Source organism: Rhinichthys klamathensis, unplaced genomic scaffold, assembly GCF_029890125.1.
Source record: "Rhinichthys klamathensis goyatoka isolate OS25496 unplaced genomic scaffold, OSU_Roscu_1.1 h1tg000020l_1, whole genome shotgun sequence".
In the NCBI taxonomy this organism is placed as follows: domain Eukaryota; kingdom Metazoa; phylum Chordata; class Actinopteri; order Cypriniformes; family Leuciscidae; genus Rhinichthys; species Rhinichthys klamathensis.
Genome location: NW_026606571.1, coordinates 4,054,488 through 4,121,927, shown reverse-complemented (window position 1 = coordinate 4,121,927; position 67,440 = coordinate 4,054,488). Strand labels below are relative to the sequence as shown.

The window sequence follows — 67,440 nt, the reverse complement described above, 5'->3', positions numbered from 1 at the left end:
TTTCTATTTCTTGTAAAGCTCTTTTGTAAGAATTTGTATTGCAAAAAGCACTCCATGTATAAAGCATCCTAACATTTGCAAATACACTAAAATCTGATTTAAAGTGCTTGAGTAACCCTGTCCTATATCAAGAAGCCTCCATCATTGCCCCACCACTTCAGAGTGTGTGCTAGACTCTTTTGCTGAGAAACATTAAATACACTTGCATCTTGCACAAATTTGCATGGGCTGCACTGTTTCCAACAAATTGTTTGTAGGAAATCTGGTTACACCATCTGTCTAGAGACTTAAGTTATGTTCATGTGACCTGGAGAAAGATGGCTGAAGATTGAGACTCTGCGCTGCTCCAGGCCAGGGTTTATTCTATTTTCTTTTTAAAAATCTCTTTCCAAGCAAACATGGCAATATTGCCTTTCTTTTCTAATCGACTGGCCTGTCCAATGGGAAAAAGAAAGCAACTCAGCAATAGCTCACATACTCTATAGCCGGCCCGAGCCTTTTGGGGGCCCTAAGCGAATTCGATTTGGGGGCCCCCTCCCACTATGCGGAGTCACCTGTGCTTGACGATTATTGACACATATGTCACGCAAAAATTATACATTATTAATTAATACAGTGAGGTTATGTATTAATAAAAAATAAATACTTAATAAAAAATAGATACTTAAATAAAAAAGTTTTAACTTTTACTTTACTCTTTTACTAACTCTTTGAAACTTCTTAAAACAAACGGTCTCAAAACATATCAAATAAATTATTTGCTAAAATAATGACAAAACTGAGAAATCAGAAACATAATTTGCTAAAATAATGACAAAACTGAGAAATCAGAAACATAATAAGACTAAGAGCAAGGGTTCAACAATGACAATTATTATTGAAAACTGTAAAAAATATTATTATTTCTCAACTGTCTCAATACAGTGGAAGTTGTGGAACTGTCCTCAAAATCTTTTTTTTTATTATTATTGTAACAGACTTCGTTGGATGTACTGGCACTCGTTGTATATGTGTGTATGCAATGTATTTTTCCCCTCTGGCTTGCCGTAGATAGGAATGGGTCATGCGCACTTGATACTGGAGTGTCGCGGGTTCCCTTTCGAGAGGTTCCTCCTATTGCGTAAGTCTTTATGTAAAACGCATTGCAGCTGCACAGCATACAGCAATGAGCGAGGCAGCTCGGTCATTGGCTGTGCTGCGGCAACTGCACGAACCTATGACGGGGCGACTCTGAACCCGCTTCCAATGAGCGTGCTTCACGCCCGCGCGCGTCAGAGCCCGCCAAAATGGGCGTGGCCAAGGGCTATATATTGGGCGCCCCGTCGTCTGAGTTCTTTAGATTTAATCTCCTTCAGCAAAGAACCTTCTCTTCGCTGGATCCTCCGGATTTGTTGGAGTCTTTTCGCCGCCGCCGTCGACAAGCCTACAGCAGGACTGCTTCGAGGATGCCGGCGCCTTCAGCCGCCTTCGATCACCTTTTCTGCTAAGCCATCCGGCGCGCATCATCCTATATCCTTTTCAAAGCTATCAGTGTTAGAGGAGATAGCTCTCTAAAAAGAGCTATCAGTGTGAGAGGAGATTGCTCTCGAAAAGTGTCGCCCTTTTCACTTTTCTAAAAGACTTTTCTAAAAGAGCAAATTATCAAGGCGTTGTTTCAAATGCGTTCCTGCGCCTCGTGTCGAGGCCCTCTTCAGGACGGGGATCGTCACATCATTTGTGCCCGCTGCCTGGGACCGGACCACGCAGAGGCTGCCCTTACTCGAGGCGGATGTCCCGAGTGTGACGCCCTGGGCCTCACCGAGCTGCGCGCTCGCTTCGCCGTTTTCACCGCGAAAGAGCCCACCTCTTCCGTGCTGCCATCTCCTCTGGTCGAGCCCCGAAAGAAAAAGCGCCGCTCACAGAGGCCGCCGGAGCACGCGGTTTGCAGTGATGTCACGCCGGGCCAATCCCCGCGTGCTTCACCACCACCCGAAGACTCCCCGCCGCCAGTCCAGTTTACACAGGCGGACCAGCACCCCTCCAGCGGAGCGATGGGGCTCGTCTCGTTTGGCGCGTCAGGGGATGACGATGACAAGGATGACAGTTTTTCCTGTGATGCTGCATCCGACGACTGGCCGGGTTCGTCGTTCGACCCCGCGCCATCGACATTAGCGGGCACGAGCGCGGGCTCCAGCATGGACTCGGAGATCGTCCGCATCCTATCTAAGGCCGTGGAAGACCTCGGGCTCGATTGGTCTTCCCCGGAAGAACCCGCCCGCAGCCGACTGGATGAGTGGTTCCTGCAGGGGCGCCGACAGGCCCCTCGACAAAGACCCTCCCCTTTCTTCCCGGAAGTTCACGACGAACTCACAAAGTCGTGGAAAGCCCCGCACTCCGCTCGCCTGAAGCCTTCTTTTTCTTTGTCGCTCTCCTCTGTGGACGGCGCGAAAGAAAGAGGCTATGAGGGGACTCCGCCCCTCGAGGAGGCTGTGGCCAATCATCTGTGTCCACCCTCCAACGCTGGATGGAAAGCTAAAGCTTCTCATCCCTCGAAGCCTTGCCGGTCTACTTCAGCTCTCTCCGGTCGCGCATACGCCGCCGCCGGCCAAGCTGCATCAGCGCTTCACTCTATGGCTGTCCTCCAGGTGTTTCAAGCTATCAGTGAAACCGTCCTTCGGATGAGCACCGAGCACCGAGCACCAAGCACCAAGCACCAAGAGCACCGTCCTTCGGATGAGACGTTAAACCGAGGCCCTGACTCTCTGTGGTCATTAAAAATCCCATGGCACTTCTCGTAAAGAGTAGGGGTGTAACCCCGGTGTCCTGGCCACATTCCACCCATTGGCCCCTGCCAATCATGGCCTCCTAATAATCCCCATCCACTGAATTGGCTCTATCACTCTCTCTCCTCTCCAACTATAGCTGGTGTGTGGTGAGCGCACTGGCGCCGTTGTACTGTGGCTGCCGTCGCATCATCCAAGTGGATGCTGCACACTGGTGCTGGTTGAGGAGAGACCCCCTGATATGATTGTAAAGCGCTTTGGGTGTACAGTAGTACATATGAAAGCGCTATATAAATGCCTCATTCATTCATTCATTCATTCATTCATTCATTCATTCATTCATTCATTCATTCATTCAAGCTAAACTTCTCCGCAGTATGGACGAGTCTGGACCCGATCCTGAGGCATTCAAGGACCTGCGCAGCGCCACTGACATAGCGCTGCGAGCTACAAAAGCCACCGCCCAATCCATCGGCCATGCTATGGCTAACCTGACTGTCCTTGAGCGCCATCTGTGGCTGACGCTGACAGAAATGAAGGATGCAGATAAGGCGTCATTTCTCGACGCGCCTATCTCCCAAAGCGGCCTGTTTGGACCAGCGGTGAAGGAGTTCGCCGAGCGCTTCACCGAAGCCCGTAAGGACTCGCAGGCTATGCGTCACTTCCTGCCCAAGCGATCTAGCTCATCGCAGAGCCGCCAAAGGCCGCCTCAGCAGCAGCGAGCTAAAACGGCGCCTCCCGTCTCTCAGCCCAGACCTGAAACGGATTTTCGACGCCGCTCGCGCTCTGCCAACAGGAAACAACCGCCCGAGCGACGGGGACCTCGGCCCAAGATTGTGCTGAACCCAGAGCCTCGTAAGTCCTCCTAGCTACAGGGAGAAAAAGGGAGAGCGCGTGTCTCGCAAGAGCCGGACCGTTCTCTCCAAAACGTTTAAAGCATTACCCAGTCCCCTTACAGGCGGCTGGAAATGTCTATACAGCAGCCAATGTGCCAGCCACACAGCTCGCCCACCTGCAAACAAACGCCGTTTTTACGGCGACACACAGAAATCACATAAAGAGCCATTTTCTGCCTGTGTCATTAAAGGGTCACGTGTCCACACCAAAGTGCGCATTCCCACATATCAAAACTGTCAACGCAGTGCCAAATGTTTTCCCAGCTCAAGCTGGACGCCCCATAAATGTAGATTGTGTGCCAACTGTCACGTATGCACCACTACACATAAGCACTGTTCCCACAGTTATAAACACTTCCCCAGTAAAAGCGGGAAGTTGTATAAGAGTAGCGCGTGTGCCCGCTGTTATGCACGCACCCCAACTCACAAACACTGTTTATATGACCAAAAACCTCCCGCCATGAGCGGGAAGTTTTATGAAAGTGGCTACCTGTGGTAGGCAGTTTTATGAAACTGCCTACCACAGTCTATGCACCCCCACCCATAAGCACTGCCCATACAGTGTTAAACATTTCCCCATCTCACTCTGTGAGCATTACGGCGAGCGTGCCTGTAATCTCACACGCACCCCTGCACTCGGCATTCAACAAAGCTGCTCAGCGCGCGCCCGCGCCGCTGAGAGCTGTAAGCTCGGTATTAGCACAGAGCGATTCGCCGGCGGGAGCCATACGTCACTGCGCCACGCCCCCAGCCAGCATTCAGCCCATATCTGTGCGAGCGAAAGCTTGGGAAAATATCCCCGACATGCCGAAATGGGTTTTGAACATAATAAAACACGGTTACTCGCTTCAATTCGCTCGCAGACCGCCCCGCTTCACAGCAGTGGTCGAGACGAAAGTGAGAAAAGATGTTTCACATGTTCTACGCACCGAGATGCTCAAACTGTTAGAGAAAGGCGCTATAGAGACAGTCCCTCCCTCTATGAGCGAGGCAGGTTTTTACTGCCGCAATTTTCTCGTCCCGAAAAAGGATGGCGGTCTCCGCCCCATTCTAGATCTCAGACATCTGAACAAAGCTTTAATGATTCGCTCGTTCAGAATGTTAACAACCAAACATATCCTCGCGCAAGTTCGCCCAGGGGATTGGTTTCTATCAGTGGATCTGAAAGACGCTTACTTTCACATTCCGATAGCGCCTCATCACTGGCCCTTTCTGAGATTCGCTTTCGAGGGACAGTCATACCAGTACACAGTACTACCATTCAGCCTGTCACTGGCACCCCGTACATTTACGAAATGTATGGATGCAGCACTTTCCCCCCGAGGCAGCGGGGAGTGCGAATACTGAATTATCTCGACGATTGGCTAATCCTAGCACAATCAGAGAGCCAGTTAGTGACACACAGGTCTTGGATTATCAGTCATCTAGATTGCCTGGGTCTAAGAATCAATTTTGCAAAGAGCATGCTATTCCCCAGCCAGAATATTTCTTTTCTGGGAATAGTGCTAGACTCAGTGCAGATGATGGCGCGCCTCTCGTCAGAGCGCGCGCTCACTATCCGGCGCCTTGCAACATCGTTCAGAGCGGGTGCGCGCGCCCCCGTCAAGCGATTTCAAAGGATGCTCGGTCTCATGGCCTCAGCATCAGCTGTACTCCAGCTAGGATTGTTGCACATGCGTCCTCTCCAACGCTGGCTCAAAAGCCGTGTCCCCACTCACGTGTGGCGCTCGGGCCACTTTTTAATCAGAGCGAATTACGGCTGCATAAAAGCCCTGACGCCCTGGAAAGCTGTCGACTGGTATCAGTCCGGCGTGAGTTTGGGCGTGAACACAAGGAGAAAAATGATCACAACAGATGCCTCCAAAATAGGCTGGGGGGCCCTTTACGAGGGCAGGCCTGTCTCCGGCTTGTGGTCAAACCCGGAGAAGCGCCTACATATAAACTGTCTGGAATTGAAAGCGGTCGCTTTGGCTCTCAGAGCCCTGCTCCCGTACCTGAAGGACAAGCACGTCCTAGTCCGAACGGACAACATGATGGTAGTTTTGCATATAAATCGTCAGGGTGGACTCAGATCGAGCTCCCTGCACTCGATGGCCAGGGAGCTCCTCCTATGGTCCCAGCGCAACCTGCGCTCGCTGTGAGCAGCGCATGTGCCGGGTGTTCTGAACCAGGGAGCGGACATGCTGTCCAGAGACAAAGTTCTCCCAGGAGAATGGTCTCTCCACCCCCTGACGATTCAGTGGTTATGGCAAACCTTTGGCAGAGCAGAGGTCGACCTCTTTGCCTCCAAGGAAAATGCGCACTGCCCTCTCTTCTTTTCAAAGAGCACAGACGCGCTCGCCCAAGTCTGGCCGAGCCGCCCGCTGTATGCCTTCCCTCCGGTCGCGATGCTACCTCAGGTCATCAGTCGGATCAGGGAAGAGAAATGTGCAGTGCTCCTGGTAGCCCCACTCTGGAAGAACCAGACGTGGTTTCCAGAACTGATGCAGATGATGCAATCTGCCCCATGGCCGATTCCACTGAGGCTAGACCTCCTCAGGCAGGCCAACGGGATGATCCTCCATCCCCGCCCCGATCTGTGGGCCCTCCATGCGTGGCCCCTCAACGGGTTCCCGGGAACTTCCCCAGTGGAGTGTTGAGAACCATCACTGAGGCGCGAGCGCCCTCTACGAGGCGCTTATATGCCCAGAAATGGAAGGTGTTCAGTGACTGGTGTAAATCCAGGAACCTGAACCCCGAGACATGCGAGGTACCGAGTGTGCTCGTTTTCTTACAAGAGCTGTTGGAGGCAGGCCGCACCCCCTCCACGCTCAAAGTATATGTGGCTGCCATAGCGGCATCACACGACCCTGTAGAAGGACGCACGCTAGGGAAAAACTACCTAGTTGTTTATTTCCTGAGGGGCGCCAGGAGGATAAATCCCCCACGCCCCCCCTCGGTGCCGATCTGGGACCTGGCCACGGTCCTGGACGCACTCAAGCGTGCCCCGTTCGAACCCCTCCGAACTGTGCACCTTAAACAGCTCTCGCTCAAGACTGCTCTCTTGCTGGCTCTCGCCTCGGTCAAGAGAGTGGGCGACCTGCACGCGCTGTCATCAAGCGCTGCCTGCCTGGAGTTTGGACCTAACGACAGCAGGGTTGTCCTCAGGCCAAAACACTGGTATATTCCTAAGGTGCTCTCTACACCTTTCAGAGCACAGGTGATATCTCTAGCCGCGCTATCGTCTCCAGCAGACGAAAGCGACGCTAATTTACTCTGCCCGGTCAGGGCGCTCAAAGTATATTTGGAACGTTCTGCCCTGTTCAGACAGACAGAGCAATTGTTCGTATGCTTTGGCGGCCGCACCAAAGGTCTCGCTGTTTCAAAGCAAAGAATATCGCGCTGGATAGTTGATGCTATAGCGCTGGCTTATGAAGCCAAGGGCCTTCAGTGCCCCTTGGGCATCAGAGCTCACTCTACGAGAGGCATGGCCTCCTCGTGGGCGTGGTCGAGTGGGATACCCATTCAAGATATTTGTGCGGCAGCAGGCTGGGCCTCGCCGTCAACATTTATCAGGTTTTATAACCTACAGGTCCCCTCATTGCACTCTAACATACTGTCGGTCTAACTATGCATAGGCTGGGGTGTGTACATGCTGAGCATTGTCTCCTCCCTCATAGAATCCGTCTCTGACTGATGTAGAGGATTTTTCATGCATGACAGTACATAAAAATGAGCTTGTGTGTTTCTCTGGACGCCCATTGGGCCGTTCCACGTTGTCCTTTATAAAGCCCGCCTTCGGCTGGCTCGTTGGATAATTACTTTGCTTAGAGGCTCAGGCATCTGCCTCCGGCTTAATAGAGCGAAGTCAGCACGCACAGCGTTTTACATGGCGTTCCCATAGCGTAAGCTACTTACGCAATAGGAGGAACCTCTCGAAAGGGAACGACTCGGTTACTAACGTAACCTCGGTTCCCTGAGAGGAGGGAACGAGTATTGCGTAAGCTGCCGTGCTTGTGCTTGGTCAGTTTGCTTCAGTCGATTGAACCTAAAGAACTCAGACGACGGGGCGCCCAATATATAGCCCTTGGCCACGCCCATCTTGCCGCAGCACAGCCAATGACTGAGCTGCCTCGCTCATTGCTGTATGCTGTGCAGCTGCAATGCGTTTTACATAAAGACTTCAATATTTCTCGAGAAAAGGAGTTTTCCCATAGCGTAAGCTACTTACGCAATACTCGTTCCCTCCTCTCAGGGAACCGAGGTTACGTTAGTAACCGAGTCGTTTTGGAGTTAGTGATCTGATGTGTGGTATAATAAAGTGGAGAAGAGTTCAAACAAACTGCTATGTTTATTATTTATTCAAACTGCTACCCTTACACCTAGAAGGTTAAGTTCCCCTGCGGCTGTTTTCTCCAACTTAAACCGATATCTATCGATACGTGCTGCTACCTCAAGTGACAAAAACGTTACATACCGTAAATAATTATGCAAACATACTTTTATCTTGCTCTTTTTTCTCCTCCTCTGTCCTTTTCTTCTTTCTATTTTCGGCACCAGAGGGATACGTCGGTCCATAAGGCACTATTGACACAGGCCGACATGCGTCTGATGCATAAGTGCCATACCTGTTAACTAGGCAAAGGCAAAATCTGTGGCCTCTTGTGTTAACCGCATGGATGAATCAGTCAAAGCTCGCTTACATACAAATAACAGAGCTTTGGGTGATTTAAAACATCAGTCGCTTTGGTCGAGTGCTCTTTCTAATCTGTCTAACTGGGCACTGACGCTGACCAAGAAAGACGTATGAAGGAAGCAGATGTAAAAGTACTAGCAGTTGTAAGGATGGATCTCCTACAGTTGTTCAAATTGTAGGACTGAAAATAATCCGAGATATTTGAACATTTGCTTTACTGTGTTTTCCACTCCTTCTTTCTTACCCCAAGGACCATTTGGAATTTCTTTTCTTTCCCACTCATTTCTTTCTTTCCCTCTCTTTCTATCTCTCAGGTAACATTTTACATATATGCTGTACAATTAATGGTATAAGTTTGTGTATCATCTCATACATCTATTTTGTAACTATTTTACGTGTAACTATAATGTACAGTTTTCTACCATCTTGCTAATAATGTTTCTTTAGTCATTCGGCAGTCCTGCAGCCCGAACAACTGTATGAAATCCACTCTTACAACTTCACTCAACTTGCATTCAATGGACACTTTACTAACCCATGATGCCAAAGGAGTGGATTTACGAATGGCAGTGAAGTAATCACAACTGACTCTGAATAGCTTAATGAATTCCAATAAGTATTAAATAAAAAAAATAACATTTATTAATACTATCTTACCGCAAAGGTCTAATTATTTTCTTTTCAATTCGGACATGTTTATTTTGCCACATAATGTTTTTCGTTCCCTTTTGTTCCCTTCTATAGCAGGGATGTATGCGATTTCGGATGCAGTCACTGATTTTAACTCTGGAGTTAGGGAGCTGATTGAGGCCTAGTCCACACGTATGTGGGTATTTTTATTAACAGAGAAGAAGAAAAAAATCGCATCCACACAAGCACGGTTTAAAAAAAATCTCCGTCCACATTGCATGAAAACGCAAAAACAAGATATGAACCACTATTGCACAGACTCATCTCATGTAAACTAAGGAGATAGAGGAGCATAATCTGATGTCAAACAGGAAATAATAGCGCACACTCTGACGTCACAACCCAAAATCCCCTGGCAGGAGAATTCAAAAAAGTTTGCCATAAAGGAATTAAGCTTAGGGCACCAAAATGGTTAGCAGCGGCACTGCCTGTGTATTTGGATCCTTTGCCATGTCATGTTCTCATTGGTTTATGGTCATGTCATGTGTTTTTCAGTTGTGTGTTGCCATTGGTTCATTGTGTTGATTACTTTTAGGTGTGTCTTGTTGTGTCATTAGTCCTTGTGTATACATAGACATCATGTTTCTGTAGTCTTTTGTCAAGCTTTGTTCTCTGTAAATGTTGTTTGGTGAGTATCAAGTGTATGTTTCTGTTTCTTTAGTCAAAGTCATGTTTTGTTTATTTTCAATAAATTGCACTTGGATTCAACTGCGCTCCTATGAGTGGGCTAAATATAACGATGTAATGGAATTCAGTTGTAAGTGTTGTTGCATAAATACTTGTGTTTTCATGATGCATAGTTCATAATTGCTGTTATAATTTCATGTAACAAATATAAATTATTTTTATGTAAAGATAAAATATATTACATGCTTAAGAACTAAAGGGTAAAATAAGCTGCTAAATAAGACATGGTTAACAGTGTATTTATCTCATTCTGTGTATTTACGTTTGTCCCGGAACTAATGTTTTCTGTATGTGTTACCGCTACGACGGTATAAGTCGACACACACTTCCTTTGGATTCGAGTGGAGCAGTTGGCTTCGAGGCTTTGTTAAACTGCATCAAAGTTGCAAATGTGCTTTTTGAAGTTAATGCAGACGGTTAAATGGACTTTCAAGAGACTTTAAAGAATTCAGTAACCTCTTTTCACGACAAGCGGCCAACGAGGTATTATTATATTGTCTTTATTGATCTGGATGCTGTTTGTATTTTCTCTGCTAAGCTAATGTATTGGTTTATTTGTATTGTGTTCATTACAATGTAGTTCTCACGGTGTATGGCATGGTGTATGGCACGGTGTACAGAACTGTTGAACGAAGCTTGGATGTACCAAGAGACCAGACGTGCCCACAGCAATAAACGCCCGTTTCAAAGAACTGACCTGTGTCTGTGTTGTCGCGAAGAGAGCTACAGTGAGAACTCGACCTGCTCGGCGCGGGTATGAGAGAAGACGAGACTACGGCGGGTAACGACGAGACGAAGATCCAGCATATCAGATAAGCAAAGCCCTGGACACACTGTCGACATAGCTACCACAAGCAACGGTTATTAGACTTTGTTGAAAGTGCAGCTTTCCGTGTAAAGGCCAGAAAGAGCTCTACCAAAGCCATCTTAAGTCAAGTGGTGTGAGAAGTGGTTTAACTTGGAAATTGCAGTTAAGGATTTAAGTCTGTGACCCTTGCATACTGTTTTGGCTTGTGTTTAAGGATATATCTAATTTGCTGGTATTCATGATTGTTACTTGCAACAAATCTAAAAGGAAGAAAGTTCAAACCCCTTAAGCAAATTAACATGTTTCAGTAAAGTTAAAGGAAAGTACATTATAATTTATTTTCTTTATTTATACTTTGAAAGATAACAGAAGTTAAAGTACAACTTAAGCTAAGTTTAAAGGGTAATTTCATCGATGTAAAAAAAAAAAAAAAATCAAGTGTAAAAACAAGTGATTTAATGCATTTTGAACATATTTAATTCACAATTAAGGTTTATATTTGTTTGTGCCAAACTAATTCCTAGTTTTAAGCTAACTTGAAGTCTAAAGAAGTTTAAATACTGACACAGTTACTGTGATGCAATATTCAAGTATTTAGAGTTAGGTTTCGCTCACAGTCTCCGCACATCTGTTAAGATTCACATAATTACTAACAAACTTCCTAGTTAATCACACTTAGCCTACTGTAGCTTACATATACACGCAGCCTCAAAATGTCTAACTCAAACACTGAGACCTGTCATGAGAATGCCAAATCCCCTGCTGAAGCCGAAGCTATAGACAATGGAGCTGCAGAAGAAGTAGAAAAGCTACGAAGAAGTGAAAGAACCCGAACCCTAACAGAAAAGGGAAAAGAACTTAAAGAAGAAAAGCTAAAGAGCGTACAACGTCGGTATAGAATACTCTATGAGAAGTGGAGGTATCATGCAAGAACAAGCAAAGAAATATTGACTGATGAGGCCTCCAAAGACGAATTGTATGAGCTAATTGAGAACATTAAAGGTACGTGTGCTGATCTAAAGATAGTTTACGAAGAGTTACGTCGAGTCCAAGTTCCTGAACCAGAACTGCGGCGCAGAGTGGACACGTGTGTATCGCTGTCAGGATTTATTATTCAAAAGGCAGAAAGGCATCTTGAAGGCCTTACAACAGAAGAAGAACCCTGGCCTGATGTTGGATCGATCCTAAACTCTACATGTGCTCCATCAAGGCCACTGTCTCATCAATCAAAATGTGGATCTGCCCACTCTAGCATCCACTCACTTAAAAAAAATGAGGCTGCTGCTGAAGCTGCTGCATCACAGGAGGTTTTGGCAGTGTTGGATGAACAAGAAAGAGAAATGACAGCACTTCAAAGGTTAGAGGTTGAAGATAAGCAACGACTGGCACAGTTTGAGTCTGAGAACCTAGCTAGACAGCAAGCAATGCAAGAGCAGCGTAGAAAACTCGAACGTCTTGAAGAAGTGAAGAAATTGAACGCTGCAAGAGCTCGAGTAAAGGTCTACAACCAAATCGAAGAAAATTTTGAACCGATTGACTTGCTACATACTGTTGCATCAGCAGGAGAACCTCGAACTTTCCATGCTTCAAGCCCCCCATTTAGTCCTCCATCTCTGCCAGTCGCATCTCAAACTCTCTATGCTTCAAGTCCCCCATTCATTCCTCCATCTCTACCAGTCGCATCACAAACTCTTCGTGCCTCAAGCACCCCATTCATTCCTCAATCTCTTCCAGCTACAATGCAAGCCCTTCATAGTCCACAAAGCGTACAACTGGTATCTCAAGTCCCACCAACTTTAGTGCCTATACCTCAAGTGCAGAACAGCTCTGATTTGGTCAACGTGCTAGCAGAAGCTATAAGTGCTAATCGTCTTCCAACTCCAGAGCCCTCGTTATTCACTGGAGATCCTTTGAAATTCAAAGACTGGCAACTCTCTTTTGAAGCGTTAATTAACAGGAAAAACATTCCAAAGAATGAAAAACTGTACTACCTTAGAAAGTACCTAGGTGGCGCCGCAAAGAAAGCTGTCGAGGGATTTGTCCTACTAGGAACTGAAGCAGCATATGACTCAGCCTGGCAGCTGCTGGAAAAACGTTTCGGAGACCCTTTCATTATTGGGAAGTCCTTCAGAGACAAGCTGCACGCATGGCCAAAAATAAGCTCTAAGGATGGTTGTGAACTAAGAGAATTCGCAGACTTTCTTAAGAGCTGTGAGGCAGCAATGCCCTACATTAAAACATTGGAAGTTCTCAACGACTGCAATGAGAGTCAAAAAATCCTGCTGAAATTGCCAGACTGGTTGGTGTCCAGTTGGAATCGCAAAGCAATGGAAGTCAGACAAACAAGAGCTGAGTACCCACCGTTCAAAGAGTTTGTAGACTTTCTGTCGAAGGAAGCAGATCTCGCTTGTGATCCCATATCCTCAGTACAGGCGCTCAAGAATGTGGAAAGTGAGAAAATAAGGTATCCACGAAGCCAACCCATACGAGCCAAGACATTGTCTACAAACACAACAGAGAGCAGCATTCCATCATGTGTTTTCTGCAAAGGAACAGGACATGTCCTCTCCAAGTGTAAAAGGTTCCTGGAAAGGACAGTTCAAGACCGCGTCAAGTTTGTGCATGCAGAGAAGCTTTGCTTTGGATGTTTGAAGGCTGGACATCACTCGAGAAGATGTGATAACAAGAGCACATGTGAAAGGTGCCAGAGGAGACATCCAACATGTTTGCATGATGACAAGTTCAGTGAACGTCAAAGGTCATCACCTCAAAAAGGAGAAGAACACTTAAAGTACAAAGCAAACATCAAAGAGATAACTGCAACTGCAACCACAAACAGAGTCGTACAAGACGGCGTAAGCACACAAACATCTCCAATTGTTCCGGTCTGGATCTCATCCATAAAACGACCAGATCAAGAAGTTCTTGTCTATGCGCTTCTAGACACACAGAGCGACACAACCTTTATTCTAGACGAAGTGGCCCAGGATCTCAACATAAACAAAGAAAATGTCAGTTTGCGACTATCCACAATGTCTACAAGGTCGACAGTCATACCCTGTCAAAAGCTAACAAACCTGCAAGTGAGAGGATACAACTTAGAGAAAAGGATTCCATTACCATCACTTTTCACACGAGAGTTTATCCCAGCAGACAGGTCGCACATTCCGACTTCTGAAACTGCCCTAAAATGGCCTCATCTGAAACAATTAGCAGACAAGATTCCACCACCATTGGACTGCGAAGTAGGCCTATTGATTGGTTATAACTGTCAGCAAGCTCTTCTACCAAGGGAAATCCTGGCTGGCAAAGAGAACTATCCATTCGCACAGAGAACTGATCTCGGCTGGAGCATAGTCGGCTGCTCAAATACAGAAAGTGACTGCAGTGATGCAATAGGAACCAGTCATAGAATCATAGTGCGACAGGTGACGCCTGCAGTGCATCAATCAGTTGAGTTAAAGAGGGAAGTACACTTTGCTTGCAGAACTCAAGTCAAAGAGATTAGTCCAACAGACATCATTAAGGTTCTCGAATTCGATTTCGCAGATAACACTACAGATGACAACCTGGTTTCTCAGGAAGACCTTCTCTTCTTGTCTAAAGTAACGAAGGGTATAAAGCACAAGGAAGACGGCCACTACGAACTACCACTTCCTTTCAAGACAGATAAACCTAATCTCCCAGACAATAAGCAATGTGCTGTTCGAAGGCTCACCTCTTTAGAGCGAAAGTTGAGAAAAAATGAGCAGTATAACAAGGATTATGTCTGTTTCATGAATGACATCATAACCCTAGGAGATGCTGAGAAGGTCCCGTGGAATGAACTCGATAGTCAATCAGTGTGGTACATTCCGCACCACGGAGTCTATCACCCCCACAAACCTGGGAAGATCCGTGTCGTTTTCGACTGTTCAGCACGTTTCCAAGAAACCTCTCTAAATGATCATCTGCTGACCGGTCCAGATCTGACCAACACATTAGTCGGAGTACTATGTCGATTTAGAAAGAGCCCAATAGCCATCATGTGCGACATTGAAAGAATGTTTCATCAGTTTCACGTCGCAAAGGAACACCAAGACTACTTAAGGTTCCTCTGGTGGGACAAAGGCGATCTGGACTCCAAACCCTCAGTGTACAGGATGAAGGTGCATTTGTTTGGGGCAGCATCGTCCCCAGGCTGCTCCAACTTTGGACTCAAACATCTGGCATCTCAGGGTCATGGAAAGTTCAGCGAGGAGTCCATAAAGTTCATCCAAAGAAGCTTCTATGTCGACGATGGCTTAATAAGCGTAAAAACAATCGATGAAGCCGTTCATCTGGTGAAAGAGTCTAGAGCCTTGTGCAGAACAGGAAATCTTCGGCTACACAAGTTCGTGTCCAACGAAAAGGAAGTGATCGCCTCAATACCACCAGAAGAATGTGCACAGAGCAAAGATCAAGACATGGCCCTAGGAGAATTTCACATCGAGCGAGCACTTGGAGTTCAGTGGTGCATCGAAACTGATGAATTCAAATTCAGAGTCGTGGTTAAAGAGAGCCCACTGACAAGAAGAGGAGTTCTCTCTACAGTCGCCTCTGTCTACGATCCGTTAGGATTTGTAGCCCCCTTCATATTAGTCGGCAAACAGATTCTGCAAGAGCTATGTAGAGAAAAGATAGGCTGGGATGAAGATCTCCCCGAACACATTCTGCCAAGATGGGAGTTATGGCTTAAGGATTTGCCACACCTGGCAGCACTGAATATTCCAAGAAGTTACCTTCCATCACATTTTGACTCAGTCATGCGTTATGAGCTACACAACTTTTCAGATGCAAGTCTCAATGGATACGGTGCATGTTCTTATCTCCGAGCAATAAGTGAAACAGGACAGATCAGTTGTTCACTCGTCATGGGGAAAGCAAGAGTAGCCCCTACCAAGCTAACGACCATCCCAAGACTTGAATTGTCGTCAGCTGTGACTTCAGTCCGCAATGGCGATGTTGTCAAAAGGGAGCTCGAGATTGAGAACTTAGAAGAGTATTACTGGACTGATTCGAAGGTGGTTCTTGGCTATGTGAACAATGATGCCAAGAGGTTCCACACATTCGTAGCCAATCGGATCCAACGCATAAGATCTAGCACGAATCCTGAACAATGGCGACATGTCAGCTCTGGAAATAATCCAGCCGACCACGCCTCAAGAGGACTGACTTCAGTTCAGTTGAAGGAGTCTAACTGGCTGAAAGGACCTGACTTTCTCTGGCAGCAGAATCTTCCATGTAAAGAGGAAATGGTGGGAGAAGTTGACACGACCGATCCTGAGCTTCGCAAATCCCATGTTCATGCAGTGAAGACGAAAGAGGTGAATTCAATGGTGAACCGCTTCACAAAGTTTTCTGACTGGTCCAGAGCAGTGAGAGCTACTGCTAGGCTAAAGAGATTCATCAGAGAATTCAAAGGACATCAGTCAAGAACAAAGGAACCAACTAGCCTTGAAGAAAGAAGAGAAGCCGAAATCTTTATTATCAAGCTGGTGCAAGAACAAGCCTTTGCTGAAGACATTCAGAAAATCAAGCTCCAGAAAGAAAATACCCTGAACAAGCACAACAAGTTAAGCCAGCTGAATGCCTTCTTGGACAAGGACAATGTTCTCAGGGTGGGAGGACGATTATCTCGATCAGCCTTACACTATGATGTAAAACATCCGGCAATACTTCCGAAGAAATCTCATGTGTCAGCCCTTCTAGTCAAACATTATCACGAGCGTGTACATCACCAAGGAAGAGGCATGACCATGAACGAGCTGCGTGCAAATGGAATATGGATTCTTGGCTGCGGAAGTGCGGTCTCCTCACACGTTTATAAATGCGTAACTTGCAGGAGATACAGAAGAGCCACAGAAGTCCAAAAGATGGCAGATCTCCCCGAAGATAGAACAGAAATGTCCCCTCCATTTACCTATTGTGGCATTGATTGCTTTGGCCCCTTCATCGTAAAGGAAGGAAGGAAGGAATTGAAACGCTACGGATTGTTGTTTACTTGCTTATGCTCCAGAGCAATACATATAGAAACACTAGACGACTTAACAACAGATGCTTTCATGAATGCGCTTCGAACCTTTGTAGCTATTAGAGGACCTGTGCGTCAATTGAGATGCGATCAGGGAACAAATTTGATGGGTGCCAGGAGAGTGTTTTCTGATTTGCTCAAAGGAATTGACCAAGAACGTCAACGAGCATTTGGTTGCGAATTTGTAACGAACGTCCCATCAGCAAGTCACATGGGTGGAGTTTGGGAGCGTCAAATTCGAACTATCCGAAGCATCTTAACCGTTATGCTCGACAAATCCGCAAGCAGACTTGACACCACATCGCTGAGAACGTTTCTCTACGAAACAATGGCTATAATCAACAGCCGGCCACTAAGTGTTGAACATCTTCACGATCCCACCGGACCAGAGCCTCTCACTCCCAACCATATACTAACGATGAAATCATCAGTTATTCTGCCCCCTCCTGGACAGTTCTGCAAAGAAGATCTCTATTTGCGCAAACGTTGGAGAAGAGTGCAGTTCTTAGCTGACGAATTCTGGCAAAGATGGAAGCGGGAATACTTGCTAAATCTTCAACAACGACAGAAATGGCAAAGAACAACACGGAATTCACAAGTTGATGACATTGTGATTCTACAAGATGACAGCTCACCAAGAAATGAATGGAAGCTTGCCAGGGTTGTAGAAGTTCACCCTAGTGCAGACAGTATGGTGCGGAAGCTGAAGCTACTAGTCGGAGACACTACTGATAAAGGACAGCCACTAACTAAAAGAGTCTACCTTGAAAGGCCCATTCACAAAGTAGTTACCTTACTTGAATCTAACTAAGTCACATACACAAGATTACATTCATTCAGTCTTACAACACTTAATTGCCCTTTCGTGTATATAAATCCTACATTTGAAGTTAATTAGGGATTTGGTGGGAGTGTAAGTGTTGTTGCATAAATACTTGTGTTTTCATGATGCATAGTTCATAATTGCTGTTATAATTTCATGTAACAAATATAAATTATTTTTATGTAAAGATAAAATATATTACATGCTTAAGAACTAAAGGGTAAAATAAGCTGCTAAATAAGACATGGTTAACAGTGTATTTATCTCATTCTGTGTATTTACGTTTGTCCCGGAACTAATGTTTTCTGTATGTGTTACCGCTACGACGGTATAAGTCGACACACACTTCCTTTGGATTCGAGTGGAGCAGTTGGCTTCGAGGCTTTGTTAAACTGCATCAAAGTTGCAAATGTGCTTTTTGAAGTTAATGCAGACGGTTAAATGGACTTTCAAGAGACTTTAAAGAATTCAGTAACCTCTTTTCACGACAAGCGGCCAACGAGGTATTATTATATTGTCTTTATTGATCTGGATGCTGTTTGTATTTTCTCTGCTAAGCTAATGTATTGGTTTATTTGTATTGTGTTCATTACAATGTAGTTCTCACGGTGTATGGCATGGTGTATGGCACGGTGTACAGAACTGTTGAACGAAGCTTGGATGTACCAAGAGACCAGACGTGCCCACAGCAATAAACGCCCGTTTCAAAGAACTGACCTGTGTCTGTGTTGTCGCGAAGAGAGCTACATCAGTCATTTACTGCAATAATTTGAGAGAGAGAAAAAAGGTCAATTTCCGAGCATCTGAACACCAATTTTTTTCTTTATATATATATATATAAATATTGTGTGCTCATGTGTCCCCTTAAAATAATTCCAGGCCTTTCCTTCTGTTCACACATTCAACATGCTGGTGCAAAAGCTAAGCTGGGTCACTTGTAAGTACTTTAAAAAAAAAAATCATGCAAATTGAATTGGTTCCAATCTTCTAACTTGTTGTTATTGGACTTTCAGTGCTGCTGTTTCTGTACCAACATGGTAAGGCAATTGACTAAAACATGTGCAGTCTCATTAAAGACTTTTAGGTGCAGAACGTGTAAGTAATTTTACTAATTTCCTATGCAGGGGCAGAAGCCAAAGAAAAGGTTGTTTGTGAAGGAGAGTCCATGTGTCTCAAATGTGGTGAGTAATAGTCATTTGAGTTATGTTTGGCTTTTGTTCACACAGTATGAGTATCTTGAGCCTTTGTGTCTCCAACCACATGGAATGTATTTAAACTGCCACAATTCTGTTCTACATCAGATTCGGGTTTCATAAAGGTCATTAAAGCCAACTATGGGCGAACTGATTGTAAAACGTGTGCTAGTGGGAAACCAGCTAATCAGCTCTCAAATAAACAATGCAGAGCAGAAGCGTCCCTCTCTATAATGTCCGCTCGGTAGGTTTGACCGATAACATAGGAAAATAAATGTACAATTTCAGTGTATGCATTAGCACAAGATGCATATGTGTATAGTATATTAGTGCTAATAAGTACTTGTTGTTTGTCTGTCCATGAATCAGGTGTGATGGAAGAAAGAGCTGTACTGTTCCTGCAGTGAACTCTGTTTTCTCTGATCCATGTGTTGGGACTTATAAATACCTGGATGTATCTTATGAATGTATCCCAGCAAGTAAGTAATTTCCATCGTTCACTTTGAAGTTTAATATTTTATAAAGGAATAAAACCAAGGAATAAAATATTTGCATATCTTGTACTGGAGTAACTGTATTGTCTGACCTCTGTTCCTCTCCCCCCCCCCCCCAAAAATAGAAATAAGTGTAACCTGTGAAAATGGTCATAGCGTCATTAAGTGTTGTAAGTACTTTTTGTTGTTTTTGTTTTTCTTCTATGTTCTTTACTATACTGAGATCAGAGTGTATAGCCTCATGTCCACAATGCTTTGAATGGATCAGTCCTGCTGCAGTACATGTTGGCACATAGTTTTTTTATTTTATTAAAGTGATTAATTGATATCGGTGTCTGTGTATCACAAGGTAAAGGTGTTATTCATGTTCATCATGCCAATTATGGACGACGGGATCTCGTAACCTGCCCTCATGCATTGGCAACCACACCAGACTGTTACTCTCCTCAGACCAGCAGCCTGCGTTCCAAGTACAGCACCAGATACACTTCATCTAGAGTCACTTTAGGTCACACTGTCTCCAGCTATTCTTTAAATGTATCCAAGGGACAATGTATATTGAGAATCATTATCCTGTGCATTAACTTTTACACATGGACAACAAAGAAAAATGTGACTAGTAGTTTGAGACCGCAGAATGATACAAGAGTTAATAGACAGTCTTTTTCTAATTCTTCCAATTTCTTTCTTAAGGTGCGACGGGAAGAAGTCTTGTCGACTATGTGCTTCAAATTCTGTCTTCACTGATCCATGTGTGGGTGTCTATAAGTATCTGGAAGTGACGTACTGCTGTAAATAATATTGACCATCCTGCCACAAATGCACTTTGTCCATGTGTCATGATTGTCAACAAATGACAATGCAGAGCAAAATAAAGTTTAATCCAGATGTTTTAAAAATGGTCTCATGAATTTCAGTGAAAAAACTATTGGTTTCTAATTATTATTATTTATTTTTATTTTTTTGGCGATGTTTGTAGGATTGTCTCACATCTGTTACACTACACTGTAAAAGCTATCAGGGTTTTTACATTAAAGGTGCTCTAAGCTATGTTGGTTGATGTCACTTCTCATTGGCTCTTAAAGTATTGTCAAGCAAAACGGAGGCTAGCTAGACCCTCCCTGCTCATCTGCACACTAATCCCCCAAATCGTTCTTGTCTGTTATTGGCTGGAACAGTTTGTTTCGTGGCACGGGTTGCTACAGTTCGTTTTTGCTGCTGTTTGTGGAGCCTGGGGTGTCTGCAGAGATAGTGTCTTTTTACTGTGTGTTCAGGGGACAGGCAGCTAGTGAGGAGATAATGTATGTGACAAATGTGTTGGCCTAAAAAACACTTGACATCGCTAAGAGCATCAAAATAAGCTAAACCACTTAGTTATACAATTTTAAACAAGTCTGCTAAATGTAGTTTCAGTTGAAAAATACTTCTAGAGTTGATTTTACTTAAAGGCAGCTTTTTTTTCTTTCTTTTTTTTTAAATGGTATAAATATGCTTTAAAAATTGGGTTTTCACAGTGAAGCCATAAGCATTTTTGGCTCCCAAAAGAGAATTTTTAGTGAACTTAAAATAACCACCAAATTATTGAACCTATAAAACGAGTTCTTTCATTTCTATTTCTTGTAAAGCTCTTTTGTAAGAGTTTGTATTGCCAAAAGCACTCAAAATGTGTAAAGCATCCTAACATTTGCAAATACACTATAAAATCTGATTTAAAGTGCTTGAGTAACGCTGTCCTATATCAAGAAGCCTCCATCATTGCCCCACCACTTCAGAGTGTGTGCTAGATTCTTTCGCTGAGAAACATTAAATACACTTGCATCTTGCACAGATTTGTATGGGCTGCACTGTTTCCAACAAATTGTTTGTAGGAAATCTGGTTTTACACCATCTGTCTAGAGACTTAAGTTATGGAGGGTTCATGTGAAAAAGTGCTTTAAGGATTCTTTATGATTTTTTATATTAATTATTGCTTAATTTCTACTAATATACTTATGTTGCAATCTGACCATGTTGAAATGTCCTGTGTATGTTTTAAGAAGCTCAAAAGGTACTTTCAAACAACAGGCCTAAGAGGGAACAGGTTTGTGTTATAGTTTAAAAGGCTTATCGCATCTGTGTAACAAGGGAACCAAAGGATGGCAGGCAGAAACATGGATATGAGTGCAGGAATTTTAATAAGAAAAGCAAAACCAGAACAAGGAACAGGTAACAGGAGAGTGTTACATGTAACAACTGACAAAGAAACATTACCATTTGATTTATAGACAACATGGCACACCTGCGGAAACAATCAAGAGGAACCAAACAGAAAAGAAATTACAAAAGGACTGGCACAGGAAACTACAACATACAAGTCTAACACATAACATGTCAGTATTCATGTTACATGATGAGAAAGTCTTTAGATTGAAATTTTACAAATCAAAGACAACTTGTGTTTTAGATTCTTCTACAAGAATTTGAGATGTTTTCACACTAAATAGGCCTAATTTTTCTTCACAATCTTGATTGTTTTCCATTTGGCAGTGAATGCTGTTTTATTTCTTTATAGTTTTTCTCTTTGACAACATTATATACATTTATGTAGATAAAACAGATTTGGAATACCACAAAAGTCACCTCAAAATTAAAAGAAAAAATAATTAAAAATTATACTTGTTTTTACAAAATGAAGCCATTTTAGAATTTGTTTTTGAACAGTTTTTTTTTTCTTTTTTGAAATATCTTACCTTCCATTATTCTCATTTGTTGACACGTAATCAATTATAATTACAGATTCATTATAATCATTCATTTATTTTAAGATGAACCCCATATTTCAATTTATTGTTTTGTTTGGTCTTGCTGGGGAGTGAATGAAAAGGCCAAAAACTATTAGCGTGCATTTAACATCTATAATTTAGCCAGTTTTTATTTAAAACATAAAATACATTTATGTGGTAGGATAATCACAATATTATTTACAGCTGTATGACACTTCCAAATACTTATGGACACCCCGACATGGATCAGAGAAGACAGAATTTGAAGCATTTACGTGACAAGACTTCCTCCCATTGCACCTAAAGATAGGGTATAAAAAAACAGCATTTATTATTATTTAACATTGCTTGCCTTGTGTAGGCTATCATTCTGAGGTCTATTTGTTTCTCCCATATAATCAATTAATTTAAAAAAAAAAATGTATGTCTATATATTCATTTGGTAAGTAGCTATTTAATACACAGGATGAAAAAATATACAGTATAAGGGTGGGCGATATTGTAGATTTGAAAATCATGCTTTCCCCATTATTGTTGAATCATAGAAGCTACACCATTTGCCAATCTCTGCTCAGTGAACGTGTTACATTGCACACATACCTCTAAGAAAAATATAGCTCATCCCATATCTCTGCTCAGCACACATACAACATACTCTGACTTCACAAAATACATTATGAAATTATTATGAAAATTAATAAAGAAAAATAATACTAAAAAATAACATTAAACAGTAAAACTATTGTCTTCAGATATGACCAGAATCTTATATCGCAATACGAGTAATTTTATTATTAAAATAATTATATCGTTATTTTTACTTTAAATAAGGTTTTTATGATATCAACATTGAACATTGAAATGTTATAATTCTCGCTACCAATTTTGATATCACGAAAACATTCAAATAGCCCAAAAGTTAACAAAGACAAGGTCTTCACTATATCAATTAAATACATTTATGTTCATTAGAAGTGATTCAGTCAAGAGCAGTGTATGATTTTCTTTGTTTTTGGTTGTTTAACTAAATGACACAGATGTGCTTTTCACACTTGGAATCACCCTGCAGGTCATTCTAAACCCCGAGTTATCTTGCTTCAGGTTTCACACAGTTCATACTTTACCAGGGGTTACCAATGAATCCTTGGTATTCGTACGGTAACGTTTCACACTGTACAGTACTTTCCTAAACCCCAGGTTACGTTCTCATTTGCATATTCGCAGTGTCATTGATTGACAGAACGAAGCACGCAAAGTGTGTACATAAAGGCTAGCATTGCGCATCCTCATATTACATACAGCAGATAGTAGACTACTATGAAGTTTCCAAACTATTTAAGGTAAAAATAAACATTATTTTCTTCACTCCAATTAACTTGTTTCCCATCACCATTTGACATTTCCCCTCAAACGCTGAAATGAAATAGTAAATGATAGGCATCTAGTCGTAACATTCTAACACCGCATCGTTTCATACTCTACAAGTTTGGCACCGCAATGCGGTTAAAGCAGAACTCGGCAACTTCTAGTCATCTTCGCTAGTTCTTCTTCGCTGATTTTCACTTTTGTTGTTGCATGTTTTCCCCACGAGCTCCCCCTACAGCTGTGGGGCGTATATTTCACAACACTGTCGTAAAAAAACTCACTTGCGGCACCCTTCTCCCCCGTTCTACCGCTGCTCATGTGCATTTGTTATTATCGGAGCCGGCCAACTTTACTTGCGGAGCTATGTCTACCGAGGTGGGTAATACATCATACACATTATCATAGAACATTGACATGTACATTTTGTATTCTGTTATCAACCAGTAAAGCAGTTTGTGTTTCTCGCTCATTCTCGTTCTCATCTCGCTTCTCACGAGACTTCCGCAATTTTCATCTTGCCGGGACGGTAGTCCCCATGTTGCAAGGTTGGTTTTCCGCCTGGGAACGCTGGGGGGAGCTGGGAAAGTCACCAATATCACCAGAACAGGTTGTTTAACCATCCAAATGATTTCTAGACAGCTTTATTAAGTTAAAAAAGTTACCATGTTCCCCTTTAACATCGCAAAAGAAACTGTCAGATCTGCTTCTGTGTCTTGTGCTCTGTGGGACTTCTAGACGCACCCTTGCGGCAGCAAAATTTATTTTGCAGCCAGTGTAGCTAGCAACTCTCCATTGGCTTTCGAGCTGGAAAAACCAAACTCTAGTCAGGCCAATCACATCGTTTATAGAGTTGGTGGGCTGGGCTTAACATAATGAAAGCAGAGTTGTGACGGTTCCGCGTGAATTCCCTGCTACTTGAAAACAAAGAAGATGAGCGCTGCAGCTGGCGAACAGCGGTCTTTCGAATCGGGAGGACTTGGAGTTAACTGGAGTTGACATAGAACTGTCATTAAGACATTCTTAAAAAAGGAAGATGAGTTCGGAGTTTGGCCGACCGGATACGGCAAAAGTATATATCAACTAGCTCCGCTTTTACTGTCTATGGGGAAAACGCATGGGACTCACTCAGCCACAACCGGTTGCTCTGGTTGGTTGTAGCCATAGTGTAGTGCTATCCTATATGCTGATTTCACGCAGCCGCCATTTTGAAATCGAAAGCGAGGCGCCGGTGGGAAGAATAATTCGATATGTTTTTCAATCGATTTTAAAAGCCAAGCAAATGACATTTTGACGTGGTTGAATGCATTGATCTTTGGCCATATACTGTATGCTGACCTGCTTTTGCTCTTAAATCCTTCCTGGTTTGCCTGCGTAGGCACTGCCTCACATTCCCAGGCTGTGTGCGTGTGCCATTGAGTGACAGATGAAACTGCTGTAAGGGCGTTCGCTAGAGCTCAACTGGTTTTGCATCAGGACCTAAAGTTTACAACCTAATACAGTTCAATTGTTCAATGTAAAAGTAAACAACAAAAAAAAATTTGTATATTATTGGACCGTACAATGAAAATGTAGGTAACACCTCACAATAAGGTTTCATTTGTTAACATTAGTTTACTACATTAGTTAACATTAACTGATAGTGAACAGTGATGCACCAAAAATTCGGCTACCTAAAATGTTCAGCTGAAACAGCTATTTTTGGTTTCAAGCCAAAAATCAGTGAACAAAACAGTTTTTACCGTGTTCGGCGTCTATTTCGTGCACACAGCGTGGATAAGCAACAGTTAAACATGTTAGCTTGTCATCACTCGGTCTGGATTGAGAATTTTAATTTCTTTTTTTTAATCAGATATAGTTTCTTAAAGGTGAACTATGCAGGTTTTTTACCTCAACCGAACAGCTTCGGAGTCATTAGAATGGTTATATTACTCTTTTCGGGTTGAATGGTGGTCGTTTCGCATCCCCCTATCGCATGTGAGCGGAAAAAAACACACTTGCAACTTTGAGCCGGCGGCCGCAGCATCAGGAAGTGTCGCGTGATATCAGGTCTCGCGATGTAACGAATTGCTTTACGGCAAAAAAGATCTGATAAAATTCTGATAAAATAAGCATCAAATAGAAATAACCCGGCGCCGTATACATGTGGTGTTCGAGGCACACATACAATACAGAATGCCGACAGTTAAACAGGGCGCGCGCAGCTCTTAAAGGGGCCACACCTTATTCCAACTCGTTACAGCTTCCATCCTACTGACCAGGTACCGGTGTACAGGGAGGGGATCCGGCCGTGAGTGCGAGCCATCTCTGCGCGAGTGCTAATTATGACAGGTACTCCAAGTACTCCAGAGCGACTCTAGGGGTCGCTGTTTGACAAAAACGGAATTCCTGCATAGTGCACCTTTAAATCTAAACTCTTGTAGTCTAAAAGCTGTTTTCTAATGATACATGAACAAAACTTCACAAAAAAATTTGTGCTTTCTTACTTTTAATATGAAGCAAAGTCTCATCATTAAAATCATTTCGATTTTATTATGAAATTCAAATAATAAATGATGTTTTGGCGTTCTTTAATACGACGTGTCAGATCACTGTAGCCGCTTAAGTTCAAGCGGCAGTGCGTATCAAGCGTACGTGAGCCGATTATCTCATCTCTTTACTACTAGTTATAGCACAAAATAAAAATGGGTGAACACCAGAAGGTATGTTGAAAGAAACATTACAGCTTACCAGAATGAATCCTGTTTCACGTAATCGCTCGATCAGTGTTCCAACCGATGAAAAACGTCAGTAAAACAGCTTGTAGACTAACAATGTCACTTAAAGTTATATTTACTTTAAGAGCATTTTTCTAAATATATGCTTATATTTTGACTTAATCGGTTAGTGATGTATACACACATATTTAATATGTTTGAATAAATTTGTCATGAAAACAAGTTATTACAGTTTATTGTTGTTTAAATGTTTATATTTCTGAAACAATTCTGTTATTAAAAAGTTTATATATAAACTGCCTTATGTGCAATTAAAAACTCAGTTTTAGCTAGTTGAGTGTTGATTATTAAATTACTTAATTGATTATTAATTTATTATTGATGGACAGTTGCATTTTTTGACGAAGTGCATCCTGACTTTTCAGTTTCGGCCCAGATTTACATTTCAGTCTATCCCTAAACAATACTTCAAAAGCATTTATTAATCTTAGTAAATGTTAAACATTTACTAATACATTATTAAGATCATAATTTGTATCTGTTAACATGATTAATGTATGAACATTAAATTACATTAACTACATTTTTATTAACTTACATTAACAAACGCTAATACATGCTGTAAGAATATATTTTTCATTGTTAGTTCGTTATTGCAATAACCAATGTAAATTATTGAGACCTTATTGTAAAGTTTTGCCCAAATATTATACTATTTTACTTGTATACAATAAAATAATTCATTTATCATGCCACAATTAATTATAATAAAATCTAAACAAATACAATTATATGTATATATATATATATATATATATATATATAATTATTATTATTATATGTATAACATTTTATTATTTGCATTTAGCTCACTGCCCTCAAGCCACTGTAGAGCATTGAGAGGGAGCTGTTAGTAAAATGTCTGATATCAATATTCAAGTCAGTATTCTCATTTGCTGAGAGAAGTTACAAATTGCAGGAGAAATACAATAGGTTTCACTTTGTAAAGTGGCTGTAGCTATGGAGACGGAGGCAGGGATTGATCACTTATAGGTATCAAGCTATACTGTATATACTTTCTGTATGCTTGCAATTTTCCACTTAAAGCCCACAAACACCAGGCTGTTCACAGTTCTTCATCCATGCCAAATTTGCTCAGTCAGATTGTAAATCAGCATTGTCTTGTGTTTATTCATTATTCACTGGCATTATGCCACTGCATTTGCTTGTTATAGGTGCCTTATCTAGAGCTTATGAAACCACGTTATCTTTTATCCTCCGATCAATAATTCTTCTAATTATATTGCTTAAGGTCACGTAACATTTCCTTCTGTGCATTTAATGTTTAAAGCGAGTGACCAGGTGGAAGAAGATGTGCAGGATTAAAGTAGCCTCTCTGTGCTCTTTCTGATTGTCGTTAGTAGGTTCTGCAAACTAATAATCTTGGTTATCCTCAGTGAAAGGAGTCTAGCCGTGTTGGGTTTCCTGCCAGAACTGGAGGTGTCTTGTTTTGTGGTTTGAGGTGTGAATCTGTCAGAGAGGCTTAAGTTTTGAGTTTCTGCTCTTGAATAAAAGCTCAGAATAGAGAGTAAATGGTGATTATGTGATGAAGTTTGGCTGGTTAGCAATAGCAGTTTACTCCTACATGCCGTATACTTAACTACACCGTTCCTTTGATAGTATAACTGTGTTGATGTAGATGTTTTAACAATGCTTATTTCACTGGAATAAATAGTATTAGGTTTATTATAAATAGTAGCCTATTAAAAAAAATGTATTAAATGTGATTTATATTAAAACCGCAATGGACAAATTGCGGTTGGCACAAACTATGTTGATCTTTGTTGCAAGTGAACCCATAAGGCCCTATTTTAATGATCGAAGCGCATGGTCTAAGGCCCCATCCACACTACTGCGTTTTAGTTTAGAAACGGATAATTCAAACAAATACGATCTCCGTCCACACCAGCGTTTTAGCTGCGTATTAGAATTGATCTCCGTCCACATTAAAACGACTGAAAACGCGGATCACGTGACCATTCACCAACACTGGGCATGCGCGTCCCGGTGTAAACACAACTTCATTGATAAAATTATCCCACCATGCTCTGGGTTAACCCCAAACCGACGCTCCATGTACGGTCAACGCCGCCGCTGCACACGGTAATTGTCACAGATCGCTCGAATAATAGCTTGACTCCGGCGCATGTAGGCAGTTATAGCGTTGTAAAATGCAGAATTTACTTGTACAACAGCTGCTAGCAAAGATATACGTCATGACTGATGACAGCACCCAATCATAGAGCCGAGCGTGAGCCTCTACTACGTCATCGTTTCTAAAGTCCTCCGTTTTGACCCGTCCACACTAAAACGCCCTCCGGAGAATCAAAACGAAAAACGGATCGGCAGCGTTTCTAAGGCCTTGTCCACACGGACACGGGTATTTTTATAACCGGAGTTTTTCCTACAGCGTTTTTAAAAAAAAATCCCGTCCACACATGCTCGGTCTCCGTCTACATGAAAACGCAAAAACACGCTATCAAGCCCGGTCAAGAGCATGCCACGCCAGCAGGCGGCGATATAACCCTTAACCGTAAAGCCACGTTGGCCAATCAGAAGCGCAAATCTGACGTCAAACACAGCGGATAACGGCACACACTCTGACGTCGCAAGGCAAAAACCCCGGTTTCACTGTCTACACGACAACACTATAACCGGCGTTTCTGAAAATCCTCACCCTGTCAGGGGTTTTCAAAAATGTTCGGTTTCAGTGCGTTTTCGTGTGGACGAACGGCCGAACCGCGTAAAAAAAGTCACGGTTATAAAAATACCCGTGTCCGTGTGGACAGGGCCTAAACTTCTCCGTTTTGGGTCTCCGTTTTTGCCGTTTTAGTGTGGACGGGAGGTGCAAACGTAGCAAAAGGTCTCCGTTTTTAAACGAAAACGCAGTAGTGTGGATGGGGCCTAAAGCGCAGGGCGCAAATTCACTTAGGGCGTGTCCGAATACACTTTTGCTAGTTTAACAAAGGGAAAAATGGTCGTCCCAATTCTCTTAATAAGTAATGGGTGTGTTTTGGGCATAACGTGCAATAAACCAATCAGTGTCTCATCTCCCATTCCCTTTAAAAGCCAGTTGCGCTCGCACCATGGCGGATTGCTATTTAAATGGCGGAATTTGCAAGCGGAAAAACTGAACGCTTCTCCAGAGAGGAAACGGATCAGAAGCATGCGAGCAGACCATCTACGGGACGAGCTGGATTCCACCATATCTTTATGTACACAATAATCATGTTTTACATTGTAATCCTTTTATTTTGAATATTTGGCATGTTTGTGTGCTGCTGCATGTAATAAGCAGAGTGTACAGATGTGCACCCGCCTATTGGCTTATATTACTAATGCGCTCTTTAAATAACAAAAACAAATACTGCGCCATTGACTTTAGACTAGGTTTTTGTTGGTCAATGGCGCAGTCTGTTTCAGTTGCCTCAAAATAACAATGCGCCTGAACACACCTCGTTTTCAGACCAGCACAACTATGGGCGCACAAATGGGCGCAAATGCATTTGCTATTTAAACAACGTGGCGCAGGACATGGAAATGATAACTGCGTCAGACTGAAACTAGCAAAAAACACTTGCGCCGCACCTAGCGCCGCATTGCGCCGGGTGTATGATAGGGCCCATGGTTTTGTTAATGGTTTTTCATCGACCTAAATATTATTACATTTTATATAAATCAACCAATAACATTTTATTGTATTAAATATTATTACAATTATTTATAATGTTAATATTTTTTTTTTAAATCTTTTTATGAATAACACTGATATTATTATTAAATATTCATATTTTTTTTTGCTAAATAGTATTAATTTTATTTTATTATTAATGAATACTATTTTTGAAGGCTTTTAAAACCACAAAATGTACTTATATTTTGCCTTGCTGCTGCCATTCATGTAACAGCAGGATGCCATCAGCCAATCGTAAGGGTGTTATTTTCCTGCAGCTTCAGAGGGATTCGTCACATAGCATTTACAGACCAGAAAACCTTTGCGTTTTGTTGTTTTGGTTTCCAGACACATGATCCAGTGACGGCTCTATCCAAACGCTGCAACTGCCGTTTGTGCGATATTGATGGAGAAGTGGAAGAAGTTTCGTTCATGATTGATTTTTGCACTTTGGAAAAATACTACCTGTTTATTTAGCAACAAGAGGTAGAAATTAGTACAAAATATATACTGAATGTGACTTAATATTCTGTTTTCTGTCTTTTTGTCTGAAGCCCTGCCATCTGTGATGCTGTTTCAGCACCGGACGTCGAAGGAAGGCCTATGAAGGAGTCTGACCGTGTCTCCTCTTGGAAGCTGGTTTCAAGTGGTGGCTTAGAGTACTGATGAAATTAATCTAGCACCATTTGAAATCAGTGTTCTTGGGGTGGGAAATGCATCACTTTTTATCTGGAAAACTGACAACATTCATGCTTTAAACTTTGTATACCTCTTATATTAAATTTAACTTCAAGACCTATGTCCTTTACCCAAGGCTGACCGATTTCTTTTGGTGTTCAGAGTCTTTTGGGGTTTCTAGCACCATTTGAAATCGGTTACAATGAAGGACAGATGACGACGCTGGAGAAAGAAAAAAAAACATCTCTATTACCGTATATTTAACAGAATGTTTCATGGTCTTGCACTGAGTACAATCATTCCAAATGAATCATCAAGATAATAACAACAGCAAACAAAGTGAAATTTATTTTATAGTCTTTTGCAATTATATGCAATACACATGATAAGTAATGCTATACAATATAAACTTTACAGTCAAACACAAAAAAGTTACTTTTTTCCAGTGGTTTCAAAGTCTCACAGTCAGACAGGGGATAACTTGTTACAATACCATAAAGTACCACTAGGTGGCAAGCTTGCTTATTATTTGTGGTTAGACACATTATCATATCGAGAATGAAATTAAACTAGCATAGGAGTAGGTGATGCTTAATTTAAATCTGATTTGCACTGAGCTGTAAATTTTTTGTCATGCTTTTGTTATTTTTAAAACAGTTCTATTAGGGAAGTGAACTTTCTTTCAGACCAAAAAATTAAGTATCTAAAATGTATAATACTAGTCTGTTTTCATTTACAACTCACATAAAACATATCAATTTCTAAGTGGACATCCGGACACGGATCTTCTACAAGACTTCTTCCCGTCACATTTATGCTAATGTTTTATATTTTATTATGTTTAATTATAATGATTATTGGCTATAGCTGTGGTTGTTTTATGTCTCTTTCATCCTTCTACAGTCTCTTTTTTACTCACATAATTTCATCTCAAATCAATACTTTTATGTCTTATGTTTGTTTATTTATTAGCTGTTTAAAAATAATGACTTGCTAACATTCACTATCCCCCTAACATTCAAAGTCACAAGTGAATCAGTTTAACAACAATGTAGGCTACAGAACCAATGTGGATAAAGAAGGCGCAAAGACTACATTTATTGCTGGGTTACTACAATATCAACATGGAAATGAACTTGGAAAAAGAAAATATTAATTTACCACAGTCAATGGGACTTTGGCTACCTTCACAAGTTACACTTCTTCCATTATGATGGAGAAGCCATCTTGGGCATTTCCGGTGAACTGCTCTCACGCTGTACATCGACACCAAACCATCAATGCAATGGCGCCACCAGGGGGTGGCGGCCTACTCCTGGACACCCCACTGGCCAGAATAAAATTTAGTAGCATCAGTTATGCATTTCATAAATAAGTCAAAAATATTCTTTAGTAAAAGAAGACGGGGCATTATGTGTCGTGACGTGCTTTTTAAGTGCCAAATGGTTACAGTATTCTGTGACAGTAGCTTTTTGATGTGTCTTTGCCACGTTTTGACAAGCAGGGATACAAACAGCGCGCCTCCCGCTTTTTTTTACGTCAGTTTGGGTGACAAAGTCATCTGAAGTCATTCCATAGCTTAATGTGAGGGACAGAAGTCTATTTACATCATTAAAGTATATGGAAACTCCTTTTCCCTTCTCTGCGGCTGTCAATCACGTTTCCATTCATACTCAAACAGCGCGCGCGCCTCTTGGATGCACGGTAAAACTCTCTCCAATATGATATATTCACATTATAATGCATGATCTGTAGATAAAAGGCTGTAGATTTGCATAAAATTACTTTATTTTGTTTGAGTTTGTTGTTGTTTTTAATCGGCTCACTACCGTGTGCTTGCTAGATCATCACACACACATCACAGGGACTATGAATCGACATCAAACGCACAATAACTGGAATATAAAACTGAAACAAAGGAACAAATCGCACTAGGATTTGTGCGCTCGCCATTCTTCGCTTTGTGACGTGACCTTTTAAATGCGCACTTTTGCAGCGCTGCACACATAGTCACCATGTTGCTTTGAGCACATCATTCTGCACCCGCGATGCGCATACACGCTGTGTGCGCTCTGTTTTTCATGTTATCATCGGTTTGCGCACTGAAATATTATTAAAAGCCAATATATTTTGTTATACCTAGCCTGCTCAATATATTTAAAATAAGCATAATTTAATTGTATATTATTTCTTTGTAGTGTAGGTTATATATGCACTTCTGAATTCTTGACATTAATATATAATTATAAAATTGTGAAATGTATGATTGCCTGATTGAATTTTATAAGAGAACTAATAGTAATTTGTTTTTATTAACATATTTAGATTTTATAAAATTACTGTGCAGATTTTTTCAAGAATTACTTTTTGCTGCTGATTTATACACTCATTAAGTTTATTAAAAATTCATAGTACATTTATGTAATATTTAAAGGTGTTAACTGTAATCTTACACTGCAAAATAATACCTTAAAAAGGATTAAATTCATCACAATTATGTAAGTATCTGGAAATTTGCCGTGGGGCGAGGGCCCTTATATATATATATATATCTCATTATATATAATATATATAGTAGGGCCCTACTAATATCATTAGTAAGCTAACATTAAATATAACACAATAAACCAAAGTATATCAGTAGGAGTTTCCTTAAGTCTTTCTGATAGTTTTCTACAGGCCGGTTTACTACAACAGTAGAATAAAATTCCGAAATTATTTATAGTTTTGGTGTGCCACCCCAAAATTTTAAGTGGCCCCATTTGGCCACCCCTATGAAAAATTTCTGGAGGCGCCACTGCATCAATGGTTGACTTTTTAATGTATTTATATTTTAATGCAGTTATCACAATTAACTAAATTTGCCAATAAACAAATTTTATGGATTGCAATAAAGACGAAGCTAATTGGAACGTTGGAATAAACACTGTCTGTAAATGGACACGTGCATGCAACATTTTTCCAGCACTTCAAATGTTATTTGTGATGACCTAACATTATTTGTTCATCCTTCCGAGATTTTCACCATTTGTAAAAACCGAACATTTCGAGATGTAGGAAATAGGCCTACAAATACAATCATCTTCAATGATAGAAAACACTTTTATTTAAAAATAAAAAAGACATTTACCACTATTTACCGCAGTTTAAGACAATTGATTCAGTGCTAAACCTCTCTCCAGGGGCCTCATGTACAAAGACTTGCGTTGAATTCATACTAAAACATTGCGTACGGACAAAGCTGTAAATGTGCGTACGCACAAAAAAAAGCAGATGTATGAATCTCTGCGTACGAAGGATCCCACGCATATTCTCTATGTACATCCCAATTAACGTAAAATTGAGCGCACATGCACGAGCACAACGCCCCACCCAGTCTCCTCCCCCAATTAAATTAATTTAAATGTGGTAATTAGTCCAATTTGGCAAAAGAAACCTGCAAGAACATGGCTAAAGCAAGCAAGAAACGAAATTTCACTGAAAATGTCTTCTATGTGAATATATAGTAGGCTACAGTGTAATTTATTCCTGTGATCAAAGCTGAATTTTCAGCATCATTTCTCCATTCTTCAGTGTCACATGATCCTTCAGAAATCATTCTATGATGATTTGATGATCAAGAAACATTTTTGAGTATTATCAGTGTTGAAAACAGGTGTGCTTCTGCTTCATATTTTCGTGGAAACCGTGATATAGTATTTTCAGGATTCTTTAATGAATACAAATTTAATTCAAACAGATATAGAAATCTTATAATCTTTTGTAACATTATAAATGCATTTACTCTCACTTTTAAACACATTCAATCAATGTGTCCTTGCTGAATAAAAATATTACTTTCTTTTTTTATCTTTACTGACCGAATTAATGAAGTTTATTTTTTATTCCTAGTTAAGCCATCAATTGCTAGACGGGTTGTATCATTTTGGACATGCTTTATATAGCTGTTCTTACTTAATTGCATAATATAATATTTTAATAAAACTCGTGTGACAATAGGCCTATGTCAAATAATTTATCAATTACAAATTATAAGCAATATCTGACCGCTGGTGGTGCGATAGAACAATTCGTAGTGTAATGTTTGCCACTTCACTTTATTGCCTCTATGAGTCGCCAAAGGACAAAAATCACGACAAATATACGTGCGCCAGACGTGAAGTTTACTTGGAGGAACGCACCTTCTTACGTTAATTTCACTGTTAGTACATCTGGCCGTGAACGTGAAAGCTGACGTATGCCGTGTTTTTGTGCGTACGCAGTGTTATACATGAGGCCCCTGCTCCTTACTCTTGTTCCATCTCGGGAAACCTGTGAGAACTTTAAAAAAAATGATGATAAAGTTTTGGCAATCAAGGCTTCCATTAAGCAAGCAATATATGGGTATTTCCCAGAATTCGGGCCTATTTCTGTCCACAGGGCGTAATTCTATTAAAATCGAATTAAATCTAATACATTTGAGCACCACTATTTAGTATAAACAAAAACAAGCCTAGACTTTTTTATGGCTGCTCTTACTAATGATTTTAACACATTTTATTGGTGTTTTGTGGTACAATATCTGTGTTTTGGTGTTGTCCGCCACCAGAGTTTTCACATGTCGTGCCATATCTCAAACATTAATCACAAATTAATTAAAAAAAATATGCATATGAATTAAATGTTACCTGAACTAATAAACTACATGCACAGATTAAGCATATATTTGCATTTTGTACTTTATTTTGCTTAATTTCTACCTGTCACATGGTTTAGCTGTCATTACCAACACGCTCTGCATAAAGGCACTTTTTAACTGTTTTTTCATCAAAAGTTTATTTGGTAGCCATGGTAACCTAATAGCATAGTGGAGCACATGGATTTCAAGCTGCAAGACTGATGCCTTGATGTCCAGAAAATTAAGTAAATCTACTCTTTATTTTTTGTGTTGGGCATGTACACTTATTATGCGTCATTACCATATGTGTTGTATTTCTGTTTTTTTCAACATTTTTGGATTATTTTTATCACTTTAATAGTTAAAATGGTGTACATTACATGCAGAAAGCTAGCTACACTTGCTTAGTCATCATCTTTGCTAGCAAGGCTAGTTTTTTGACAAAAATGTCATTACCAGCACAGTCATTACCAGCACATTACAGCTTGTGCTGGTAATGACAGGTTGTGGTGGTGATGACGGCAAACTATGATGTTTAAACCAATTTATAGCTGGTGTTTTTTTTTTTTTTTTTGGTCTGAAGTCACTTAGGCTCTTAAATTACAATAGGTTATGATCAGTGATTTGTCATCACCGCAACAAACTGTCATTACCAGAACGGCAATGTCATCACCATCACCATCACCATACATGTTTTTGCCAATAAATTATGTATACATCACAAAAACATCCTACAATTATATATATCTGACAATGTTGGACAGTCTAAATTATCACTGTATTAAAACAGTTTTGATGTATGGCATTCACTTAAAATAAGCTTATATTCCAAGCCAGGGTAGATTGATGAATCAGAAATGTAGATACTTAAATGACTATAATTCATCTTACAAGTAAAAATCAACAATCTCATTAAGTTCAAGATAAAATAGATTCCATGTGAAACCACAAATTGTCTTCAACACTTGGAGGCCGGTTTCCCACTCCTCCCACCGTATATTCAAGCCTTCAGGCAGTGGATCATCCCATCCAATTCCTTTGTGGCACAGCTCCTGCAGAATACGCTTTCCATTCAAAGTAAAGGGAGCCATGAACCCAAGTGGGTCATATAAGGAGGCCACAACTGACAGAAGACCTCGTCGTGTTGGAGGGTGGTCTTTTACATTGAGATTGAAGCTGAAGGTATCTGTATCCATGGACCATTGAATACCGAGTACATGTCCTTCTGATGTTAATACCGGATTAAGGTCAAGTGGGACGATGTTTACTGCTCTTTCTGAGGGAGCCACACAGGTAAGACCTTCTTTGTGATTTGAATTGAACTTGTGCAGCCTTAGACCTGCACGTCGACAAAGTTCCTGTGCCTCAACAATCAGCTCCTTTGCCTCTTCAACTGCTGAAACACTGATCAATCCATCGTCCACATAGAAATTGTTTTCCACAAAATCCGATGCTACGGGAAAATCCACTTGGTATTGCCGTGCCAGATACTTTAACCCAAAATTAGCGCATCCAGGAGAGGAAGCAGCACCAAAGAGATGGACTGTCATTCTGTATTCTTATACAAACCAAGCAAGGTGGCTTTGGCCTTAAACATTCCTCAGTCACCGAGCTGGAAGTTTTCATTTGGGTGCTTGTGTTCAATGCTTTAGCTCTCCTTGGAAACCTCTCCTCCGAAGGTTTCAAATTCATCAAAAGGGGGGAGGCAATAGGATTACAAGCTATTCTAGCTTCCTTTTGCATAAACCCTGTAAAATGCGTAAAGCTTGGATAATCACCAGTTCTATCGAGTTCTTCCACCACAATACGACTCCATCTACGTACCATCCATTCAGGCAGTTTTTTAAGAAGCTTATGATTTTCCTCACAATCATTGAGAATTGACAAGACCTTAACATGAGGAATGGCTTCCAAACAGCTTTGTAGAAAATATGCAAACTCTCTAACGGCTTTGGGATCATTCGCTGCTATCTTAGGCCATTTCATGAGTCGCTCTCTAAAAGCCCTTTGGACAATGAATGGACTGCCATATCTGTCTTGTAAGACTGTCCATACACCCTGGTAAGCATCCTCTGAGTTACGGTAGAAAAAACCTTCCACGGCCTTACGCGTCTCACCTGCTAGGTAGCTTTTCAAGTATAACATTTTCTCACTATCTGGTAGTGGTTTCTGGCCAATGAGGGCCATAAAGGATACCTTCCAATCCACAAACTTTAAAGGGTCCCCAGTGAATATTATTGGCTCTGGGACAGGTAGACGGCTTAAAGTAAATGAGCTTGCAATTGCCTGTGTCAAAGTGATTTCCTCTTGCGTCTTTTGCCTTTCAGGTGGGTTATAAAAAGACTCAAAGGGTGCGGCTTGTGGATTCAGACGAGGTTTGTGCTCCGTGTATGGGCTGTCAAAAAGAATTTTAGGTTCAGTTTCTTCAACACGACTTTCTGAACCATCAAAATTATTATACGCTCTTACACGAGCTGCAGCCAGGGCTGCATTAGGAGCTCACTGGGCCCCGGGGCTATGAGTTACTGCAGGGCCCCCCACCACTACAGGTCACCAACTAGATGAGCTAAATGTTCTATCATTATACGAGTCATTTTATCAATCTATGATATACTTCACAGTTAAGTTATATTACTTTTAAAACGACTTTTTATCATATCAAAATTTAATGGCACTAACATTTCATAATACTTGTGACCAATTTCAATATCACAAAAAATAATAGTAACTTAAGAAAAGAATCTCAAGCTTACCGATGACAAGAGTAACAACAATTAACAATAGAACAAAGGCATATAAGAAATCGACCTTGAAAAACTTAAAGCACTGAATAATATTATATTGTATAAAGTAATCAAATATACAATATATACAATAAATGTATTTTCACTATAAATTCAACATTCATTCTTATTAATTTTACAAAAGTGATTCATTCAAGGGCAGTAAATTACTTTCTTTTTTGATGTTTGATTAACAGTATGGACACAAATGGCGACAGCAGCTTTATTAGCAGCTACTGTCACTTTAAGACCTCAGGGTCGGAACTCAAGTGCGCTGTGCAAAACCGCCTCAAGTTCACCATCATTTAAAATAATTTGTATCCAAACCACAATGATTAAAAACGCGTTTAATTTATAAACTTACATCATGATGTCTTAGCAAAATTTACATATTTCTACCGGATATATTATCGCCAGCCCTTTAGGCGAATATAGAGTTTGATCAAACACAAAAAGCAAGATCAAACATCCATCAAGTTAATAATCAAACTTACCGAAAATTTGTGGGGTCGACGATGACGCTGTGTTTTAAAAAATAGTCTAGACTCTAGAATGAAGTGAAGGGTGGAGGCGATTTATTGGTTGATGCGTAGCTATATTCTAATAAGGCGCAGGCACTCCAGGCAGCCATCTATTCGGTTGTTAAGTCTGACGTCACGCGTGACGTTTAGCCTCTTCCGGGCCCAAGCGCTCCGCTCGTCCACTCCAGATCCTAGCCTAAATAAAATCTTTTCTTAAGGGCTTTTTTCGCTTCAGTGCCAGTGGGTGTTACTAGGGATTAAGGGATAGCACCCACTGGCGCCAAAGTTTCTTCATTCGTTTAAGATTTGTAACTTACCTTTTCAACTGCAGCCATTTTCTCTTATCTTTCTCGTCACAGGGAAAGCGGTAGAATGACAGTTGAATGTCTTGTTTTTTAACTCCGATCTATTTAAACAACACGGGAACACGTTAAAACTCGGGCGAAAGCGGTAGGTAGGTAGAGAGGACCCGGCCTTTGGACCCGGAAACAGTATTATCGGAGAGTGGTTACGTCACGACTTAACAACCGGATAGGCCTATGTGCAGCAGCAGGTCGATCGTTCACAAGTTAAATATAGAATAAATGTATTATGTTAAATTAAAACGTGACGTTTCATTTCACCATGCCCTGTCCTGCTGCCCACGGGGGTTTGATTGACAGGCGACCTGGCCAATCATAACGCCGAATATGCAATTTTGTCCGACAACAAAGCTGTCAGTAGATGAACGTCGGTGGACTTGAACTTGAAAACGGTATTGTTTAAATTATTTAAATTACAATATTTGAAAGTTGAGACTTTGTTTCATATCAACAGTAAGCTGCTCTGAACTCTCTCTCGTAGTCAATTGTGTAACGTTAGTCTTTGCCCCGCGATGTATTTTTCAGTGCGTGAGTGAGAACATGATGTGCGTGACTCGTGAGAGCCGCCTGGCTTGTCACACAGTAACTAAAAAAGGCGGGTCTTTGCGAACGGTCACTATAATATTAATGATAATGATTCCATGATAATGCATGGAATATTCGGCAAAGCGCTACTAAATAACAGGGCTAATTTGTGGGGGGCGTTGCGTGGTAAGGCTTTGGCAATCAGATGGCTAGTAGTATCTGCTCCACAGCCAATCAAGGGCCCCCTCCTTGCTCGGGCCCCGGGGCTTTAGCCCCGCCTAGCCCTATTGTTAATGCGGCCGTGGCTGCAGCCACCTTTACCTCATTGTCTACTTGAAGCTGGTCTAGCTTTGATTTTTCCCTCTCTAATTTTAACTTCATTTCAGCCTCCCTTTGCTTGATGTCTGCTAGCATTTGCCTTTCCTTAAGTCTCCATTCGTTCTCCAATCTGTCAAGCCTTGCTTGTTGAGCGTGTATACCTTGAATAGCTTTGGCCTGTTCCATCTTTGCTGCAAGTTCTGCCTCCGCATCTGCGCGTTTGCTGGAGGACCTGGAGATAGCGCTTGACTGATCATCATGTCCTTGTAACGATCGTAAGGTTACTGTTTCTGTATTTCTAAAGACAGATCCATAATCATTCTTATTTAGCACCATCCTCACTCTTTCCTCTCAAGTTGGTCATTGAAAGGCTGCTCCATATCCTTTATCCTCTTACGAACAAGATCACCAACCTCGGTGGTTAACGTGTTGCAGGCATCCATCTTCTTAATCTCTGGATTGGTAGTTTGATTGCGGCGAATAGGCTCATAGTCGGACTCACAGTGGCACAGTGCTCATTCAGTAAATCCACAGCTAAACATGTTTTGAGTCTGGATTTGAATGTGAATACTGTAGGAGCACATCGGATCTCTACTGGAAGCTGGTTCCAGCTCCGGCTGCAAAGCAGACTCGCCATGCTTCGAGTGAAACCTTGGTATTTCAAGCTGATGTGATCCTAATGATCTGAGTGGTTTATATTCAGTGAGCATATCTGCAATGTATTGAGGTCCTAGCCCATTGAGTAATTTATGTACCAGTAATAATGCTTTAAAATCAATCCTAAATGTAACTAGGAGCCAGTGTAAAGACCTGAAAAGTTCTGCTCAGCGTTCTGTATGAGCTGCAACTGTCTTATGGTCTTTTTGGGAAGGCCAGAGAGGAGTCCTGGTGATGAAAGCATGCACAAGTTTCTCTAAGTCTTGACTGGAAACAAAGCATCTAATTCTAGCCATATTTTTCAGATGATAGTATGCTGATTTAGTTATTGCTTTGACATAACTACTGACAACTCTTTGGGCTCTTCTGAGGCAATGTTGTCATGTTTGCTTGGAGAAAATAAGATTTTTTTTATAGAATAAATCCTGGCCTGGAGCAGAGTGAAGTCTCAATATTTAGCCATCTTTCTCCAGGTCACATGACCACCCCATTACTTGAGTTTCTAGACAGATGGTGTAACCAGATTTCCTACAAACAAAATTGTAGGAAACTGTGCAGCCCATTCAAATCTGTGCAACAAGCAAGTGGTGTATTTAAAGTCCCTGTAAAGGCAATTAAAAAAAAAAAATTCTAAACCCATTATAAATGTTAGAAATGTATTGCTAAAACATATTACAAAGACTGTGAACTGTGAAGTACTGAATTGTGGAGTTAGACCGTTAAACAGTTTTTCACCATTGATATTTTACGGATTTTTTGGGCGGGGTTAAAACGGGGCTCGATGACGCACTGGAGCCCCTGAGCTCCTGGACACGCCCCTACTTGATGACGCACTGGAGCCACTGAGGCTGTCCACTCCCCTAACAATATAGAGCACATTCACATCAGTTTTGCCGCTCAATCGTGAGTTACGGTCAGTACTATTAGTTACTACAGCAGCCTACAGATTGCTAGCTAGCTATGCCTTCGTCACAGAAAAGCGTAGGCCTACTACCTGGATGCGATCACCGGATCACATACAAAACAGATCGGTGTCCTTATTTAAATTTCAGAAAAACGGTTACATCAAGAAGAAGTGGATTAATTTTGTGAAGAGCCAACCTTGATGGAGAGCTGAGGATCACTGCCAAAACCCGCCTCTGTAAGTGATCATTTTACACGGGATAGTTTTATAAACTTTCGTCGGAGACAACTGAGACATTCACTGATAATCCGTTGTTACTGGTGAATGGGGCCAAACCGACTATCTTCTGCCTCGGCATTCATCCTCCCGTCGTGCCGACAACTGGTGCCATCATCGGCAGTGCGTGCCCACCGTGCGAGCATCTATTCCGGCTGTGGAGTTGAGTGTGGCGACGGCAGCTTTCCCGCGAGTGGGCGTGGTTTCAGCGCAGCCAGCGGACACGCCCCCAGCGTTTGAGAGCAGAGACTACTGCTCATTTTTTCAAGATTTTGATAGCTTATTTTATGTACTTGCTGGCTTTTTTTAATCATTCAAATTTGGCAGGGTGGCTAATAACACATTTTTCTGTGGTGTGACAAACTCAGAACACATACAAAATTTTGACTTTACAGGGACTTCAATGTTTATCAGCGAAAGAAGAGTCTAGCACACTTTGGAGTGGTGGGGCAGTGATGGGAATCCTGTTGAATGTGCCCTAGTTATTGGCGATTCTATTACACAGAACGTGAAAATAGAGACACCACCCACCATAGTCACATGTTTGCCGGGAGCCAGAGCGTCTGCATAAAAGCAAATTTAAAAGTGCTGGCTAATGCTAATCGTAGATTCTCTAAGATTATTATTCACTTCGGCACTAATGATGTTCGACTTCGCCTGTCGGAGATAACTAAAATTAATGTTAAAGAGGTGTGTGAACTCACAAGTACGATGTCAGGCACTGTAATTTGCTCTGGCCCCTTTCGTGTTCGAAGGAGTGATGAGATAGTTAGTAGACTGTCCTCACTCAGTGGGTGGTTGTCTACGTGGTGCCCGCAAAATAACATAGAATTCATAGACAATTGGAAAAGTTTTTTGGGCAGACCTGACCTGTTGAAAAGAGATGGTATTCATCCCTCCTAAGATGGTGCTGCTCTTCTCTCTAGTAATATGGCACATAGTCTTAGAGCTCAAACATGACAATCAGGGGCTCAGGTCAGGAAGCAGACAGACTGGCTAAACCGACCGTCTGCTAACTGTCTCACGTCACTGAGGTCAGAAATCCCGTCACATAGAGACTCTTTCACCTAGATATCATCATATAGAGACTCTGTCTGTTCCCCGAATTAGGAAATACAAAAAAACTTCCAAACCCATCTAAGGTTAAAAATGTAATTGATGTTCAACAAATAAAAAAATGACTTAATACAAATGAATAAATGATAAAGCTTGGGTTGCTGAATATTCGGTCCCTTATTTCAAAAACACTTGTTAATGATATTACAGACTATAACCTAGATGTGCTGTTTGACAGAAGCCTGGCTTACAAGATTGATAATATCAGGGAGAAAATTATTACTATGCAACCGTCTACTAGCATCGCATCAGGGTGTGCATTGTATCCCCAAAGAAAAATTCTATTCATTCATTGCTATAGAAAAGGAAGAATTTCCTAAACTCGTTAAATCATCTAATCGACAACATGTTAGACCCTATACCAACTAAGCTATTGAAAGAGATGCTTCCAGAGGTCATAGATCCTCTTCTCAATATTATTAATTTATCTTTGTCATTAGGAAACGTACCAAAAACTTTTGAGCTGGCTAGGATTAAACCACTTGTTAAATCGCAACTTGATCCTACAGAATTAGTCAATTACAGGCCGATCTGGAATCTACCTTTTGTCAAAGATACTAGCATGTGCACACCATCAGCGTTCTCGTGGGTTCGTGTTTTTAAAGTTTGTGTAGAGAGAACTAAGAGTTTTCTGTTAAAACGATGTCGTGCTAGCGGCCGCTAAGTTAATAACTAGTGATCGTTGCGACGGTAGCGAATCAATTAAAAACTAACTTTATTCTAGAGCTGTCATAAAGCAAAAACAATCTCTGTTACTCTGATTTCCTATTATCACTGTAAAGCAGCTTTGGAACAATCTACATTGTTAAAAGCGCTATATAAATGATGACTTGACTGAGGCTTCTTGAAGGGACAGGGTTACTTAGGCACTTTAAATCAGAAAGGATTGTATAGTGTATTTAACAAATGTTAAGAAGATGCTTTAGATTGTGTAGAGTGCTTTTTGTAATACAAATTCCTACAAAAGAAAAGCTTTACAGAAACGAAAATAATTCTTGTGTTTTATGGAGTCTTTAATTTGAGGGGTTCCTAAGTTGACTAAAAAATTCTTTTGCAAGGCAAAAATGGTTATAGAATGTCATCACTGTGGAAACCCAATTTGGAAATCTTTATTTTTACAGTTTATCAAAAATATATGCACAAATAGAAAATGAAGCTTTTAGAAACCGATTGTTTTTTCATAAATTTCAGTGCAAAACTATTTGTAAAGCATCTGATTCTACTTTTAAAATCTTTATTTGTGTTCCATTGTCATTTGTTGACATGATCATGATAGACATAAGGTGGATTTGTGGCAGGATGGTCAAACTTTTTTACAGCAATAGGTCACTTCCAGATACTTAGAAAAACCCACACATGAATCAGAGAAGACAGAATTTGAAGCACTTAGTTGACAAGACTTCTTCCCATCACACCTTAAGAAAGAAAAATTGGCATTAAAAAAGGCTGTCTATTAGCTCTTGAATCATTCTACAGTATAAAACAATTTAAACTAAAGTCAATTTATATGATATGTCCATATATTAAGTAGCTATTAATACACAATGATTCTCAATGTACATTGTCCCTTTGATATACAGTAGTCAATAGTTATAGTGGATCAAAAAAGAAGTTCAAAGTTGTCCTGAGACAAGAACAGGTATTGTTCAAAATTCATGTATAACTTTGAAAGGTTTTGATCCGCTTCAAATGTTGACTACTGTATTTTGTACTAGTTAAAAAAAAAAAAACACCTGAAGACAGTGTGTGACCTAAAGTGACTCTAGATGAAGTGTATCTGGTGCTGTACCTGGAACGCAGGCTGCTGGTCTGAGGAGAGTAACAGTCTGATGTTGTCAGTTTATTACGAGGGCAGGTTACAAGATCTCGCCTTCCATAATTGGCATGATGAACATGAATAACACCTTTATCTTTTAATACGAAGACGAGATTTTATGAGTGATTGTTTACAAACATGAGTAAGTCAATTAATCGCTTTAGAAAGGAAAAAAAAGCCATGTACTGCAGCAGGACTGATCCATTCAAAGTATTGTGGACATGAGGCTATACACTCTGATCTCAGTATAGTAAAGAACAAATAGAAAGAAAAGAGCTTACCACACTTAATGATGCTTTCACCATTTTCACAGGTTACACTTCTTTCTACAGTTTTTTTAGTGGGGGGGAAGAGAGAGGTCTAAAATATACAGTAACTACCAGTACAAGATATGCAAATATTTTCACTCCTTTAAGATAAAAAAAAAAAACTTCAAAGTGAACGATGGAAATTACTTACTTGCTGGGATACATTCATAAGATACATCCAGGTATTTATAAGTCCCAACACAAGGATCAGAGAAAACAGAGTTCACTGCAGGAACAGTACAGCTCTTTCTTCCGTCACAACTGATTCATGGACAGACAAACAACAAGTACTTATTAGCGCTAATATACTATAGACAATGCATCTTGTGCTAATGCATCAACTGAAATTGTAAACTTATTTTTCTATGTTGGTTAAAACCTACCGAGCGGACATTATAGAGAGGGACGCTTCTGCTCTGCATTGTTTATTTGAGATCCGATTAGCTGGTTTCCCACTAGCACATGTTTTGCAATCAGTTCACCCATAGTTGGCTTTGTTGACCGTTATGAAACCCAAATCTGATGTTTAAAGAAAAAGAGAATTGTGGTATTAAGCACATTCCATGTGGTTGGAGACAAAGGCTCAAGATACACTCGATCCTGTTCCCCACACTCATACGGTCCTATTTGGGAACAAAAACCAAACATATTTAAATGACTAATTACTCACCACAGTTGAGACGCGCAGACTCTCCTTCACAGACCACCATTTTTTTTGCTTCTGCACCAGAGAGGAAACTAGTCAAATTACTAAAACTTTCTGTGTCATGTTTTAGTCAGTTGCATTACCATGATACAGAAACAGCAGCACTGAAAGTCCAAAAAATAGAAACTGACCACAATTGCGACACGCTGATTCTCCTTCACGGACTCTCTTTTTTTTCGCTTCTGTACCTGCAGAGAGGAAATTAGTAAGATTACTTAAACATTCTGCACTTGAACATCCATTTAATGAGACTGCACACATTTTAGTCGATATTGCCTTACCATGTTGATACAGAAACAGCAGCACTGAAAGTCCAATAAAAACAAGTTGAAATACTTGAAATCATGCAAATTAAATTGACACTAAATCAGTACTTACAAGTGATCCAGCTTAGCTTTTGCACCAGCATGTTGAATGTGTGAACAGAAGGAAAGGCCTGGAATTATTTTAAGGGGACATGTGAACACCGTATTTATGACAAAAACAGACACAAAAGCAAAAATTGGAGTTCAGATGTTCTGAAGTTTTGAAGAATAAGAATCCAAATTTTAGCAATTCCATTACAGCACCATTATATCGTTACATTTATCCAATTGATAGGAGCACAGTAGAATCCAAGTACAACTTACTTTAAAAAAAAAAAGTTTACTATGATTAAAGAAACATGAACATGAGACTCACCAAACAGCAGTTGTAGAGTTCAAAGCTTGATAAAAGACTACTGGAACATGATGTCTATGTATACACAAGGACTAATGACATAACAAAACACACCTGAAAGTAATCAACACACTGAACCAATGGGAGGACACAACTGAAAACCACATGACAAGACCATTAACCAATGAGAACATGACATGACAAAGGAGCCAAATGCACAGGGTGCGTCTCAGGCCCTGTCTACATGAACACGGGTATTTTCAAAACCGCAGATTTGTATATGCGGTTTGGCTGTTCGTCCACATGCAAATGCAGTATCCGGTCACTGAAACCGAACTTTTTTGAAAATTCCTGCAAGGGTGTAGATTTTTTGAAACTCTGGTTGCAGTGTTGTCGTGTAGACGGTGAAACCGGAGATTTTGGCTTGTGACGTAGGAGTGCGCCCTGTTATGTCCTTTGTTTGACGTCAGATTGTGCTCCTCTATCTCCTTTGTTTACATGAGACGAGTCTGTGCAATGGTGGACGTAGCCAAATATTGCTGCTAATAATTATGCTAACAGGGCTCATAGAACATGTAGGCCTAAACACGTGTACAGTACTCCCATTATATTGCGGAACAGAGGCGTCAGAATGCAATACTGCGCAGGTCACTGCTTATGACAACATGTTGTTAGCCTACCAGAACCGGTAATAACCTTTTTTTCAGGCTCCAGAGTTTGAATCAGTGGCTGCATCCGAAATCGCATACTTCCCTATAGAAGACGAAAAACATAATGTGACAAAATAAGTATTGTCTGTATATGTCTGAATTCACAGTACTCAAAAAAGAATAGGCAAAAAAGTACCCAGATGACCTATTACCTCTGGCGAGATTCTGAAGTGTGCATACGATGGGCACTTTACTATCCCATGATGCCATGGGAGAGGATTTGTGAAAGGAAGTGAAGCAACACAACTGACGCTGGTAGGCCATATAATAATGACAGTATGGCGAATATAGTAAACCCAAATTACATTCATATTACATAGAACATACTTTTTGGGCGGTCGTGAATTAATTACTTATTCAAAATAGGCTAAGTACCTACTCAAGAGATTATCTGATTTGGGGTGTGGCCAGAATATTGTGTACACGAATCCCGGCACTGGCGAGGACCCTGGTTCACTACACATTGGGACAGTCATTACTCAATTTCCAGCGTGGGAGGAGGGCGCACTAACAAGGACACTAGTGCATCTTGAAACCAGGGGCCAGTTGTTCAGAAGTAATCTGATCGGATTTCGGCTATCGGATTGGATCAAATCTTCAAAATTCGTTGTTCAAAATTAAAAAAGGATTCTGAAATCAGATTAGATCACAAAATCCAATCTTGGTTTTGATCTGGATCAAATCATCAGTTTAAATCAAATCAGTTATTTGCAAAAGGAGTTTTTGGAATCCTACTGGCACACTAAAGAAAATGATAGGCCTACAAAAAAACATCTAAAGATATTTTTTTGTGAAACATCTATGACTTTTGCATATTATATACTATAATAGAAGTAGATAAAACACTCAGAAGATTATAGCTACTTTCTTCTGAGTTATAATCAGATGAGTTTATTGATCATATCAGATGCTGCAGGCAACAGCAAATGCAAATTTCTGAATTCTGGATAAGAAAGTGCATTCTGCTTTGATTTTCATCATCAAGCTAAAGCAGTAAATCTCTAAATTGGTATATTGTCACGGGTCTATGAAGGAGGACTCAAATGCAGAACGAGTGTTAACAGGTTTATTGACAAACAGTAGACAAGATGTGGTGGGAGAGGTGAACAGTCCAGACAAAAGGCAGGGATGAGACACAAAGACAGCCGTTGCAGCAAAACTTGCAGAGCAGCAGCTGTAGCTAGCACAAGAAGACTGTAGGCTGGAGAGTAGTGTTTGCAGAGCAGAAAGAGACCTGAGAGTAGTGATGGCAGTGTGACGCTGAAGCTTCGATACGTGCTTCGAAACCCTGAACTACAAACCTAGAGAACCACTGCTTCAAAGCTTGCTTTGGTGCGAAAAAAATCATGTGACATATGACGTCCGAAGCAGCAAGTGCTTCATTGCCTGAATTAATCATCTGACTGGTTTGCGGTCCAATCAGGTGATTCACTGGAACGGCGCATCTCGATTCTGACAGGTGATAGGTTGAAACAGTTTTGAGCGCCTTTTAGTCTTTATAACCACTCTAAACAATGTACAATTGTACAATGTACAAAACCATCAAAATGTGTACCCTCATCTGTTTAATCTTGCAAAAAAAAAATTGTTCGCCAGCATCATCTGTTCCTTGTGAGCGAGTGTTTTCTAAGTCTGGAGAGGTTGTGAGCAAAAAAAGAAACCGACTCAGTCCAAAAACTGTTGAAAAACTAATGTACCTCAATAAAAATCTTTGAGTGTTCCCCATCCCAAAAATCACCCCCTGCCATAGTTACACAAGCACACCCAACCTATGCCATATTTTCCCAGCACTCTCTCCTAAACACAAAACATACATTTATCAATTTTTATTTGTAAATAGAACATTATGCTCAGCATTAGCGTGTGCATCAAAGAGTTTTCAAAGGAAATATAGTTAAAAATCCACGGGTGATCTTAGCAAAGATGCTTCAGAACTAAAGTAGTTTCTCCAATACTGCTCACTGATTAATTTGACTGCAGCCTTGCTTTTCGCCAGGAGAGGTCGCTGCAACTGAAGCTTCGAGTAATGAACTAGTGATGGGCGATACTGCAAATTTCTGTATCGATCCGATACCAAGTAAATACAGGGCCAGTATCGCCGATACCGATACCGATACTTTTTCATTTTAAAAGCATGCATTTGAACTTATATGCACTTTCCTGTGCTAGAGCAGTGTGTCATGATTTATGAGGTGAATGCATCATTAATATGCTAAATCTGAACACGTTTTCATGACTAGTCCTATTTTGTGATTTGTGCTCTCAACTCCCCTTTAATTAGTCAGTGACTTTTACAAAACTACCCTAATTATAGTACTAGCCTACTAGTACTAGCCTACTGTTCAAAAGTTTGGGGTCTGTAAGATTTTTATTTCTCTTAGTAAAAACTGTAATATTACAATTTAACAATTTAACATAGGCTATCTGTTTTCTATGCCATAGTAAACTGTAATTTATTCATGTGATCAAGGCTGAATTTTCGGCATCATTACTCCAGTCATGATGATAATTCATTTTAATATGCTGATTTGCTGCTCAGGAAACATTTCTTATTATTATCAATGTTGAAAACAGTTTCATATTTTGTCGGAAACTATGAAACATTTTATGCAGAATTATTTGATGAACAAAGTTGAAAGAACAGCATTTATATGAAGTAGATTTTTTTAAACAGTGTAAAACCCTTGACTGACACTTTTGATCAATTTAATGCATCGATCCTTGTTGAATAAAAATATTAATTTCATAAAAAAGATCTTACTGACGTCAACATTTTAAATCGTTATGTACAGTTTTGGTTTGTTTATTGCGAAATAACTCCCGATGGTTTCTCTGTCAACTAAGCAAGGCTTCGTTTCCCAAACGCACTGGGCCTGTGAGCTCAGCAAAGCACCAGCATCGAACGCTCTCTGTGATTGATTGGTTTCGTCTTGTATACAGATGACTACGAGACAAGGTTCTATCCTACACAATTACCCGCTAACATTCGCTTATTTTTCGCACTGAATTGCGTGCAAAATTAATAAAAAATTACTGGTAGAAAAAATACACATTTGGATCGATATTTTTATGTGAGGATCGATCCTTTTCGATACCACGTCAGTATCGAAGTATCGATACTTTAGGATCGATCCGCCCATCACTATAATGAACCCATTTTCGAACCAATTGGCTCAAGTGGTTCAGTGCTTCACAAAAGCTTCATTTGGCCATCACTACCTGAGAGTACTAGCAATAGCCAGACAGGAACCTCCAAGGACAACAGCAAGGCACTCAGGGATCTCAGGCTAAGCACCAGGCTTGCACCAAAGCACAGAGTGCAAGCAGCCAGGGACGCTCTGCTAGCAGGACTGGAACTAGAGACTCAGGAGACAAGACAGACAGGACCAATGGCAGAACTAAAGCACTAACAAACTTCTACAAATAAAACACAATAGACTTAGGTAACAAGAAACTAGCTAAGTAGCACAGATTTAAACAGTAGCACAACATTCAACGAACTGGCAACACATGAGGGAAAGAGCACACACATAAAGGGAGTTAACAAGAGTAACAGGTGAGAACACTTAGACAAGGAACAGGTGAACACTCACGTAAACGAGGACTGAAACAAGGGAGCAGAGAACATGAGGAACAGGTGACAACACTCAGACAAACGAGGACTCAACTAGACAAGAGGGCGTGGTACAGAGAAACAAGGAGGCAGGAACAGAGGAGCACATGGCCAACACAAACACAACCAAATGTTCAAGCACAACACAAACATAGAGACATGAAACAAAGACAACACAGACAAAGCTGCCAGAGCAAGACCCTGACAGTATATGATCAAAACATACATATAAAGAATCCTCAAGAATACTGTAAAAAACATAACACTTCAGGTTTATGGGTCATAATACAGTTCAAATGAACTACTGTAACGGGTAGGCCAGTAAGAGCTGTGCGTGTAAACCAATCACACCAGGGGTTCATCTCTCAAAAAGTTTAATCTGGATCAGAATGATCTGGATTTGGAAATTCTGTTTTGCTGTCCAGAATCAGGTCTATTTTACTTTTGGACTGGTTTTTCAAAGCAAAATTGGATTGAATCACCCTGATCCAGATCGAAGGTGTGTTCCATTCGACAGGGTCCCTCCCTACGCAGTGTTCACTGCTCCCCATACTCCCTGAACACGGTACATCTGTTGAAGTGGACTTCGCTGACAATAATCGCTTATTTGGAATGCCCTGCAACGTCATCAAAGAAAGGCAACGAAGGGGTCGTGCAGATTATGATATAACACAAATAAATATTGTAATTTACTTTACTTTCAAATGTAAAATCATATAATAGGCCTATATATATAGAAAACCGTATGTATCTAATAAATAATAATCAAAACATTGTATTAGTTTATTACATAGACTACTTTACTTGATTATAAACATATTTGAAGCTGTATTGTAAGTGTCATTGAATATGAAAATACATTTTGATTTGGTTATCTATATACAAATGTGCTCTTATTGTAGTAATTGTAGGTCTCAGCTTGTGCGCTTTCTTTCCCATGCGCAGCTGCATAGCAAACATTCCTGAGTAAGTAAAATAAGCGCCTCAGCTGCTTCTCAAAACTTTTCATTTATTTAGATATTCACACAATAGACTATGGAAATGTAACATTCATCACCCTAACCATTCAGAAATACTTTAATTTGTATAATAATAACAACAATATTTATGAATTCTCAAATGCCTACGTAAACTCAGAGCCGTTCGAATTTTTCATTTAAAATTTAAAATCTCTTCCAACTGCTCTATGGTTAGTTCAGACTGGTGACGCGGTGCCCAATGACAGTTGGGTGATTTTCGCTCTCCACTTCCTGTGAAGTGATGTATCGATGTTCCCTTATTCCCTATGCCATTTGCAGTGCCCTTTGAACGGAACATATTCACTCTAAGGATTGGAATCTCACTTAAGATGACGAAATACCGTAGCCTGGCAAGTCAGACCTACATCAAGATGTTAGGTCTGGGAACTCACAATTGGCATACCTCAATCCGAGGGGCGGGATAAACGGTTGTCTTTCAATATCCCTCGGCACGCAATAGGATAGCGCTACAACCAACCAGAGCAACGAACGGCTGTGGCTGAGTGAGTCCCATGTGTTTTTCCACCAGTGAACCAGTTAGTTGGTATATTAAACTTTTGCTGTATCCGGTCGTCAAAGCTCTGAACACATCTGTCTTTTTTAGGAATGACTTAAAGCTGCAGTAGGGAGTTTTGAGAAAACGTTGACTTAGCCTGAAATTTTGAACAAGCACAACTTACAGGTCCCACCCCCTTGCTCTCTGCTGCGCTACAGCCCTCCCTCCACAGCTCGTCCTCCACAGCGGAGCCTGTCGTGAACGCGCAGGCTAGTAAACAGGGCCACCCATAACAGCGGATAAAAAGTTATATGGCATATTCACTAATAGGGACTAAATGTCAATAATATGCTTTACATTGACTATGGCCTGCCCATATTTTGACTACAAACTTGGTCCTCAAATAAATCATTATGTATTTTCCAATAGCCTACATGTAACTTTATAACGTTGCACTCTTTCTATAAGTTATAAATAGCTAGTAAGATAACGTTAATATAACGGTAACTAACATTATAGTATGTAAGTAATTATTCTAGCGATATATAATGCTAGATAAGGTGTGCTAGTACATTATTTCAGCAACATGACAAGCCAGTGAATTAGCAGGTTTCAATTGTTGCTTAGCAGAGTGCGTGACATTTTATCTACATGTTATGCGGCTAGAGTTTTGACACCGAGTCAATGGGCTCTGTGTAATTCTTTCTTTTTCGCTTGTTTATCGTCATCGGTCTTTTTCCTTTTACCTCTTTGTTTTATGAGCAGGTGTCACTCGAGAATTGGCGGTTTAGGTTGTTTCTCCGTCATAAGCACAGCTGCAGCACGCCGGCAATCTTGAGTTTGAACGACGGCTCGCGCTGTGGAAGAGAGGGGTGTGATCAGCGCGTACACGAGCGTGATTGACACTGCTAAGACATTCCTCCTGGCTCTGATTGGTTGTTTCTGACTGGGAGCGTGTATTTCTTGCAAATGGCAATAGGACCACTGGGAGGAGCCAGAGGAGCTTGATTTTTACACAGATTATCTGTCTCATATTCTACTGTCAGGACATAATGACAGTTTTAGCAAATACATGTTTTCAAAAGTTACCTACAGGAGCTTTAAGTGACGTTCTCTTAACTCCAAGTCATCCAGAGTCGCGGGCAAAGCCGATTCGAAAGACCGCTGTTCGCCAGCAGCATCTTCTTTGTTTTCAAGCAGAGGGAAATCACCTATGGAAATCACGCGGAACCGTCATATGCCTCTGCCTTCATATGTTAAGCCCGCCCACCAACTCTACACGATCTGATTGGCCAGACCAGTTTTGGGTTTTTCCAGCTCAAAAGTCTATGGAGAGTTGCTAGACCACACTTTGCTGCAAAATAATTTTTGCTGCCGCTAGGGTGCATCTAGATTTCTAGGCTATAAATACCGTCCACTTACGGTCGAATAGAACGCACTATACACTTTTTCAGATTACTAAATATGGGTTACTAGTGCTCTACGGAGCCCTTGAAGGGACATGGTGATGGCAAAAAAATTTGATAGGGGCGATTGGGGTCCTTTTGCATTCTCTCAGAAAAGGTTTGCGTAGCGTTCACCCGAGAAACTTTGCGTTCGCTCGCCTTTTGACTGGTTCATCTCTTATGATTTTGCCAATATAGTTTACAAACCCCACTAAAATTAAATATAATATTTAGGGCCCAAGCCCTGAAAGTTTTCCTTAGGATAATTTTTTTTTTTTAATTCTAACGACTATTCGGGCACTTTTGGGGCCCTTAACATGCTCAAAAACTCTTGAAACTTTGCACACGGGTCAGAACCCACGGCCATCAGGGCCGGGCTGAAGCTGGTACCCGTGCGTGGCAGGGGGGCTCGACAGCGCCCCCTGGAACGGGGTCCGAAAACTTGGTCCATAAATCAAACACGTTTGCATGTAATAATATGAAACTCAGTACACATATAGATCTCATTGGTTCATATATCCTTCATACTCTTACTTTTTACCCCAGCCCAACAGAAAGTCGGCTATTTAGGGTTGTTTGGAAAACGCATGCAATGGAATTTGAAATACTTCTCCTAGAGAATTCAAACACACGGCACGAAACTCGGTCAACATAAACTCAAGACATTGAGGATGAAAAATTGCCAGGGGATTTTTGATATCTCGAACGGTTTGGCCATGGCGAGGAAACGAAATTATGGCGCGAAAAGAGAAACAGGAAGTGTGTTATAACTTCTTTATACATTAACTGATCTTGGTGAAACTTCAGTAGTGTGTTCGTTGTAAGAGGCCGGTCACATGGATGTGACTATTGTGAGTCAAAGTTATAGCGCCACCAACTGGCAGCAAAAAGTGTGTCACTTTCAAAATGCTTTGAAATAACCCTCTTATTTTTACATGATTTGCTTCAAACTTTATGTGTATAATGTTAACACACGGCAGATGTAGACCTGTGAAAATATTATTGATATCTTAGATACTGTTGCCGTGGCAACGCATCAAACTTTAATATTCTTGTTTGATGCTTTTGAGACTCTTAGCATGCTTGAAATTGCATAAAACTCGACAGACACATTACATTTATTAGCCAGTAGACATGTGCAAAGTTTCAGAAACGGGCGTGGTGAGGGCTCAGTAGCGCCACCTTTTGTCAAAAGTGGGGGGATTAGTTTTATCTACAGTTACAAAAATCGGTATGTATATTGTTCTCCTCGAGCCGGACAACTTTCTAATTTACAGTCATTAGCTCAGACCTACAGGAAGTCAGATATTTTGGTTTGAATATGGTGAGCCTCTCTCTGAGCCTACGTCTTTGTATGGCAAGCTCTTTTAACATTTAAAAGCTAAGTTTGACTATCCGGAATTAACATTGTAGATATCAACAACGTCTTTCTGACAAGTCGTAATTATATTTTGGATAGTTTGTATTATCATTTAAGACATCTGTAATGTAATTGACCTATGGCTAACCCACGCCCCCAAACGCAATGAGCCAATCACAGTGCGCATAGCTAACCCAATAAAATGAAAGTTACAGATATCAAATTTTAGATATCTCTAATCAAAATGAATTTCAAGATATCTTTAACTTGATAATAGATATCTACAATTAAATGGTAAATGGACTGCATTTATATAGCGCTTTCACAGACCCAGTGGCCACCAAAGCGCTTTACATATTGCCTCATTTACACATTCACCCATTCACTCACTCATTCATACCGACGGCGGTGTCAGCCATGCAAGGCGCCATCCAGCTCGTCGGGAGCAGCTGGGATTAGGTGTCTTGCTCATGGACACCTCGACACTTGGTCAGGTGGAACCGGGGATTGAACCACCAACCTTCGTTGGTGGTTTATAGACAACCTATATGAACCACTGAGCCACTGTCGCCCCTGTTTATGACTATCCCTAACTCCAGTTTGAGATATCTACAATGCCATTCTGACTAGTCATAATTTAAATGTATTTAAATGTATTGTTCATATGAATTTTCGGTCTTGTGTACTTATTTCATGTGTCCGTTAAATCCATGAGACCGTAGGGCGACAGTGAAAGCGGTGTTACGTTTTTGCACGTTGTGCACAGTAACCCTAAAGGCACCGGGGTGTTTATATATATATATATATATATATATATATATATATATATATATATATAGCTGCGAGCAGCGACGAAGGGCCAAAGCCGGCGGCACCGCCACTCCGGTGCCTTTAGGTAACTAAAGGCTCCGGGGTTGCGGTGCCACCGGCTTGGGCCCGCAATCGCCGCTCGCAGCTATATTTTTGTTTGATATTTACAGCTGTTTGGGGATTATTTTATGGCGCCAAAATCTCTTTTCTACTATACGGTAGGCTATTGAAAGGCATAATACGAACCTAATGTCTAGGCCCTACTTCTAATTTATTACTTTAACAATTAAACTAATCAAAAGCAAAATCAAAAAAATTGTGTGTGTGTGTAAATTACATGATACAAATGTTGTATTTTTTTTAAGGTTTATTAAATTTTTGTTCCTGAAATCCACCCTTCTGGTGGGGTCAGTATAAATGGACTTCATTTATATAGCAGTATAAGCCAAATATCCCAATCTTACTAAAAAGTTTTGAACAACACAAACTGATTATTTGATCCAGATCAAAACCAAGATTGTGATCTAATCTGATTTAAGAATCCTTTTTTTCTTTTGAACAACAAATCTTCAAGATCTGATCCAATCCGATAGCCGAAATCCGATCAGATTTCTTTTGAACAACTGGCCCTGGCTTCAAGATGCACTGGTGTCCTTGTTAGTGCGCCCTCCTCCCACGCCGAAAACACCGGTGCGAATCCCGCTCAGAGTTGGTTGAGTAGGACCGGTTACATGACCAATCAAATATTGGAAAACTGTTCCTTATGTAAATGTGAAAAGTTCCAGCATGGAATTAATTAACATCCTACTACAAAACTAGGTCAGCAACCACTAACATTTTTTCAGAAAATGTCAAATGAAATCACACAAAAACACAACTGTTTTTTTTTTATTATTATTATATGCCAGCTTAAACACACATCGCTAGACAGATAGTGTACATGTCTAGTTAACATTTATAATTAATATTCAAAAGGTTGTAAGGATAGTGTTTAAACAGCATCAAAATAATATAAAAAATATATAGGTTCTTGTTGTTGATTTATACCAGCGGTTACGTTCTACTACGTTGACGTTGTATGTAGTGATATCGCTGGAAATTGAGTAATCATTGTCCCACTCCCAATGTGTAGTGAACCAAGATCCTTGCCAGTGCCTGGATTCGTGTACACAATATTCTGGCCACATCCGAAATCGCGTAATCTCTTGAGTAGGTACTTATTTTGAATAAGTAATCTTGAAGTAAGTTATTCAAGACTGCCAAAAAAAGTATGTCCTATGTAATATGAATGTAGGATGTACAATATTCATCATACTGTCATGATCATGTGAACTACCAGCGTTAGTTGTGTTGCTTTACTGCCATTCATCATGGGATATTAAAGAATCTCGCCAGAAGTAGTAGGTCATCTGGGTACTTTTTTGCTTAATCTTTTTTGAGTACTGTGATTTCGGACATACTTATTTTTCCACATAATGTTATTCGTTCCCTTTTGTTCCCTTCTATAGGGATTTCGTACACTCAAGTACACTGATTTTAACTCTGGAGTTAGGGCCTTAGATTGAGGCCTAGTCCACACGTATGTGGGTATTTTTATAAACGGAGAAGAAGAAAAAAATCGCATCCACACAAGCACGGTTTAAAAAAATCTCCGTCCACATTGCATGAAAACGCAAAAACAAGATATGAACCACTATTGCACAGACTCATCTCATGTAAACTAAGGAGATAGAGGAGCATAATCTGATGTCAAACAGGGAATAATAGCGCACACTCTGACGTCACAACCCAAAATCCCCTGGCAGGAGAATTCAAAAAAGTTTGCCATAAAGGAATTAAGCTTAGGGCACCAAAATGGTTAGCAGCGGCACTGCCTGTGTATTTGGATCCTTTGCCATGTCATGTTCTCATTGGTTTATGGTCATGTCATGTTTTTTTCAGTTGTGTGTTGCCATTGGTTCATTGTGTTGATTACTTTCAGGTGTGTCTTGTTGTGTCATTAGTCCTTGTGTATACATAGACATCATGTTTCTGTAGTCTTTTGTCAAGCTTTGTTCTCTGTAATTGTTTTTGGTGAGTCTCAAGTGTATGTTTTTGATTCTTTAGTCAAAGTCATGTTTTGTTTATTTTCAATAAATTGCTCTTGGATTCAACTGTGCTCCTATGAGTTGGCTAAATATAACAATGTAATGGAATTCAGTCATTTACTGCAATAATTTGAGAGAGAAAAAGATTTTTTGGAATCTTGTTCAATTTCCGAGCATCTGAACTTTATTTTTTTGTTATAAATATTGTGTGCTCATGTGTCCCCTTAAAATAATTCCAGGCCTTTTCCTTCTGTTCACACATTCAACATGCTGGTGCAAAAGCTAAGCTGGGTCACTTGTAAGTACTTTTGAAAAATCATGCAAATTGAATTGGTTCCAATCTTCTAACTTGTTGTTATTGGACTTTCAGTGCTGCTGTTTCTGTATCAACATGGTAAGGCAACTGACTAAAACATGTGCAGTCTCATTAAAGACTTTTAGGTGCAGAACGTTTAAATAATTTTAGTAATTTCCTATGCAGGGGCAGAAGCCAAAGAAAAGGTTGTTTGTGAAGGAGAGTCCATGTGTCTCAAATGTGGTGAGTAATTAGTCATTTGAGTTATGTTCGGCTTTTGTTCACACAGTATGAGTATCTTGAGCCTTTGTGTCTCCAACCACATGGAATGTATTTAAACTGCCACAATTCTGTTCTACATCAGATTCGGGTTTCATAAAGGTCATTAAAGCCAACTATGGGCGAACTGATTGCAAAACGTGTGCTAGTGGGAAACCAGCTAATCAGCTCTCAAATAAACAATGCAGAGCAGAAGCGTCCCTCTCTATAATGTCTGCTCGGTAGGTTTGACCGATAACATAGGAAAATAAATGTACAATTTCAGTGTATGCATTAGCACAAGATGCATATGTGTATAGTATATTAGTGCTAATAAGTACTTGTTGTTTGTCTGTCCATGAATCAGGTGTGATGGAAGAAAGAGCTGTACTGTTCCTGCAGTGAACTCTGTTTTCTCTGATCCTTGTGTTGGGACTTATAAATACCTGGATGTATCTTATGAATGTATCCCAGCAAGTAAGTAATTTCCATCGTTCACTTTGAAGTTTAATATTTTATAAAGGAATAAAACCAAGGAATAAAATATTTGCATATCTTGTACTGGAGTAACTGTATTGTCTGACCTCTGTTCCCCTTCTCCCCCCCCCCCCCCCCCAAAAAACTAGAAATAAGTGTAACCTGTGAAAATGGTCATAGCGTCATTAAGTGTTGTAAGTACTTTTTTTTTTCTTTCTTTTTTCTGCATGTTATTTACTATACTGAGATCAGAGTGTATAGCCTCATGTCCACAATGCTTTGAATGGATCAGTCCTGCTGCAGTACATGTTGGCACATAGTTTTTTTATTTATTAAAGTGATTAATTGATATCGGTGTCTGTGTATCACAAGGTAAAGGTGTTATTCATGTTCATCATGCCAATTATGGACGACGGGATCTCGTAACATGCCCTCATGCATTGGCAACCACACCAGACTGTTACTCTCCTCAGACCAGCAGCCTGCGTTCCAAGTACAGCACCAGATACACTTCATCTAGAGTCACTTTAGGTCACACTGTCTTCAGCTATTCTTTAAATGTATCCAAGGGACAATGTATATTGAGAATCATTATCCTGTGTATTAACTTTTACACAAGGACAACAAAGAAAAATGCCACGTAGTTTGAGACCGTAGAATGATACAAGAGCTGATAGACAGTCTTTTTCTAATTCTTCCAATTTCTTTCTTAAGGTGCGACGGGAAGAAGTCGTGTCGACTATGTGCTTCAAATTCTGTCTTCACTGATCCATGTGTGGGTGTCTATAAGTATCTGGAAGTGACGTACTGCTGTAAATAATATTGACCATCCTGCCACAAATGCACTTTATGTCCATGTGTCATGATTGTCAACAAATGACAATAGAGACCAAAATAAAAAGTTGAATCCAAATGTTTTCCAAATGGTCTCATGAATTTCAGTGAAAAAACTATTGGTTTCTAAATGTGCAATTTTCTATATGTATATAAAAAAAAATGTAGGTGATGTTTGTGGGAACTGATAATCTGTTACACTACACTGTAAAAGATATCAGGGTGTTTACATTAAAGGTGTTCTGAGTGTCACTTGTTGACGTTTAAAGTATTGTCAAACAAAAGAGGTTAGCTAGACCCTCCCTCATTCAAGCATGAACCCCCAAATCCTTGTCGGTTATTGGCTGGAACAGTTTTTTGTTGCCGTTTGTGGAGCCTGGGGTGTTTGCAGAGATAGTGTCTTTACTGTGTGTTCAGGGGACAGGCAGCTAGTGGATAGTGAGGAGATATTTATTGTATGTGACAAATGTTTTGGCCTAAAAACGCTTGACATTGCTTTAATCATAAGCTAAACAACTAAGTTATACAATTTTAAATTGTATAAGTTGAAAATACTTCTACAGCAGAGTTGATTTTACTTAAAGGCAGCCATTTATTTTTTAATGGTGTAAATATGCTTTAAAAATGGGGTTTTCACAGTGAAGCCATAACCATTTTTGGCTCCCAAAAGAACATTTTTAGTGAACTTAAAAGAACCACCAAATTGTTGAACCTTTAAAACACGAGTTCTTTCATTTCTATTTATTGTAAAGCTCTTTTGTAAGAATTTGTATTGCAAAAAGCACTCCATGTATAAAGCATCCTAACATTTGCAAATACACTAAAATCTGATTTAAAGTGCTTGAGTAACCCTGTCCTATATCAAGAAGCCTCCATCATTGCCCCACCACTTCAGAGTGTGTGCTAGACTCTTTTGCTGAGAAACATTAAATACACTTGCATCTTGCACAAATTTGCATGGGCTGCACTGTTTCCAACAAATTGTTTGTAGGAAATCTGGTTACACCATCTGTCTAGAGACTTAAGTTATGTTCATGTGACCTGGAGAAAGATGGCTGAAGATTGAGACTCTGCGCTGCTCCAGGCCAGGGTTTATTCTATTTTCTTTTTAAAAATCTCTTTCCAAGCAAACATGGCAATATTGCCTTTCTTTTCTAATCGACTGGCCTGTCCAATGGGAAAAAGAAAGCAACTCAGCAATAGCTCACATACTCTATAGCCGGCCCGAGCCTTTTGGGGGCCCTAAGCGAATTCGATTTGGGGGCCCCCTCCCACTATGCGGAGTCACCTGTGCTTGACGATTATTGACACATATGTCACGCAAAAATTATACATTATTAATTAATACAGTGAGGTTATGTATTAATAAAAAATAAATACTTAATAAAAAATAGATACTTAAATAAAAAAGTTTTAACTTTTACTTTACTCTTTTACTAACTCTTTGAAACTTCTTAAAACAAACGGTCTCAAAACATATCAAATAAATTATTTGCTAAAATAATGACAAAACTGAGAAATCAGAAACATAATTTGCTAAAATAATGACAAAACTGAGAAATCAGAAACATAATAAGACTAAGAGCAAGGGTTCAACAATGACAATTATTATTGAAAACTGTAAAAAATATTATTATTTCTCAACTGTCTCAATACAGTGGAAGTTGTGGAACTGTCCTCAAAATCTTTTTTTTTATTATTATTGTAACAGACTTCGTTGGATGTACTGGCGCTCGTTGTATATGTGTGTATGCAATGTATTTTTCCCCTCTGGCTTGCCGTAGATAGGAATGGGTCATGCGCACTTGATACTGGAGTGTCGCGGGTTCCCTTTCGAGAGGTTCCTCCTATTGCGTAAGTCTTTATGTAAAACGCATTGCAGCTGCACAGCATACAGCAATGAGCGAGGCAGCTCGGTCATTGGCTGTGCTGCGGCAACTGCACGAACCTATGACGGGGCGACTCTGAACCCGCTTCCAATGAGCGTGCTTCGCGCCCACGCGCGTCAGAGCCCGCCAAGATGGGCGTGGCCAAGGGCTATATATTGGGCGCCCCGTCGTCTGAGTTCTTTAGATTTAATCTCCTTCAGCAAAGAACCTTCTCTTCGCTGGATCCTCCGGATTTGTTGGAGTCTTTTCGCCGCCGCCGTCGACAAGCCTACAGCAGGACTGCTTCGAGGATGCCGGCGCCTTCAGCCGCCTTCGATCACCTTTTCTGCTAAGCCATCCGGCGCGCATCATCCTATATCCTTTTCAAAGCTATCAGTGTTAGAGGAGATAGCTCTCTAAAAAGAGCTATCAGTGTGAGAGGAGATTGCTCTCGAAAAGTGTCGCCCCCGCGACACTTTTCTAAAAGAGCAAATTATCAAGGCGTTGTTTCAAATGCGTTCCTGCGCCTCGTGTCGAGGCCCTCTTCAGGACGGGGATCGTCACATCATTTGTGCCCGCTGCCTGGGACCGGACCACGCAGAGGCTGCCCTTACTCGAGGCGGATGTCCCGAGTGTGACGCCCTGGGCCTCACCGAGCTGCGCGCTCGCTTCGCCGTTTTCACCGCGAAAGAGCCCACCTCTTCCGTGCTGCCATCTCCTCTGGTCGAGCCGCGAAAGAAAAAGCGCCGCTCACAGAGGCCGCCGGAGCACGCGGTTTGCAGTGATGTCACGCCGGGCCAATCCCCGCGTGCTTCACCACCACCCGAAGACTCCCCGCCGCCAGTCCAGTTTACACAGGCGGACCAGCACCCCTCCAGCGGAGCGATGGGGCTCGTCTCGTTTGGCGCGTCAGGGGATGACGATGACAAGGATGACAGTTTTTCCTGTGATGCTGCATCCGACGACTGGCCGGGTTCGTCGTTCGACCCCGCGCCATCGACATTAGCGGGCACGAGCGCGGGCTCCAGCATGGACTCGGAGATCGTCCGCATCCTATCTAAGGCCGTGGAAGACCTCGGGCTCGATTGGTCTTCCCCGGAAGAACCCGCCCGCAGCCGACTGGATGAGTGGTTCCTGCAGGGGCGCCGACAGGCCCCTCGACAAAGACCCTCCCCCTTCTTCCCGGAAGTTCACGACGAACTCACGAAGTCGTGGAAAGCCCCGCACTCCGCTCGCCTGAAGCCTTCTTTTTCTTTGTCGCTCTCCTCTGTGGACGGCGCAAAAGAAAGAGGCTATGAGGGGACTCCGCCCCTCGAGGAGGCTGTGGCCAATCATCTGTGTCCACCCTCCAACGCTGGATGGAAAGCTAAAGCTTCTCATCCCTCGAAGCCTTGCCGGTCTACTTCAGCTCTCTCCGGTCGCGCATACGCCGCCGCCGGCCAAGCTGCTTCAGCGCTTCACTCTATGGCTGTCCTCCAGGTGTTTCAAGCTAAACTTCTCCGCAGTATGGACGAGTCTGGACCCGATCCTGAGGCATTCAAGGACCTGCGCAGCGCCACTGACATAGCGCTGCGAGCTACAAAAGCCACCGCCCAATCCATCGGCCATGCTATGGCTAACCTGACTGTCCTTGAGCGCCATCTGTGGCTGACGCTGACAGAGATGAAGGATGCAGATAAGGCGTCATTTCTCGACGCGCCTATCTCCCAAAGCGGCCTGTTTGGACCAGCGGTGAAGGAGTTCGCCGAGCGCTTCACCGAAGCCGGTAAGGACTCGCAGGCTATGCGTCACTTCCTGCCCAAGCGATCTAGCTCATCGCAGAGCCGCCAAAGGCCGCCTCAGCAGCAGCGAGCTAAAACGGCGCCTCCCGTCTCTCAGCCCAGACCTGAAACGGATTTTCGACGCCGCTCGCGCTCTGCCAACAGGAAACAACCGCCCGAGCGACGGGGACCTCGGCCCAAGATTGCGCTGAACCCAGAGCCTCGAAAGTCCTCCTAGCTACAGGGAGAAAAAGGGAGAGCGCGTGTCTCGCAAGAGCCGGACCGTTCTCTCCAAAACGTTTAAAGCATTACCCAGTCCCCTTACAGGCGGCTGGAAATGTCTATACAGCAGCCAATGTGCCAGCCACACAGCTCGCCCACCTGCAAACAAACGCCGTTTTTACGGCGACACACAGAAATCACATAAAGAGCCATTTTCTGCCTGTGTCATTAAAGGGTCACGTGTCCACACCAAAGTGCGCATTCCCACATATCAAAACTGTCAACGCAGTGCCAAATGTTTTCCCAGCTCAAGCTGGACGCCCCATAAATGTAGATTGTGTGCCAACTGTCACGTATGCACCACTACACATAAGCACTGTTCCCACAGTTATAAACACTTCCCCAGTAAAAGCGGGAAGTTGTATAAGAGTAGCGCGTGTGCCCGCTGTTATGCACGCACCCCAACTCACAAACACTGTTTATATGACCAAAAACCTCCCGCCATGAGCGGGAAGTTTTATGAAAGTGGCTACCTGTGGTAGGCAGTTTTATGAAACTGCCTACCACAGTCTATGCACCCCCACCCATAAGCACTGCCCATACAGTGTTAAACATTTCCCCATCTCACTCTGTGAGCATTACGGCGAGCGTGCCTGTAATCTCACACGCACCCCTGCACTCGGCATTCAACAAAGCTGCTCAGCGCGCGCCCGCGCCGCTGAGAGCTGTAAGCTCGGTATTAGCACAGAGCGATTCGCCGGCGGGAGCCATACATCACTGCGCCACGCCCCCAGCCAGCATTCAGCCCATATCTGTGCGAGCGAAAGCTTGGGAAAATATCCCCGACATGCCGAAATGGGTTTTGAACATAATAAAACACGGTTACTCGCTTCAATTCGCTCGCAGACCGCCCCGCTTCACAGCAGTGGTCGAGACGAAAGTGAGAAAAGATGTTTCACATGTTCTACGCACCGAGATGCTCAAACTGTTAGAGAAAGGCGCTATAGAGACAGTCCCTCCCTCTATGAGCGAGGCAGGTTTTTACTGCCGCTATTTTCTCGTCCCGAAAAAGGATGGCGGTCTCCGCCCCATTCTAGATCTCAGACATCTGAACAAAGCTTTAATGATTCGCTCGTTCAGAATGTTAACAACCAAACATATCCTCGCGCAAGTTCGCCCAGGGGATTGGTTTCTATCAGTGGATCTGAAAGACGCTTACTTTCACATTCCGATAGCGCCTCATCACTGGCCCTTTCTGAGATTCGCTTTCGGGGGACAGTCATACCAGTACACAGTACTACCATTCAGCCTGTCACTGGCACCCCGTACATTTACGAAATGTATGGATGCAGCACTTTCCCCCCGAGGCAGCGGGGAGTGCGAATACTGAATTATCTCGACGATTGGCTAATCCTAGCACAATCAGAGAGCCAGTTAGTGACACACAGGTCTTGGATTATCAGTCATCTAGATTGCCTGGGTCTAAGAATCAATTTTGCAAAGAGCATGCTATCCCCCAACCAGAATATTTCTTTTCTGGGAATAGTGCTAGACTCAGTGCAGATGATGGCGCGCCTCTCGTCAGAGCGCGCGCTCACTATCCGCGCCTTGCAACATCGTTCAGAGCGGGTGCGCGCGCCCCCGTCAAGCGATTTCAAAGGATGCTCGGTCTCATGGCCTCAGCATCAGCTGTACTCCAGCTAGGATTGTTGCACATGCGTCCTCTCCAACGCTGGCTCAAAAGCCGTGTCCCCACTCACGTGTGGCGCTCGGGCCACTATTTAATCAGAGCGAATTACGGCTGCATAAAAGCCCTGACGCCCTGGAAAGCTGTCGACTGGTATCAGTCCGGCGTGAGTTTGGGCGTGAACACAAGGAGAAAAATGATCACAACAGATGCCTCCAAAATAGGCTGGGGGGCCCTTTACGAGGGCAGGCCTGTCTCCGGCTTGTGGTCAAACCCGGAGAAGCGCCTACATATAAACTGTCTGGAATTGAAAGCGGTCGCTTTGGCTCTCAGAGCCCTGCTCCCGTACCTGAAGGACAAGCACGTCCTAGTCCGAACGGACAACATGATGGTAGTTTTGCATATAAATCGTCAGGGTGGACTCAGATCGAGCTCCCTGCACTCGATGGCCAGGGAGCTCCTCCTATGGTCCCAGCGCAACCTGCGCTCGCTGTGAGCAGCGCATGTGCCGGGTGTTCTGAACCAGGGAGCGGACATGCTGTCCAGAGACAAAGTTCTCCCAGGAGAATGGTCTCTCCACCCCCTGACGATTCAGTGGTTATGGCAAACCTTTGGCAGAGCAGAGGTCGACCTCTTTGCCTCCAAGGAAAATGCGCACTGCCCTCTCTTCTTTTCAAAGAGCACAGACGCGCTCGCCCAAGTCTGGCCGAGCCGCCCGCTGTATGCCTTCCCTCCGGTCGCGATGCTACCTCAGGTCATCAGTCGGATCAGGGAAGAGAAATGTGCAGTGCTCCTGGTAGCCCCACTCTGGAAGAACCAGACGTGGTTTCCAGAACTGATGCAGATGATGCAATCTGCCCCATGGCCGATTCCACTGAGGCTAGACCTCCTCAGGCAGGCCAACGGGATGATCCTCCATCCCCGCCCCGATCTGTGGGCCCTCCATGCGTGGCCCCTCAACGGGTTCCCGGGAACTTCCCCAGTGGAGTGTTGAGAACCATCACTGAGGCGCGAGCGCCCTCTACGAGGTGCTTATATGCCCAGAAATGGAAGGTGTTCAGTGACTGGTGTAAATCCAGGAACCTGAACCCCGAGACATGCGAGGTACCGAGTGTGCTCGTTTTCTTACAAGAGCTGTTGGAGGCAGGCCGCACCCCCTCCACGCTCAAAGTATATGTGGCTGCCATAGCGGCATCACACGACCCTGTAGAAGGACGCACGCTAGGGAAAAACTACCTAGTTGTTTATTTCCTGAGGGGCGCCAGGAGGATAAATCCCCCACGCCCCCCCTCGGTGCCGATCTGGGACCTGGCCACGGTCCTGGACGCACTCAAGCGTGCCCCGTTCGAACCCCTCCGAACTGTGCACCTTAAACAGCTCTCGCTCAAGACTGCTCTCTTGCTGGCTCTCGCCTCGGTCAAGAGAGTGGGCGACCTGCACGCGCTGTCATCAAGCGCTGCCTGCCTGGAGTTTGGACCTAACGACAGCAGGGTTGTCCTCAGGCCAAAACACGGGTATATTCCTAAGGTGCTCTCTACACCTTTCAGAGCACAGGTGATATCTCTAGCCGCGCTATCGTCTCCAGCAGACGAAAGCGACGCTAATTTACTCTGCCCGGTCAGGGCGCTCAAAGTATATTTGGAACGTTCTGCCCTGTTCAGACAGACAGAGCAATTGTTCGTATGCTTTGGCGGCCGCACCAAAGGTCTCGCTGTTTCAAAGCAAAGAATATCGCGCTGGATAGTTGATGCTATAGCGCTGGCTTATGAAGCCAAGGGCCTTCAGTGCCCCTTGGGCATCAGAGCTCACTCTACGAGAGGCATGGCCTCCTCGTGGGCGTGGTCGAGTGGGATACCCATTCAAGATATTTGTGCGGCAGCAGGCTGGGCCTCGCCGTCAACATTTATCAGGTTTTATAACCTACAGGTCCCCTCATTGCACTCTAACATACTGTCGGTCTAACTATGCATAGGCTGGGGTGTGTACATGCTGAGCATTGTCTCCTCCCTCATAGAATCCGTCTCTGACTGATGTAGAGGATTTTTCATGCATGACAGTACATAAAAAATGAGCTTGTGTGTTTCTCTGGACGCCCATTGGGCCGTTCCACGTTGTCCTTTATAAAGCCCGCCTTCGGCTGGCTCGTTGGATAATTACTTTGCTTAGAGGCTCAGGCATCTGCCTCCGGCTTAATAGAGCGAAGTCAGCACGCACAGCGTTTTACATGGCGTTCCCATAGCGTAAGCTACTTACGCAATAGGAGGAACCTCTCGAAAGGGAACGACTCGGTTACTAACGTAACCTCGAGGAGGTTACGTTAAGGGGAGGGAGGAGGGAACGAGTATTGCGTAAGCTGCCGTGCTTGTGCTTGGTCAGTTTGCTTCAGTCGATTGAACCTAAAGAACTCAGACGACGGGGCGCCCAATATATAGCCCTTGGCCACGCCCATCTTGGTGGGCTCTGACGCGCGTGGGCGCGAAGCACGCTCATTGGAAGCGGGTTCAGAGTCGCCCCGTCATAGGTTCGTGCAGTTGCCGCAGCACAGCCAATGACCGAGC

At 41.9% G+C, this 67,440-nt stretch overlaps 2 protein-coding genes and 1 pseudogene across 2 annotated transcripts; 2 read left to right on the top strand and 1 right to left on the bottom strand.

Moving 5' to 3' along the window:
- The first annotated feature begins 18,299 nt into the window (after nucleotides 1-18,299).
- Nucleotides 18,300-19,879, top strand: LOC130075599 (L-rhamnose-binding lectin CSL3-like). The gene is made up of 8 exons (XM_056240313.1): nucleotides 18,300-18,330; nucleotides 18,407-18,430; nucleotides 18,518-18,574; nucleotides 18,695-18,830; nucleotides 18,956-19,065; nucleotides 19,206-19,250; nucleotides 19,430-19,550; nucleotides 19,774-19,879. Exons 1-8 carry the CDS (start codon nucleotides 18,300-18,302, stop codon nucleotides 19,877-19,879), a joined length of 630 nt encoding a protein of 209 aa, XP_056096288.1.
- A 23,875-nt stretch (nucleotides 19,880-43,754) lies between these two features.
- Nucleotides 43,755-45,690, bottom strand: LOC130075747 (L-rhamnose-binding lectin CSL2-like; annotated as a pseudogene).
- Nucleotides 45,691-57,748: 12,058 nt separating this feature from the next.
- On the top strand, nucleotides 57,749-59,331 carry LOC130075615 (L-rhamnose-binding lectin CSL3-like). The gene is made up of 8 exons (XM_056240334.1): nucleotides 57,749-57,779; nucleotides 57,852-57,875; nucleotides 57,963-58,019; nucleotides 58,141-58,276; nucleotides 58,402-58,511; nucleotides 58,661-58,705; nucleotides 58,884-59,004; nucleotides 59,226-59,331. The coding sequence occupies exons 1-8, from the start codon at nucleotides 57,749-57,751 to the stop codon at nucleotides 59,329-59,331; spliced, it is 630 nt and encodes a 209-aa protein (XP_056096309.1).
- The last annotated feature ends 8,109 nt before the right edge of the window (nucleotides 59,332-67,440 follow it).

Coding starts and splice junctions, on each gene's coding strand:
- LOC130075599 (XM_056240313.1), top strand. CDS start 18,300: ATGCTGGTGCAAAAGCTAAGCTGGGTCACTT. Junction 18,575..18,694: donor GTCCATGTGTCTCAAATGTG/GTGAGTAATAGT, acceptor GTTCTACATCAG/ATTCGGGTTTCATAAAGGTC. Junction 19,551..19,773: donor ACCAGCAGCCTGCGTTCCAA/GTACAGCACCAG, acceptor TTCTTTCTTAAG/GTGCGACGGGAAGAAGTCTT.
- LOC130075615 (XM_056240334.1), top strand. CDS start 57,749: ATGCTGGTGCAAAAGCTAAGCTGGGTCACTT. Junction 57,876..57,962: donor GCTGTTTCTGTATCAACATG/GTAAGGCAACTG, acceptor TTTCCTATGCAG/GGGCAGAAGCCAAAGAAAAG. Junction 58,512..58,660: donor TTATGAATGTATCCCAGCAA/GTAAGTAATTTC, acceptor CCAAAAAACTAG/AAATAAGTGTAACCTGTGAA.